The sequence below is a fragment of the Pseudomyrmex gracilis genome, unplaced genomic scaffold (assembly GCF_002006095.1).
Source record: "Pseudomyrmex gracilis isolate BER0280 unplaced genomic scaffold, ASM200609v1 scaffold_203, whole genome shotgun sequence".
Classification (NCBI taxonomy): Eukaryota; Metazoa; Arthropoda; class Insecta; order Hymenoptera; family Formicidae; genus Pseudomyrmex; species Pseudomyrmex gracilis.
In genome coordinates, this window is record NW_018020787.1 from 239,905 (window position 1) to 290,493 (window position 50,589).

At 37.8% G+C, this 50,589-nt stretch overlaps 2 protein-coding genes across 18 annotated transcripts; both read left to right on the forward strand.

The window, feature by feature from the left end:
- Positions 1-6,158: 6,158 nt before the first annotated feature.
- LOC109858420 (liprin-alpha-1) lies at positions 6,159-33,649 on the forward strand. Of its 17 annotated transcripts, XM_020435635.1 has the most exons (24): positions 6,159-6,347; positions 7,050-8,419; positions 9,038-9,517; positions 22,770-22,871; positions 23,088-23,252; positions 23,508-23,582; positions 23,711-23,803; positions 24,755-24,982; positions 26,364-26,651; positions 26,750-26,893; positions 27,957-28,116; positions 28,292-28,650; positions 28,718-28,960; positions 29,045-29,239; positions 29,332-29,424; positions 29,602-29,762; positions 30,142-30,189; positions 31,172-31,421; positions 31,506-31,651; positions 31,928-32,158; positions 32,336-32,599; positions 32,702-32,858; positions 32,954-33,070; positions 33,173-33,649. In XM_020435635.1, exons 3-24 carry the CDS (start codon positions 9,269-9,271, stop codon positions 33,260-33,262), a joined length of 3,858 nt encoding a protein of 1,285 aa, XP_020291224.1. In that variant the 5' UTR covers positions 6,159-6,347; positions 7,050-8,419; positions 9,038-9,268; the 3' UTR covers positions 33,263-33,649. The 17 variants fall into 17 exon arrangements, with proteins under 17 accessions (XP_020291224.1, XP_020291223.1, XP_020291225.1 ...); XM_020435634.1 differs by lacking the exon at positions 7,050-8,419; XM_020435636.1 differs by lacking the exon at positions 7,050-8,419 and having other exon boundaries at positions 6,332-6,351.
- A 7,512-nt stretch (positions 33,650-41,161) lies between these two features.
- LOC109858418 (insulin-degrading enzyme-like) lies at positions 41,162-48,202 on the forward strand. Its single transcript, XM_020435629.1, has 14 exons — positions 41,162-41,462; positions 42,406-42,686; positions 43,030-43,563; positions 43,939-44,150; positions 44,379-44,636; positions 44,813-45,253; positions 45,339-45,448; positions 45,559-45,703; positions 45,868-45,987; positions 46,095-46,227; positions 46,504-46,722; positions 47,102-47,385; positions 47,542-47,748; positions 47,900-48,202. Exons 2-14 carry the CDS (start codon positions 42,416-42,418, stop codon positions 48,047-48,049), a joined length of 3,084 nt encoding a protein of 1,027 aa, XP_020291218.1. The 5' UTR covers positions 41,162-41,462; positions 42,406-42,415; the 3' UTR covers positions 48,050-48,202.
- Positions 48,203-50,589: the final 2,387 nt, after the last annotated feature.

Consider the following 50,589-nt stretch of genomic DNA (forward strand, 5'->3'; position numbering starts at 1 on the left):
AAAAAAAAAAAAAAAATCGTGTGTCACGTGACGTGTGATTTGTCCGCGATGCTGATGTAGCTGCACTCGTCTTCGTTTCATAAAATTTGTTATGAATTTTTTGTTCAGAACGAAAAAAACAGAACGATTGCAATGTGATAAGCACGCAAAATGTGCGCTGGGACTAATAAAAACTGATTCGTCACATCGACGGCGGTGTATTATCCAAAGTTTGATTTTGCTTATTGTATGCTTGTATACTTGATAAGTATGTCGATTTGACGGTAATATTCAGTGCTTCAAATTTGTGCAAGAATATCAGAATATATTAGAAGAACTTTGCGATAGCATGTTAGAATGCAGCAAGTGTTCTCGTTTATAATCTTCTTTATTTTATCATTTTTACGTAATTGCGAAAAAATTATGTAAAAAAAAAAAAAAGATACTAATTCTATAATATCAGCAATGTTAGTTTGAATTATATTCACGTATTACTTTTATATTATGTGAAAAGTTTATTTGTGTATCGCGTTCGATAATTAGACAAAGTTTTCGAACGTTATTATCATGTGTAGTAGTGTTAGTTGAAATGTATTCGCAAAACACGAGTTTGTGTGTCGTCACCTCTATTGTGGAAGATGTTGCTTCCATTGAGGGATTATTCTGAGTTTATCGTGCCTTCAGCCTGTCTAGGCACAATCTTACAGTTTTGACAACTTGCGGCTTCTGTATCAAGTAATCTGCGTCATTTTATCTCCAATCATTTATTTGGATCAGGAAAATCTAACTTCTTACGATCCTCTATAGATCTCATTTATTTTTATCTTCAGAATTCTCTTCTTTTTTTTGTTTTTTTTTTTTGTTTTCGAAACGTTGACTTGTCAAATGTTACTTTAGTTTGTTATGACAGCTGCCGACTGGAACAAGCTTTGTTTTCTACAATGTGTCATAATCTGATTGCCGTGTTCGGAATATTTTATCGATATGCTCTATCGATTGCATATGGATTTCTACTTAAAAAAAAAAACTTTTATTTCAATATAAGTTGGAATTTGAAATAAATTTAGATGTATATTTTCTCGCTTCTAAAGCGTTTAGATCAAGCGCGCAACATTGTTGATCACATGTGTTGCAAATGTAAGATATGTATTTCACTTGTTGACGTGACAACAATGATACGAATTGTTCCCAGATTGTGTTATCAATAATGTTGCGCCAGTCTAAATCAGACCTCACGTCACAATCCAAGAACTATTCGGAAAAGATAGGGCCAGTTTTTTTGCCATCTCCGCTCTTTAAAGCTAATCGCCGATTAAGTGTCAACGCGAATAGTCCATTCACTAAACGACTTAATGCGATTAGTCAATTTCAACGGATTAATCTGCCAGTTAAAGTTGATCATAGGTGACCGACCCCTAATGTCTTCTCCTGGAGAAGCTTCTGCAGTTGTGTCTAAATTGTGGGACCAGAAGCGAGAAATTTACATAAATTTTTATCTTGCAATTTATATTGAAATAAAATGTTTCACATATCACTATCAATATTCGAAGGACCTAAATCAGCCGAAGGCTTCTTTCTTAGTCCGCATTGATATAAATGCGTACATAATTCAATCTACGTTTGACGCATGCGACACAATATATACGCTTTATAACAATTGATCTAAGAATCATAAATTCGGTTACATAGTAAGTCGAAAATATTTACCGCCTACAACTGAAAATCCATTTGTCCGTTGCGGCAAAAAAGATCGAACTTTGCAGTAAGTATGGCGTTATGAAAACTTTCCATACTCGGTAGCTAGAAAAAGTTTCAAAACCAACAACCAATTGTTATGATTATTTATCGTGTTGTGTACGAGACATGTCGCAATTTGTTCCCGCTTGTTACACTGGGATTTTTATATATACGTATTCGTAAATTCGTATTTGCAAATACAATTTAACTACTATTGATGACATGAGCAATTTTCGAAAAGTTAATCAAAGTATATATTATAGCGAAAAAATTTAGCGGTGATTGTAATTGCCTCGACTATTGCTTCGACTATTCGTTACTGATTTCTGCGTAGTAAGTTTTATACGAGAGGATATCATTTAGCGTTGTAACTTCGATGCGGATCTGTGGGACGGGTGGTATGCTTTGGATTTCGTAACCTAAGTGGGAATATGCGATTTATTTGCCTAGGTGTACTGTTATGTAAAGAAATATTAACCAAAAACAAAAAAAAAGACGATATATGAGCCTGACCGGCAAATTTATCTTTAAGAGTAGTCTTAATTTTCTAACGAAGCGTTTTTCGTCGAGTTTCTCGCTGCATATTGTAATTTGTTTCACAAGAGAATAATTTCGAGATAGTTATCTGTCGCGATATTGATCTGACCAGATCTCCTAAACGTTAAATAGCAATGTGTCAGCGTCGATGCATTTATTTCGGGACAAATAGGCTTACCGAGTTAAAGTATGTTTGTTTACTGAATGTTTAGCGAATGTGCTCCAACTTTTATTTTCGACACTGTCGAGAGTAAAATTTGTTTTTTTTTTTTTTTATAATTGAGGATTAAGGAATGTTCTCTTGCGAAATAAAAACTATACGTAATCATTTTGAAAATTCTAACTTGGTGTTTATACTACTTAATTGGTGTGTGGTGTATGTCTCGTTGTCAAAAATTCAAAACAAAAAAAAAACAAAAAAACAAAAATAAAAGTCAAGTTAAATCGAATTACTCGAACCAACCGCAGGAGCGACGTGAAACACGCTTCTTTGATTTGAAAATCTAGTATACATCTATAATAAGTATTTTTACGCGCAATCATTTGATTTAGTTAGTCATTGTGGGTTCTGCTCTTAGTTGTTATACGATCGAGTGCAATATATGGTGGTGGTTCCGGCCACGTTTCATTTAGGGAAAAAAAAACGAAGACCTGTGAACGAACGGGATACGTTCTTGAGTTTGACACTACATTGAGTTTTCTGACTATGCACTATGGACCGTAAGCAAACTGAGATGAGAGAAAAAAGAAAATTGAATGAATTGCGTCTTACCGTTACCGAAATAAAATTTAAGTTTAAGTGAAGTTTTTGTAATTAAACATGAGATACGACCGACGAATATATATGTCTTATTTTGTTACTATCTATTGCTGAAAAAAAAAACAGAGGAACACGCGCACTATGACTGTAGCGTTCATCGTGTAAGGCCATATATTTCGTATTTAACTTTAAGTGATAAAGATAATAGAAAAAAGGGGAGAGAGATAAATAAAAGCGCGACAACTTGACGATTGAATGTTTTTTTTCTTTTTTAATGTACTTTTTTGAAATTGTTTAATTCGAACATTTTGTGGAGAACAGTTCAAAACGAAGAATAAAAAACAAAGACGAAGTCGCGTTTTCTCATCGATTGCCACGTTGTCGGGTTGAACATATATATATATATATATATATATATATGCATATACATGTATATACATATAATGTATAATATTGATATATATATATATATATATCTGATGTAGGTGTGTATGTGTATGTATTTATATGTACATACACGTGTGTATGCGTGTATATATAACAATATATATACATTATATATTTATATATACAATACGTATTATATAGTATACATACATCATGTATGTATGTACATATATGCATACGTGCGCACATACGCTCACCATCAAATAGCCATTACGTGGAGAGAATGACAAATTTATTAGCGCGCGTTTAAGCGTCACGCGTGTTCCCCAGCGTGTGCGATTAAAAAAAAAAAAAGTTGCTCGCAACTTGTAGTAGAAATCTAGATATATATATAATTGATATATATATATAATATATATATATATATACATATACATACATTATATAAGTATATTGAGAAAAAAAAACAGATAGATATCATGTACTATTTAAAGTAAGTGAAAATAGTAAGGAAAACTTGCGTACGCGCAACCGCAGGGTTCGTCTTACACACAAGAAGAAAGAGAAGGGGCACCGTGCGGAATTTACCTATATTATATGCGTAGATTTTTGTTATATTCTCGGAGAAGAAAGAAATAAAAAGAGAGGTGAGGGCGATAGAAATAAGTTATATATTATAGTTAAGAGAAGAGAAACAAAGAGAGAGAGGAGAATAAACCGCGAACCCCATCGCAAACACTTATAATAAAACACATATAAGAGGTGGACAAATATATATGTATAATATATATACCGCTCATATGTGCGCTTATATACATTATGTATATATACTGTGTAACATACATAAACGAAGTAAATCGCCGGGGGAAACGACCAGAGATCCATTTTTTCCTCGGAAGGGATAGAAAAGAGGGAGAGAGGGAAAGAGAGAGAAAGAAAGGCGAGTATACTTCCGTTGAAAGATACACATGTAAAGAGAGACGAGAGAGATTGAAAGAAGGAAACTAGAAACAAAAAAAAGAAGAAACAATTCCTCTTGCAATTGATCTTTACATCCTGCGCGACATATTGCTATAAGAACATGTAACAAGGAATAAAATAGAAATAATGTTTATATGAATTATTATGATTATATTAATAATAATACTATTATATGTTACGAGAATAAAAAGTAAGAGTTGATTCATGCGCTTTTAAGAGGTTTAGTTTCGTGCTTGTTTAAAAATGTGTAAAATTAATAAAATGGCAAACAGGCAAACAAGATCCGGACGTTCCCGTTGTGAGTCGAAGCGAATGTCAACAATACGTCATGTTTGTGTGTGTGTATGTGTGTGTGTGTGTGTGTGATGACGACACATTCTGAACTGATCTTTTCCGGTCAGCTCGGAGAAGACGTCTTCTTCGAGAAAATCGAATTCACACAGTGTCAACTGATGAATACAATTATAGCTTGAACGTAACGGAGCTGACGCTTCGGCTCAGAGCGAAAACCTAAGGACGGAAAAAAAAAGATTTTAAAAATACAATTATTTACTTTAGATAGAACAAAAATATGTATAGAATTTTATTATGCACCATTGTAATATTATGTATCCCAGTTGTGACACAATATACACTGGTGTTATGTTAAATGTGAAAATTCCGTGTGCCGATATCTTCTTTCGTTTTGTACGTTACCCAGTGCTGTCTTCGTTGATTTTTTTTTTTTTTTGTACTAACTATTGTCATATAAAACAGTTTCTATGAACACTTGTGCATAGTTTTAGACAACTAATACCGTCAAAATTCAGATTTGTATATACCCCGTTGCTTGTATTTTTTATAATTTTAAAGTAAATTATTTTGTTTTGAGAAAAACGAAGTCGGTGCATCGGTTTGGTAAGTTTGCGCAAACATGTTACGTGTGTTTGAATTAATTACGACAGATAATCGGTAATGAATGACACTATAGAATTGTTAGTTCTTTCCAGACTTGGAGAACAGATTAAAATAAGTTGCAAGCAAAAATTGGAAAAGGAAAAGCAAATTATAGTATAATTGTTTAAAAGACAGTTGCACAATTAAGACTGTCGCTTGTAATTGGACGTTTGGAACTGTGATCGGTTTTTGAGGATCTTATCGGATGATAATCTCAACTAGTGCAACTGTGTTTTCTAAATGTAATTTTTCTGAACCAATGTACGATGGAATTGCAATTTTTCTCGGAGAACATATTTCGCGCTTAAGAGAAAGAGAGAGAGAGAGAGAGATTCCTCCTGAAGTGTTGCGCTCTTTTTCTATTATTCGACACTTGCTATACTTGAGGAGTAAGCAATCTATGTTTGCAATTCTTTCCTTTCTATAAGGCCAGTGGTGCCAATTCCATTAAAAACGTGACGTAACGTCACTCACGATTGGTCAAGTTCATATGGAAATTACTCGTGCGTCCAATAAAAAAACAACATATAATACACATATGTTTTTTTTCAAAATCGGAGTAATCGAATTGCACGTTGTAATTTCTGAGCAAAATGAGGAAATTCTGCGAAATTCAAACGTTTTCATCAGAGTTTCTCGCGATGTTCAGTATTTGAACAAGCCTTTGTGATGAGAATTGCGCACTCGGTTTAATTCATGTAAACGCGGCTGAACGTGGCCTGCGGTGGTGACGGCAACGGCGGTGGCGGCGTTCGGGCGGAGTCGGGACGCGCCTTCGGCAACGGCGACTGACGTCATGGCGCAAGATGGCCGCCGGTATCGGGGGAATGGTGTAGCGTAGACAAGGCTGGGCGGTAGGAACGAACTCCGGGGTAGTAGGTGTATCGGTGTTTTTTCGGCGTCGCGTGCGAGATAACACGCCATCGGGATGATGCCCAGCCGCGTCGTCGTCGTTGTCGTCGCCGTCGCCGCCGTGGGCTAAAGCTTGGAGTTTTCGGCGCCGCTCAGCGCAGTGCTCGTCGTACGAATCGTATGTACGAATCGGCGCCGCGTCTCGTCCGGCCTTTCTCTCTGTCTCTTTCACTCTTTCTCTCTCCCTCTCTCCCTCTCTCTCTCTCTTTCTCTCTCTCTTTTATTTTTTTCTCTCCCTTACTGCTAGTGAATAAGTAAAGCAAAATCGCGATACAGATACTCTCGATTCGACATACACGCGGACGAAGAAGTCTCTCTCTCTTTCTCTCTCTCTCTCTCTCTCTCGCACGTCCCTTGTGTATTTCTTCTACGAGGAGAACGAGAGGTCTCCGCGGTGATTTCGGAGCAAAGGAAGAGAGAGAATTGACGAGAGCGCGTGTATCGAGAGAAAGAGAGAGGTAGATACGAAGGGAGCGTGAACCGGGAGGTGGTGCCGGCTTTATTCTCCGGCCGCGAGATAACCACGTTTCGTGAGTGTCGGGATCCCGGCGGGCGGGCCACCGGGCCACTCGAAAGCCCGATCGAAAGTCGCGACACTAAGCGAGAAAAGAGAGAGCGAGCATCGAGATACTCGGAGTGGGAGACGACTATCATCTCTTTCTCTTTCTCGGTTGCGCGCTCTTTCTCTCTCTCTCTTTCTCTCTTTTACTCTCTCTCTCTCTCTCTCTCTCTTTCTCTCACATCGTGAGTGCTTGTACAATTGGCCGGGGGTGTGCATTCAGTACCGTGCCACCGCATACTACTGTTATTACCCTCGTAGTAAACGCGAGGAGGATTGATCTGTCAAAACACACAGTGCATTGATGAAAACGAAATCGGACGGAAGAATGGAAACGAGACGACGAATGTGGGATACTGTGCGATGAGAGGAACGACAGGAATCCGGTTTAGAAAAACAAAAAAAAAAACCTTTTTGTGTGCCAAACTCCGCGAGACGGGAGGAGATTAAAAAAAAAAGAAAAAAAGAACAACCATCATCGTTTCGGGGAGAGAGAACGCGCGTGGCAGCTTCGAGACATCGGCGGCGGTTGATGCATAAGCGTTTCTTCGAGAGCGACCTGATCGATCGGGGGCTTTGAGATTGCACTTCGTCAAGTGTCGTCCACGGGGACAGGAGCGAGGATAAAGAAATAAGATCGAAGAAGAGCTGTTGTGTGACGATGATTCCGCTTTTCGTGTTTTTTTCCCGAGGAAAACGAAGACGGAGCGAAGCGAGTTATTTGCTCGTCGCGCAGCCAGGCGCGAATCGTTCAAACTGAATCACCTACCGGCGATCAATCGATTCCGCTCCCGAATCGGAGCGCTCTGACGCGGCCTCCCGGTGTTGTATTCCGATATCGAAGGGTGTTACTGTGTCGCCGAGAGAGAGAAAGAGAGAGAGAGAGAGAGAAATCCGAGAGATACATCGCAAACGTCGTCGTCGTCGTCGCTGACAAAAAAAAAGCGGAGCAGCAGCGAGGAGTCGCACCGAATTCCGGAAGGTGCGGTAGCTCATCTACGCGTCTAACAGGAGGAGGAAGAAGACCGAAGCGCACGATAAGATAAACGGGAAGGTCTTCGGCGATATTCCAGCGCGCGACCGAAAATCGCTCACGGGATCGGGCGGCGGTGTGCGGCGACGGCGGCGTATCTTCCTACATGCACGAGCTGGCGAGAGCTTGTGGAACGCACGCGGTTCCAGGGGAAGGAGAGGCGGCGTGCGCGCGATTGCAGTTTCCAGTCGCTCGCGTGATAGGCGAAGCAAACGCTTCGTGATCGGAGCACGCAAGTCGCCTTGGAATTCGCGGCGCGCCGCGTGAATAACGATCCCGATATACGGCGTTGGCAGGGCGCTATCGAGACGCGCGATAACGCGCGAGGAAGCCCTTATCGGGGAAGAAAATGGTACGATAGATGTGCGCGATCTTGTTTTCTACGGCTTCGTTTCGTCACGGCCGATTTGATTGAGGAGAGGAAAAACGTGTGATGTGCTGACGCGCGAGAGACCACCGAACACATCCGTCATGTACCCTCCCGTGAGAGAACGACGAAAGCGACGGTGAAATTATTGGTAATTTGTTGTCAATCCCTGTGAAGAAGAGAGAGAGAGAGAGAGAGAGAGGATCAAGGTGAAGGAGAGATCTTCCGAAGGTGAGAAAGAGACAGAAACGCAAAGTCACTCTCGACAAGAGAGGATTGTTTTTTTATTATCCGCACGTTGTTACCCCCATTCCATCGAGAATTTCTGCGAGACTTTTGGGTGGAATCTACTGCTCTCGGGAACAATTGTCGCGTGGCGGTCGTTGCCGTGTCTCAAGAGAGAGAGAGAGAGAGAAAGAGAGAAGAGGCGCAGAGCAAAAAGCAAAATGAGTGAGTGAGGGGGACGCGCGACGAGTGTGCGGGCGGATAGTACGCGAGGACTGATTGAGTAAGGGCGGGAAAGAGAGAGAGAGAGAGAGAGAAATATAGAGTAACGGAAACACAGAGAGAAAGATATATCCGAAGGAGCGCGCAGGAGTCTCTCCCTCCTATATATACCGGTTGTGTGCATGTGTGTATGTGCGCGTGTGTGCATGCGTGGTGCGCGCGCGCGTGTGCATGTATGTACATGTATATACACGTGTGTGTGTGTATGTGTGTGAGTGTGGGTCTGTATATACGTGTACAACACGCCTCGCCGTGCACCGCGTCGCGTGTCACGCGGTACGAGCGACGCGCGTGCCGTTCGCAGCGCGTGTGTGCGATTTGCCACCGGTGATTGTCCCGCAGCTCTCTGGTGCGGCGCTCTCCTGCGAGTAACAACAACAACAGAATAGTGGAGGAATATAACAAAATAATTTGTTACGCGAGTGCGGAGTCCGTTGACGACGACCGAAGGTATAAATATATATAAGTAACGACGCAACAGAGTAGCAGCAGAAGAAGTAGCAGCTGCAGCAGCAGCAGCAACAGCAGCAGCAGCAGCAGCAGCAGCAGCAGCAGCAGCAGTAGACGCGCAAAATGTGGAATATGATGTGCGACGTGATGCCGACGATCGCGGAGGACAGCATGAGCCAGCGGAGCTCGCAATTTTCCGGCGAGGACGGAAACTTCGAGCAGCTGATGGTGCAGATGCTGGACGAGCGCGACAAATTGATGGAGACGATACGCGAGCACCAGGAACGGTTGCAGGAAACGGAAACGCGACTGACCGAGGTCGAGAAGGAACGGGACGCCCTGAATCGCCAGCTCAACGCAAACATTCCTCAGGTATGGGATCAAGCGATGTCAATTTTATTTACGTTTCGCGGTTATCGTCTTTTCTCGATAGCGATAGCGGCGGATAATGAGTTTAACGTAAACATAGAACGCGTCACGCCCGCCGCTCGTTATGTCACGTCGCGCAAATGATACTGCAAGTCTGATTAGAAAAAATCCATTCGCATTTTTTGCACACATACGTGGTTTATAATATAAATAATGTGTTTTAAATACGTCTGTGTCATTTAAAATACATTATACAATTATATTAGAAAAAAGAGACCACGTTGTGTCATTGATAGTTATTTGTCACCGATGACGTTTCACGTGTTACAACAAGCGAGCGCCGACAATTCTTGTTCAACGTGTTGTCCGTTCGGGGAGGGAGAAATTTAAGTCACACGCGCGAACGATGCAACGCGCTGACGAGAGATTCTCTTCAGGTGAGACTCTCTCTAATTGCGACGTGCGCTGACCGCCGCGAGATCCAACGATCGCTGAAACGTTTTACGTAACGATTTATACGCGCGCGATTGTGGAGGTGATTCTAACGCGCGCGCGAGTTTTTCGCGTCTCTGTAGTTGTCCCACTTTCCGTGCGTGAGATATGCACGTTACTAACGCCGTAATTAACTTCTCCGTTTAGTGCGTTTTGCGTCAACGCTCCGGTCACCTACTCGGCACCTTTCTGTGTGTTTCTTGCTCGCGCGCGCGACTACGCGAAAACGCACGCCGATCACTCCAATCTCGGAAGCTTTGCTCTCGCAAGTCTCTCCCGTTGGAGTCTCTTTGCCAAAATTGCACTTTGTGCAATAATTTTTATCTGACGCAATTACCGCGTTCGGTTTAATTGCAAATCGGAAGTTTGTCAGAGCGCTCCGTCAGCGCACACGGAAATTTATTATTGATCCGACGCGATTGGCCGACCTTTATGTCGATTTTACACCTTCGACATTTCCGACGCGGCTAATACGCAACGAGCAATACGAGATGCATATCGCCGACTGTTTATTATCCGGTCCTTGACAATCGGATCACGGCGACCGAGATGCTCCCGGGAGAAGAAACTATCCGGAGTTGTTAGTCGCACGCGCTTTTCAGATCTTCGCGCGTACGTACGTCGCAATTATATTTGCCACGATTTTTTTTCTTTTGCATCGGATACCACATCTCGCGCTACGTAAGTTCCTTACGTGACGACGCGGCTTTTTGTGCATTTTGCATTCCTCGCGGTAAGGTAACGATGACGACAGCAGAATATCTCGCATCTCATTGTCAACTCTTGATCATCGGTTGCCTAGAATGCGAAAATTTTCTCACAAACGTTCTTCTCTCATCTACGCGCGCGCGTTGCGACATCTTTTGTTTTTATCGCGGTGGTTTTTTTTCTAAATACACACGTGTATCTCAAAAAGATTGAGGTCGGAGATGCGCGATATTTAAGCGATGATTTTTTTTTTTTCCTGCTATTTTTTATCACCGAGCGAAACAGATTTTTCGCCTCAGAAATTTCAATTGAATTTGTTTGCGAGAAGGGGGAAAGATTAATCAAGCCAACTTCAACTAGACTATGTTTTTTAAAATTCGCGATCGACTTGGAAACTGACGTCTTTGTTAACTCTTGTCACTAAGTTTAAATTGAATCAAAATTTTCATGCATATTTTAAACGAGAGATGCGGCGGGACACTTCGTAGAATGAATTCAACGTTATCTATTGCCGTCATCGGGATTAGATCATCCGGGGAAATTCATTGTGTTTGCATATTGACTTTTGAAGAAAACAACGTTTCTTCAGAGAGCAGTGTCACAGTTTGCGTGTTCAATAAAATATTTCGTTTTTTTTTTTTCTAAGGATTTCGCGCGGAGAGAACGCGACACTTGGCAAACTGAGATAGTTAATCGCGATCGTTGATGATGCTTGCGAATTGTTTTCTTGTTCGTTAAATACTCTTATTACAGTTGTCTGAAACGCGCGACTTTTTTTGTTCATTGAACGACGCGTAATTGCTCATAACAAGTAGCTGTTAAAATAATTGTGAGAAGTGAGCACACTCGTGTAATATTAAACGAGACGGGAAAAAGGGAGAGAGAGAGAGAGAGAGAGAGAGAGAAAAAGGCTTGGTTATTGTTCCGGTAAAAAAAAGTTTAAGTAAAAACCGATACGCGAAAAACGAATGAGGGAAGAAATACACACAGGTCGACATTTGATATTTTATAATATAAATTTCTAACGCTTATTTTTTGCTGTCTGCTGTGTAATGAAAGGCGAGGAAATATTTCCGATGCAATGCCAGGAGAATGGTTGGCCAGTAATTATTATTTAATTAGTGAAATACCGCAAATTCTCACCGTAATTAGGTCACGGCTTTGTAGGTTGATCGATTAATCGATGACAGGTTACAAATATATAGTTTATGTAACTCTGTGTGTTTTGCTTTGTACATATATTTTAATTCGAGAATCGTCGGTTTTTTTTTCGTCGCGAGGTTCTGTTGCGAGCGGGGAGAGAATTTGTTATTAATTAATTTGCGAGACTTTTTTTTGTTTTGTTTCTTTCAATCAAAGATGCTGCGTACACAAAGTTGCTCTCAAATTGAAAAAACGCGCGAGTAACCAGTGACGACTCTATTGATCACTCGAAATATGAAAAAAAAAAAAAAAAAATTGTAAGTAAAACTTTGGATCTTAATTATTTAAATGCGACACACAAATCTTTTTTGTGTGAGTTATTAATTGAACAGATTTTTTTTTCTTTGTGTGTGTGTGTGTGTGTGTGTTGAAAAGTTGGCACTTCGTTCCGAGTCGAGAGGGAGATTTTGAGTACCAATTTAAGTTACTTTAAGCCCTTAAAATATGAATTAGGACGATTGAATTAAATTGAAGTTTTAAAACGGTTAGAACATAGCGCGCGAGAGGCGGACGATCGCGCCGCACGGTATCGTGAGAGAGATAAACGTTTTATTATTTTTACCAGGATATGTATTATTCTTCATAGATGCACTTTGGACGAAACAAACTATCGCGCACAGCGAGACGGGGAAACACATGATGTAATTGCGCTTAATTGAGATGAATTATATATATCTAAAGAAATTTTATGAGTATCAACAAGTGTGTGTGTGTGTGTGCGCGCGCGCGACGCGATCTTAAACAAGAACGTGATCTTAAACAAACACGAGGACAATAATAATAATTCCTCAATTGTTGTAAGAACTTAATACATTATTTACACGTTATTTTATTCTACTTGAAGAGACCAAACAAATTAATCGCGTGCGTTTGAAAATCTGCGAAGTGAACACTTCTCGGAGATGTATTAATTGCGTGCGAGTTCGTTTTTTTTTTTTTTTTAACACACACGAAATACTTCGGGCGGCGTGGAGAAAAGGGAAAAGGGAGGAAGTGTTCAGAACTCTAATTATTATTGCGATACGTGAAAAATATGTGGGGGCCGACCTTACAGAGGAAAGAATTCAAGCGTTTAGCGCGCTTCCACTTCGTTAGCGTGTGGATGCTGAACACTTTAGAGTCTGATAACTAGAAAAATAATGAGAGAAACAAAGCGGACGGAGAAAAGAGAACTGGTATTCTCTTGTCCCCGTTTTTGTTTTCTTCTTTTTGTTTTTTTTTTTTTTTTGTTTTGTTTTTTTTTACGAAACTCATCGTCATTTACGTTCGTTGCACCGATACGTCCGCAAACACCTAGAAACGTGCGCGAACACTTCCAATGTTTTCACTATCACGCGATCGAGGTTATTCGCGAGATATTGCAACGTCTTCTCTGCACAACAAATGATACGGGTTTGGATAAAAATATGAGTTGAGATTTAAATTCAAATTTTCCATGTTGAGTAATTGACACGTTAAAAAGCTACATTTTGCACACGTGTAAAAGTCCTATTTCTTGACTTGAAGTTCATCTTCTCTACACGCTTGAGAAGAAGTTGGCGTTCTGCTTCTCATTAAATTTGCGCGTGTATTAACATTCGGAGGGTGTGCTCGGCGCCGTAATCGCCTCGGTCGCGCGCGTATTGAGAGTGGAACGTTTATACATGCATATCTCGCGTGTGACTCTCTTACGTAAAGCTATTTTTTTCCCGCACGACCTTTTTCACTCTGATGAACAGCGACGACGTCTTTGAAATCTCCGGGAAGGGATTTTGCCGGAACGAAATTGCGTTATTATTTCGCACGCAAAAACGACGACAATTGCGAGCGATCAAATTTTGAATAGCTCGTCAAAAATTTGCCTTAGGTTCGATAATTTATTTGACTAGTTTGATCATCGTATAACGATGTAGTAGTACACACAGAATTATCGCTGTATGTTTTATTATTTGAGTTTCCGATAATGCGACCACGTTCACTCGTGGCGAAGAGCCGCCGCGTATATAACGAGATCGCCTTACTGGCGATGCGTTACCGTTCCACGTATATGGAGATTGGGTGTGGATATATCGTGATGCAACGTGTGTACACACTGGACGATATGCGGTCGTGCGGCGCCGAGATCATGTGCCTTGCCCCCGTCGCGGCAGCAATTGGAGTGCGAAGAACAGTAGCGACAACGAAAGGCGCGCGCGTTTTTCATCTTTTTCTCGTGTGTGCACGTATGTGTGTGTGTGTGTGTGCATATTCCAATTTTTCGTCTTTCGATACCTCTGGCGACACCGCGTCAGTGCGTTTATCGCGCTTTATCGCGGGTGCAGCCCTTCGCACGCGAGCAACACTTCTCGGACTCGATCAATAATCACGTGCATTTTTTTCTTCCCCTCCCCCTCGGGATATTCTTCTTCACTGTCGCTTCGAAGTGTTGCGGAAGAGAGAATATCTTCTCTTTCTCTCGCTCGTTTTTTTTCTTTTCATGAGCTACGCTTTGCGAAGATCTCAGATATTTGAAGAATGTAACATCGGTTTTGGATTGTCTGTTCGTTGCGAGATTCTGAAGCCGCGAGATAACATTTTGCGTCTAAATCGGATCGCATTGTTGTTTTTCACATATCGATTTATGCGAAAATTGTTAAGTTTTTACTTTTCGAGAGATAAATTTCGAGACAGACACGTTCGACTTTGAATTGAGTGAACACTCGATTACGTATCCGCGGATTCGACGGGGAGAGAAATCTGGACGAACATTTTTCAACATCGAAGAGGCCGTCCGAAATCTTCGCGAGCGAGCACGTACCGTGCGCGCGTGTGTGTTCCTGGAAAAAATTTTATTATATCGAACAGAATCATAGATACGAGTTTGCATGCGGAGGAATGACTAAGTGCCTCGAAACTTTTTTCTAGCTTTTTCCGGTCAACACCCGAGAAAGAGAGAGAGAGAGAGAGAGAACGGTTGTAAAACTGACCCTCTCGAAGTTGCGGGAACTCAACATCGTTAACCTGGCGAGGGTCGCAAAAAAAAAGCTGAGCACGTGAGGCACGTAAAGCACCTCGACGAGGACGGCGGCGAGGCGACGAAGGACGCACGAGCTTGCTTTGTTCAGATCGCGAGTAACGTCCGACTTTTCCTCGTATCATGGCTTCGACGTGTTTCCGCCATGAATCTTACTATTCGCGAGCGCTTCCGTTCGCGAAACAGCGAGGTCGTTGACCTCAAACCGAATGGATTTTATTTTAAAGGAAACACCGGTGCCATCCTCCTCGCCACGAGGAATTGCGTTAAAACATAGCAAATTATGTAATTGTCTCACGATCAGATCAAATTAAATTTTTCTTTGTTACACTCAGCGATTGAATTATATTTTTAAGTGCAAAAAACTGAGGAGGGGAAAAACTGTGCCTTCCGCTGATACAAAAAGTCTCATTGTGGCAAAATACAACCGCGTGATACAGCATGAATATCTACGCGTAACATTATCATATTACGAGCGAAGCGTGAAGAATGAACTTGGCGAAATCCACGAAACCTTTTTGTCTGTCGCAAAGAATGGGAAAACGTGTCGCGGTGTGGAAAAAAAATTTCTTTTCTTAATTCCTGATTTATATTATATCTCTGGAACAAAATCACGTCGTCTAATAAAACTTAATAAAATTAACTTACTGTTGAAAAACGATTATTCAGCAAACGATTGTTTTTTTATATAGTGCTAGAGAAGTGTTTATTTTATGATGTTGACTAACGTTGGAAATATTACAGGAAAAAAAACCGTGTGTAAGGACATTTTGTGACGCCCGAGAGACGTAAAACTACTGTGTGTGTCTCGACACACACACACACAGGGATGAGGATGAATCCCCCCCGGTTACCCTCGTCGTTCGTGGGTGGAGGGATAAAAATTTGTGGGACGACGGACGAGCGTGAGCGAGCGAGTGAGTGCAATGCACCGGCGTACGCGCTTGGCTGATCAATATCCACCCCACCCACTCGCTCGCCGGCGCATGAATGAACCTCGCCTTTTACACACTCGATTCGCGATCGGGGAGACGGGAAATAGTAGTTCTCTACTTACTCGCGCCGCACCGCAGCCCGGGCAGCGCCGGCGTAGACAACAAGCCCGGTAGCTGTTTCGGGATGTTTAAGGCCTCTCAAAGCGAAGTTAGCATCCCCCGATATGTAGTGAAATTCGATATATAGTTCTGATTAAAGTTTTCGAACTTCCCTCTTGAAAAAGAGTTTCCCAACGTTTCCTCACGAAAAGAGTTTCCAGGAAGAGTTAACGGTTCTCTGAACTTGATGTCGAGGAGTTTAAGGTCCATTACCTCTCTTAGATAAATATCTTTTAATTGCCGGAAACTCCCAAAAGGGAGTAGGCAGAATAACGATGAAAGTCGCGTCTATCTCTGGAACTACCGTATTTTAAAATCGATTGAGAAAAAACTGTTTCGATTTCATGTCTTTTTTGTATATCGGAAACTGCAAAAGCGGAGTCGCTCGGATCTGTTTAATTCTAATTTTCGACGTGCGAAATTAACGCTCCATTTGATGAAACATAGAAATTACATTACTCGAATTTAGAATCGTTTAATTGATGAAACTTTGTTTTTTTTTTTTTCGTTTTTTTGTTTTAGATCAATTGCAGGTGACTCTCTTAAACTGTTCGAAGGGAAGCGCGAGAAATTCCAATTGATTCGATGGAAATTTACTGTGTGCGGGAGTGCTTCGCACATCCGCCAGATTGTTCTCGTCCATAATAATTATCCGCAGAAACTCTCTCTCTCTCTCTCTCGATGTATGTAACTTGCATAAAATGCTCCCGCGTATACATTCATACGGCTAATTGGAGTTTGCACCGACGCGCGGATGCCTCCGAGACGATCGTGGAAGTATCGCTGAGAGTGTATTTGCCCTCGGCCACAATGCAAAGTTCTGTTGGCTTTGTGCATCTGGTGCATATTACGAACCCTCCTTCCGAGCGAACAGAAGTCTTGTTTGCAGCTCGCGCGAGTTCGCGCGCGAGTCAACAGTGGCGCGCCTCATTTCGGCAGAGCAATGAGTCGCGCGTTCCCCAAACCCGATGAGACCACTTCTTGGCACAAGGAAAGAATTCAAAGAACTCGCTCTCTCGTTTATCACGACACGCAAATCCCCATCAAAATGTGCATACATTTATTACACACTGCCAGATCTTGTCGATTCGCGTCGTATTTTGTTTAGGCATTTGCAATTCGACGTTTCGTTTCGCAAACAAGAAAAGGATTTCCTTGAAGGAAGCAGATAATTCTACGACGTAGTAATTTTAATAGTGCGATTCCAACGAGGATCCGTAGAGCAAACTACATATGTTGGATGTTAATAACAGTCGATTTAAATATAATTGAATTGAATTTTAACAATTTGTTCCAATTTGAATAACTTGATTTATATTCCAACGTATATGTGATGTAATTCTATACAAATGACTTTTGATAATGTATTACTAATATTTGAATTGAGCACATTGTCATTAATAACTAATTGCGTGCTTCGCAGAGCACTCTGATATTATTATTTTAAATACAGTGTCACTTGAAGAGCGCGTTTCTTTTTATATCTTTCGTAATTCTAATTCTGTCAAAATATATCCAAGCGATTATTTTACAAAAAAATACAAGAAAAATAAGAAGATCTCTCTCGCGTTCAATTCCGGCGAGGAGGTTGCGAAAATTATTCAATTACGTCGATACTTCGTTGCGCGTCTCATTAGTCGAAACGTCCGAACGAATTCTCGAAACGCGTAACCTGTCATCGCGAAAATGGCTGTCTCGACGACGAGACGCGTGGGCAGACACTTTCTCTCGGCTGAATGCCGTTCGTTCGGAAACCGGGGAACGAACAACCTGTCCTGTATGTCGTCGAGACGCGGCGGCAATAAAACGACGGTCGGTTATAGGAACACACACCGACGGTAGTAAGCGGCCACGCACGCATTTAAAAAAAAACAAAAAAAAAACGCACATATATAGATACAATGCACGCCTCTTTCGTCGTCGCGTCCGCCACACCCCGCCTCGCGCATACCTAGCTAATAAGTAACCAGATACACCTACCGCGCGCGAAGGAAACACGAGATATATCCTGGAATATCGCAGCACGTGGGTGCCGGTTTCGCCCCGGCACGAATCGTTGAATTTAATACACCTGTTTGTCTTGAGTTTCATCGGGAGTAGAATTGGATCGCGACCGAATATTCCTCCCCTCGTCGTTCTCCCGATTGACGCGAAGTCAATGTTTACCACGCGAACTTCGACAATTGCAATTTTGGACAACGCTACACCCACGCGTCTTGTTGTTGTTATTATTGTTTGTCCGTTCTAATAGACAGATATTGTTGTTCGCGTTTATTGCCGTTCGACTTTGCGTCATGCGAACGGCATTTAAAATCGCGACGCGTGAACAAAACTCGTCCGCAACGACGGTCAGTATTGTGTAAATTGCATTACATTTCATCTTTTGCTTTTTTTTATTTTTTGTATTGTAACAATTTTTTTTTTTGCATCCGTCTTTTTATCCACGTGATATGTTACACTTGTCGCGCAGGTGCGATGCAAGATTTGCTTCACCGCATTCCGACGTGCTTAAACTATTTTTATGTCGACAATTTCTTTGATCGTCGTCGGAAATCTCGTCGAGATTCGCGCGTTGCGAAACTCCGATATCGATGCTCTTTAACAATCAGAATTGAATGTAGGAGTTTTTACATGCACACTCGTCAGTTCGACGGGAACAAAAAACGTTTTATATTCGTTATTATTTTCACTTTATTATTATTGTACTAATTAAAAAGGAACAAGTTAACAAAGCTGTTTTGTAATATTTTACTCTTATTTCTTTTTTCTTAAAATAAAAAACCTACCTACGGAACCTATATTTCTTGCAAACAGATTGCGTTTCTGAAGTCCGTCATTTCGACGGACGTTTGATTGACATTTCGGTGTTAAAATCAAATACAATATCGCAATCGCGGATGTTATCGAAGTGCATAAACGCAGAATCTCGCATATATTCCGATAACATACAGATGGCGGAATACACACACACACACACACATATATATAACAATCGTCGTTGTAGAGCTGCTTCGAACCCGCAATAGACGCATGCGGTCTTGCAGGAAACATGTGTTCGGTGTCCAGCTATAATTCCTATGGTCAGAGAATTGCCAATATAGGACGAGCGCGTGTTGGAGCATTAGCATCGAAATAGAATAGTATTGGTTTACCGGTCGGAAAACGCGCTCATCCTAACGCGTATTTCGCGACTCTCTCTCGAGAGTCATTTCCCCGAAATTAAACTAAATTACACGACGTGAGAAATTTCGTCGAGAATTTTCGTGTCTCGCGTGTCAAAAAGAAAAACTCGCTTCGCGAGTCACGCCAATAATTTCTGACTCTCGACTCCACTTTTGATCGCCTGAGTTTTTCTACAAATTTTTTATCACTTCAGGAATAGAATAGCACCTCTTCAGCGATTGATGCTTGGTGTGAGAGTTTTTTTCTTTTTTAACAAAAGTTTTTATTTTCACGCCGAACTCTAACACTCTAGCTCTAAGAGAGAGAGAGAGCAACTTCACACCCTTGACTGTAGCATTGGAAACCTGTTGCTTAATAACGCATGCATACTTACCGCCTCACGCGGATTATATATTTAGATCGATTTTCTCATTATATTTTTATCCGAGATGAATTGTCCGGGACGCGCTGGCATTTCGCTTTCAAGATGCTCATTGTGATATACGCAATCTCTCGGATACATTATACATGATGCATCGTGCGTAATAAAGACCGTCTTTGAGAACGTGTCGGACGACGAGCCTACGTATAAGAAACACACGCTCTGAAAGCGCGGAAATAAACACACGGGGCTTTGTGCGTTCGTTTCACTTCGGTTTTATGATTTTTTTTTTTTTTTGTAATGTGTGCTTGCAAAAGTTCATTAATATTTATACGAATTTTTTGCGGAACGGGTTTTGTACGTAGAAAAAAAAAAACTACATAGATGCGAACACCTTTCGTGATCCAAGTCGTACAACAGGCCGCGAGATTGTCAAATCGAGCGATATTTTCTTTTTTCTTTTTTTTTTTTGTAGAAATACATCACGTTTCTATTTAAAATGGAATAAATTAATTTTTTAGCTTGTAGAGATCTTCGATTTGTATTATAAAATTCTTTTGTAGGTCAGATTGATGTTCGGACGCGATATTTTTAGTAGATCGTGTCGAAAGTTCGCGGGTCGCACCGCGAGGTCGCGGATGCTATTTTATTTCGCACATTTCTCTCCGTAGAATTTCTTCTCTCTCTCTCTCCCTCGAGAATCTCGTCGTATACTCGCGAGGGTTTCGTTTTTGTGAGTGAGTTCATTTACTGCGACCTCCTCTTCTCCTTCCTCGTCAGCAATCGAGTTTGGGGGAACTCATTCAATGACAAGTTTTGTCTTTCAGTAGATATTTGCACCTCAATATCATCAAAGATTCTCGTCCAGTTCTACGTAATAAAAAAAATACCGATCAAACGTGCAAAGTGTATCGGAGTGACCCGTTTTTATTCAATTTTCGACACACTTCTTTTTTTTTCACAATGTGATATTTGAATAATAATTTCCTATCTGTAATATTTTAATCTAATCGTAGGCACAAATCTGTTTATTTACGGACGCGACAGATTTGTGCCTTGTAAAGTAACGTATCTGCTATTGTTACACAGGTGTTATACGCGAAACGTTTTTTTGCGAACGACACATCCCCGGCATGTGTCGCTCGTGTAAAAGATGAAATCACCGAAATGTGAAAAAACCGTTATCGGATGTCGGGCGACGGAATTAAAACCATTGTTCCACATATAATGTACGTAGCGTGAAAATCTACATGGATTTTTTTTTTTTTTTTCAGCGCCGTTAGTAAAATTAACCGAACAGGTTAATCTAAGATCGTTGCGCGCGCGAATCAGCGGGGACAAAACCTCCCCTTTGCTCTTTTAACCTACATTTCTTGTTTAACACACTGTCGAGCGCACCGTCGTCTGTCCGTATAGCGCGCAGCCAACGCAGTACGATTTCGCGTGTTGGTTCGGTATATCGCGCGCGCCTTCCTTTCCGTCGTCGTATGTGGCGCATCGCAGAAGTTGGAGTTTCGCAATTTTCTTCTCATACGAAAGAAAACACGTGATCGCGCGCGGCGATTTAATCACCTTGTGCGACGCGGCGCAAACGTTCCTCGCACGAGAGAAAAAGTGATTCGCGATTTTGCGAACAAACATCCAGATAATTTCTCTCCTCGGGAGAGGAAGTGTTTTTGGTGTTTGTTGGTGACGCTCTCTTTTTACGAGAGAAAAAATTAACGCATTTTCACGACGAATCCTTCGAAGTCTCGTCTGTTGCGCGAAAGGAAAGGAAATTCACACAAAAAATCAGGAAGAAGAACGCGCCTCTCTCTCTTTCCGTGGTATTGTCATCGCGCGAAGGAAGCGTGAAAGAATCGATCTCACAATCGAGGCCAGATTTTGATCTGATTGATCGCTCGACACGGTTTTCGCTTAGGAAACAACAAATTAAATGTAACATCGTCGTCCCACGCATCGAGAAACAAATGAAATATTTCCCTTCCTCCCTCCGCGACATTCGATATTTTGCATGCAACTTTACACGTGGTGGCGACCTTCGCCGCGCCACGACTGACATTTCGACGCGGTGTCAGAACCGCTCGAGAATTAAAACCACCCGTGGTTTTAATATTCAGTGTAAAAATTGCTGAACACACACACACACACACAAAGTTGCAGAAATAAATTGTGCCCGTCTGCGCTAATATCGATCCATCGACGACGCGGTCAGAGCGTGTGTGCGGTGTCGTCAAAACACTATCGCGTCGACGATAATTTTCACGCAATATTGATTCGCTCGGTTGACGCGCGCGAGCGAACACACATGATGACGGCGATTTAAATTCGCGATTACATTGCGTTTGCGCGAAAAGGTTATTACTCGAGTAAATGTTAAATTATAAATAGAGATATACGCGGCGCGTAAAAAAAAAGACAAAGGTTATACGCAATAATATTGAACGTTTATATTGTGCTGATACACACACACACACATTTGTCACACGATATTCCACACATAGACACATTATCTCTTCGTCTTATCTTTGGCGCCTCGATATTATCGAAAGCAATTGTGCGTGTGTGTGTGTGTCGTTGACATTTTTTTACCGATGACAGATAAGAATGAGAAGCAGCGCGGATTTGTTGCCGAATGAATGTCGTTGAATAATAAATTGGGTGAATAATAAACTGTGTGAAAATAATAATTAAAAAAAAAGAAACATGAAAACGAACAGCAGAAAATTAAGAAGTATTGAGGAATAACCGGAAGAGAGTCAATATTTGACGTCGTGTCCCGCAGACTTAATCGAAGAAGCTGCCGAGAATATTTGCAACTCGACAACAAATTTCAATGCGAACCGTTCAAGTTGTTCGGATGTCGAACGAGAGTAACGCGCGCGAAATTATTCAGTCCGCAGTTCTGTCGCCGTTACTTAGTAGGAATATCAGTCAGGATTCTTCTCTCGGAACGCAGCTCCGTAAGAGATCGTGGAGCGATGCGGATTCCGCGTGTCGATCAGTACTGTTCGACAATACGAAGGACGCTCGTATGATCCATCGCGTGTTGTCGCAGGTGATTTTTCTCGGAAAAACGTTTTGCTTCGTTTTCATCGTGACATACATTTAATATACAGTGGTTTCATCTTCTAAACGCGACAACAAATTTTATTTCTTACTCACATACGATTCATAGGTACATGTCATTAAGCACGTGTCGCTTCGCATTTTTTTGCGCAGGAATTTTCGCAACTGACGAAGGAATTGGCGGCGGCACGGGAGAACATCTTAGAAAGAGAAGAAGAGATTTCCGAGTTGAAAGCGGAACGAAACAACACACGCGTGAGTAGCCACACCTTTCGTACCTTTTAGTTTTTTTTTTTTTTTGTAACTTGCTTTGTCTTAGTGTTTTAATTAGTGTCTCTCGCTAGAGAGATAAAATGTTCATCAAGGAACGATAAAAAAAAAAAAAAAAAGAACTACGAGCTTAAATGCTCTTGAAAGATTCAAAAATTCGCTATCGCAATTAATAAAAACGTGTTCGACTTTTTCTTCTAGCTCCTGCTGGAACACCTGGAATGTTTAGTGTCGCGACACGAACGATCGCTCAGAATGACGGTTGTGAAACGTCAAGCCGCCGCACAATCCGGCGTGTCGTCTGAGGTGGAAGTACTAAAAGCTTTGAAAAGTTTGTTCGAGCATCACAAAGCTTTGGACGAAAAGGTATTCACGCTATTTCATCCAGCGCGTTCTCTCGCTCGTATATCTCAGTTTCTCCACAGACCGGGCTTCGCGAAAGAATTTCTCGCAAAGGAAGAAACACGCGCGGCGGCACAGAAGGATAAAACAAAACAAAAAAATTATATATATATATATATAGTATATTTTTTATAATTAATGAATTAGTAATTAACGCTTTCTGTTGCACGCGAAAGAGAAGATCTTTCTGAGGGATTAATACTGATTAACTCTTTGCAGGTACGTGAGCGTTTGCGTGTGGCTCTTGAGAGAAATACGAGTCTCGAGGAGGAACTAGCCCATACCAAAGAAGAAGTGAGTTTCGTTTTTATTATTAAATCGAGATGTAAAACTGTGAAAACTGAGGCAATTTTTTAGAAGGTGTTAAATCTGACAATACTTTGTATGTGACTTGTTCGCTATCGCCGATTGTGTGATTGCAGCTCCAGCAGTATAAAGTAAGCGGGCACACGCCAAAAGCTATAGAGGATAGACCGAAAGAAAACGGACAGGCGGACGAAGGTCAGCAGAACAAGGTATCGACAACGACGTATCAATAACTATTTTTTTCTTTGTTTGTTTTTTTTAACCGACATGCGGTGCACAAGCGTTCTCACAGATATTCACATTACACACACCGTATTATCGCTTTTCATAACCTCGCACCTCGATCATGGATAAGTGGAAGTGTTTTTTAAAAATTTGTCTGAAAGTCATGAAACTGCATCTGTGGATCTTTTTCTCACTTTGCATGCTCATGTTTAGCACATATCCTGTCTCCTATTCGCTCTTTACTTGACGTCTCATAGTCATCTTAGTTTTTATGTGTCATTAAAGTTTATATCATAAAATTTAGTTTTGAAGTAGAGAAAGAGAGAGAAAGAGAGTGTGTGTGTGTGCGTGAATGAAAAAGAGAAAGAGAGAGACGTGAGTCGAATAAAAAATGTAACAATAATATAATTTTTTTATAATTTTCCTTAAGATAATCAACATATTTTTCATCGATGTTAAGTTATCAGTAATTTAGATCGTAAATTTAGAATTCATTTTTCATTTGTATAAAACATTTTTCATGTTTCATGTCATAAAAAGAAAATATACGGAGAAACATTTAAAGAAAATAGATATTTATTTAAATATATGTTTAAAATATTGATAAAGTTTATAACACACACAGTCTCTGTGTTGTTATTTGAGTTTTTTTTATTATTTGTTTGTTTGTTTGTTTTTTTTTTTTTAACAGCATTATCACTTGAAAGTGCTCTCGTGTCTCAAATGACAAACAATATGTGATATAAGCAATGTTTACTTCGTCCATTCATCGATTCGCTGCATCTCCAAAAAAATGTATCTATCGTAGTATCTCATGCATGTGATATAGTTGTACAGTCGCGTAGTTGTGTATATGTAGTTTTTGGGAATTGCGCGGCGATGCAGGACAGGCAATGCGAGTGAGGCATTCTGAATGTAGTGTTGTGATCGGGCAGAATGAGACTGAGCAGACAGAAAACCAGCAGCAACAGCAGCACCAGCACCAGCAGCATCAGCAACACCAATCGCAACAGCAGCAACAGCAACAACAACAATTGGTACAAAAGCCAGGTACAGAGAAGTCCGCTGAAGTCGGCAATAGGCTCAGCAATGGGAGTCTCGATCCGTCCGAGCAGGACTCCGCGGTGCGAGTAATAGATTTGCAAGCCACTATCGACAAGCAGGTACGAATCAGTATTTATACGACGAAATGGCTAGAGAGAAAATCCAACCGTAAACAGAACAGTCAGGTAGTTTCTTCATCTCTATTAAATATGTTGTCGAAAAATTCCGATTAGTTCTTACGTGACTTATCCCTGCAACGTATATCCAGTTTTATTATATATGTATACATAATATGTATGCATATATGTATGTATATTATACATATATATGTACATATATATATATATTTGCAAAACGATACCATTTTCGATTTTGCATGATTTACCCACTTTAAGCACATCAAGCATAGTGTGAGCAGTAAAGAACATATTGAGCGACACTTTCTGTGTCTCTATCTCGATAAACGTGTTTTTATTATTTAAAAAAACTTTTTTAGTTAGTTTTGTTCAGATATATCTATATGTATGTGGGATAAGAAATTATTTGTTCTATTAAAAACAAGTTTATATATGCACATTATCACATGTTTATCTCATTTCATAGAGTGCATGAGTCATGAAGAATGAACGTGATGTAGATTCTATCTTCTTTTCGCGTCTCACATGACAAACAAAATTGTAGCAGGAAGTAAATTTCTTTCAGATGCATATAAACACGATTTTCGCATACAAGCTTACTTATATATAGGTGTCCCAAAATCGATTAAAACGTCAAATGCAATCTGATTTGTTTTAGCTTTAAGTGCGTTTTATATCATGAAAAATCATGAATGTTGACGTTTTGATATTAGATTTCTTTCTGTCGTGTAACTTTGAGATATCTCCTGTACGTATAAAATCTATACCCATATAAGAGAAACATGTACATTATAATATAGTATAATATAGTATGTGTCAAATGTGTGAGTTAGTTTAATATTTATAAAACATAATTTGTGTTACATATATATAGCGCGCGTAACGCGCGGACTATAGTTTTCTATCGAAATAACACTTTTAGTGATGCCTACGGCATGTTATATGTAATGGCAATACATATTCATGTTTATGTCCCTTTTTTATCGCATGAGATAGTGATTAAAGAATAGATTCTCTATATAAGTCAGTATTTCTCGTTTAAAGAGCTTTGCCGTTTCCTTAATGTGACAGACATGAAAAATGTAAACACTCCCGCGCACACACACGTACACACACAACACACACGTAAGCACACTTATGAATAATAGTGTAAAACAATTTTTACCCAAATTAGTTGTAACGTTTATATAGAACAATAATTGTCGAATGATATGTGTCTCTGACAAAGAGAGAAAATGAGAGTTTTACAATGAGAAGTATGTAAAACTTGTTAATTTTCATGGTAAATACAAGCAAAGTAGCAAGCATTTATCGAAAATGATCGACACGTTCGATATGAAATACTGGAAATATGTTATTTTAGAGTTCAGAATTAATAACGTGGCAACGACGAGTAGCGGAACTGAGCGGACGTGTTGCCGAGTTAGAAGAAACGCTGTCGAAAACGCAAAAAGAGCTTCTGAAGGCGCAGGAAACGGGCCTCAAATTGCAAAGAGATCTGCGGGAAAATGCGGCACAAAAAGAGGACCAAGAAGAACGAATAGCGACTTTAGAGAAACGTTACCTCAATGCTCAACGGGAGTCCACTAGTCTTAATGACCTCAATGAGAAGTTGGAGCAGGAGGTACAGCATAAGAAAGCTCAACTAAAGGTAAATGATCGGTTTTGCATTATATCTGACTATAACTGTGTGTAACGTTTATATGGATAATTTTCGTGATTAATTGTCGAAATGCGTGTTGTTTCAAGCTCCAAGAAGAGAAAATCGCGGCTATACAGGAAAAATTAGAACTCGCGGAACAAAAATTAACTCAATATTCTAAGTTACCAGAAATGGAAGAACAATTAAAACAAAGGATGGAGGCTCTGACGCAGGTGAGGAGGCCCAACCAGGTACGCAGGGGAATCATATCACGTCACATAGTCAATTCTCCTTGGTTTTATTCCTCTGCACTCTCTATATAACGTTTCCCGAGATACGGATTTATGTCTTATATAAGTCTTAGAGAGCTTTGTCTTTCTCAATATGCATTCATCACTGCAAACTGTTCTTCTTTACATTCTGATTGAGTTTAGATGATTTCAGACGATTAGAGAACAATGATTTGCTGCTCCATGTTTGATTACTGTTACAATAGCATTCGATATATGTATATATATACATACAATCGAGTATTTTTCAAATGCACCACAATGCGTTTTTACGTTTCTCAAATCACACGATTCCTCGCTAATTTCTGAATACAAGCTGAATACGTGCAGAATTCATTTGTTTGAGTTAAAAAAATTTTTTTAGTTTTACGAAACTCAATGTTACACACGTTAATTAATTTCGTTCGATCTCAATATGATTTGCGAATTGATATAACGCAGCATGAATGGTAGACGTCAATCTGGTTTGTACAAATTTCACTCTACAAGTGACGGATATGTTTCATACAACATGTATAAACTTACACACACACACATATATATATACAGTTTACATATTACTCTAGCGTGCGAATTTTTTTTTTTTTTTTTGAATGTGTTTGTCAATATAATATATTCTCTCTATTCTCTTTCTTCTCGCTCATCTGGATATAACACGCTGTTATATATATATATATTTTTTTTTGTAACTACATATTTCTATATCATAGAATAATTTTATCTTAGATCTTATCTATAAAAATATTAGAATAAGAAAAACAAACTTATAAAAATTATGCAAGATATATATATTAATTCAGTAACTGTCCTGATTTGATCAATCTTTGCGATAGTGACATCAATGTCAAATCTAAATAATTATAAAGTTTAAAGAGAGAAAAATAGTTCGTAGTATGTAGAAATGAAATGGCTTCATAAAATTAAACACATCATTATCTGATCATGAAATCAATCATTATATTATTATGTAGAATTGAAATAACAACAAACTGACTCAAATAATTTTAATTGTGAAACATTTAAGCAGGCTCAGGAGAGGCATGGTAGCGCGGAGGATAGAATCCAAAGATTGGAAGCGCAATTAGAAGAAAAAAATGCTGAAATAATGCGCGTTAATCAACGACTTAAAATGAATGAGGAACATAATACGCGTCTTAGTACAACCGTCGATAAACTTTTATCTGGTAATTCTTGCGTAATATTTTTTGCGTGTAACTTATCAATTTAGTCTCACATTTAAAAGTGAAGCGATTAAAAACAAACAAGTTTATATATATACACACACAAATGTCTATATGAGTACGTATACTTTTCGAGTAAATTTTGAGTGCAGTTATAAAAATTGAAATGTTTGTTTAGAATCTAATGAAAGATTGCAAGTGCATTTGAAAGAAAGGATGCACGCTTTAGAAGAGAAAAACGCGCTAACTCAGGAACTCGAGAAAACGAGAAAAATAGCGGAGGATCTGCAAAACGAGAAAGCCGATATCGTTAAGGAATTGGGAAAAGCGCGTCTGGAAATCGATAACGTTAAGAGACAGATGCTTCAGCAGGAAATTGCATTTAACATTCAACAAACGGACGCGCTGACGAGGAGTTTATCACCAAACGCGGTAGATCCGGGTTCCTTCTCGAGGAGCGCGAGTCACAGTAGTTTCGATACGCATTCGTTGCCCAGAAGAGGTGGTAAACGATCTATCGAAGACGATTCGTCGAAGGTATCGCATTGAGATATAAAAATTATTTGATGATGATTACATCAGCGAATAATTGATTACTTCACAGAATTATGTGGCGCGAACATTAGCGGAGCAGGAATGGGAAAAGTTGCAACAAGCGCACGTACTCGCTAACGTGCAACAAGCGTTTGACGTTTCGAGTGACGCCGAGGGAGACGGAGATAACGAAAGTATATTTAGTTGCGCGGCTGACGTAATTAGTCCTACCGGGCACACGGACGCCCAAACGTTAGCGTTGATGCTGCAGGAACAATTAGATGCTATTAACAAAGAGATTAGATTAATTCAGGTAATTGATATTGCGCAAGTTTTCGCATGCAAATTTATTTTAATCTATATTATGTCATTTCCACATTTGAATTGGATTTTGTAGGAAGAAAAGCAGAGCACGGAAGCACGCGCGGAAGAACTTGAGTCTCGCGTCGGCAGTCTCGAGCATATGAATCTGTTGGCGAGAGGTCGAAGTTTGGAACGAGCATCGCCGCCATTGAGCGGACGTTCCACTCCAAAATCACATCACAGTCCAAACAGGGATTATTTGCATAAGTACCACACCGTTAGTAATCACGTAATTACTAATTGCAATAACAATTACAAGCTGATCTCATTATTTGCTTGCAACATTCGTAATAACGACGAAATATTTTTGTTACCTCCTAGGCACCTGCGTCTATGTCTCCGGCGCATCTGCATCAATATGCCGCTTCCTTAGCTAGTCCGGGTCAACTGTCGGAATCTCTTCCTGCTAGCCAGGTTTGTGCGGACACTATATTCAGCTTGATTTTATTATTAGACTGACGCCAATGAAACTTGGTTGTATTTGTTGAATAACGAAATACATTACAGCAACTTATTACAGTTTCGTAATAAGTTTTGTTACAATTGGATTTTAATTCGATATACGTAGACAATATCTTTTGTCTATGGCAGTTACAGTTGTCGGGAGAAGAGTTGCACTCAGTTAGTGAGAGAGACAGTACTGGCGGTGCGGGAAGCGGCGGTAGCGACGCGGCTTCGCCTCTAACGGCCAGATCTCTGAGATTGGAACGAGTCGTTCAGGCCTTGGCTCACAGTCAGGAGGAACTTAGAAGGTATATCTTTTTTTTTTTTGTTGCTGGATTTGCTGGACTTTGCTGCTGGATTCTCGACTCTCAATGATTGATTTTTTTTTCTTTTTTAACATTGTGTTTTACGTTGACTTATATTCTTCAGCAATAATTTAAATTATTTCTTACACTTTGGCAATCAAATCTCTGAAGATGAAAGTCAAGATAAGTTTAATAATCGGTGCAAAAAAATGGTGTATAAAAAACAAATATCGCATTATATTGAAATCTCTTAATGTGGGGAAACCTGAAAAAGTGATATCTGTAATCTTAATTGTATTGTATATGTGCATGGAGATGAGATCAGCCAGAGTTAGCCATTATCTCTTAAGTTGTTCGTACTTTTCATTGTTTATGCTATCAGACGTACCGGACAGTGCGGATTTCCGAGCAGTGGTTTCCCCACGTACAGGTTAATTAAAGACACTACTACTACTGCATGTGAAGCGCGTTGTTACATGCCGCTGTGCACGACACATTTGAATGGCACTTGTGGGCGTGAGAATAACATCCAAGTCAGCTCTAATCACATCGACGGTAACACTTGTTCATCGTTTAAGTGAATTTGCTACTGTACATATAAAAAGATCAGATTCTTCTTATTCGGAAATTTATGAGAGAATGCCATAGTACCGATTTACATGCCCGCAGTACCGATTCTCGAGCACAGTGGCAGGAATGAAGCGCCTGATAAACCCGATAGGCCCGATAGACATGAAATCTCGGAAGAGACTGACACTACTAGCTTCTTTCGTCCGTCATACATTCAAGCCTGCCCAGTTCACGATAAGCATCGCGATCTTAGACAGATAAAGGAACTTACGAAACCGAGAGAATTGGATTCGATGCACGAAATGCGCCGGTCGCGCAAAAGGTTGTGCAAAGATTGCAAAGATATAGAACAGATGAGATATTACAAACACATGCGTTAAAATGCAAAATACATGATGATGCAAGCACTTCTTAATGTACTTCGATTTTTTAAAATTTGTCTTTTAAAATAATCGAGAATAAGTATCTACGCTTGTTTATATAGAATAAAAAAAAAAGCGACAAAGAGCCGGCTCAGAACGCAATCCTTATTTAAACTGTAATATTTTTGTGACATTTTGTTACACTGCCAATGTCGTTTCGTATCTTCTCTCGTAGAGGGAATTACACTTGTAGTATTTATAATACTAATTTTATTTTTTTCACAAAAAGAGTAGCAACGTATTTTCAGAGTTTTTTTTTATTATGTATAACATGTTTGCGTATATACATATTACACGTATGTACGTATTATAGAATGAGTTGAAAGAGTCGTTGAAAAAAATAGTGTACTTGTGTGGGCTAGAATGTAGTATTTTATGTTAGAGTAGAAATAGAAACTAGATTAGCGCTCCATGCAGCAGGCATGGACATAACAACGGCGCACTCAATTCTGGAACTCCTCCTTCCCCATTGTCCTCACGCCACAGCAGCCAGGACAGTTTGCACAAAAACAACTTCTCCAGCGTTGGATTGCCTATCGCACAATTGTCAACGTCGCATTTGCACATGCAATCAACCATGAGTCCCGCCACGGCTGCCGCGGTCGCGGCCGCGCAAAAAAAGAAGGGCATTAAAAGCAGTCTCGGTAGATTTTTCAGCAAAAAGGAAAAGGTGAGAGACCTTTGTTTTTGTCTACAAATTAAAGAAAACAAAAGTATTATCTGCGAAACAGTCGTCATGTTTTAATACGCGTAGATTAAAGGGAAGGATACACCGATGCCGGGAGACGTACCGGGTATGGGAGGTGCGAGTACACCAGCTGATCCTGATTACGGGGACAGTGTGTCTGTGGCCGGAACACTTGTGAGCAAGAGCGACTTCGATCGCAGGAAAAAGAAGAGGTACGTATATATATCAAAATTACAATAATTCGCGTGCTCGAGTACAAATCAAAGTAAAAGAATCGATATATTTTGTATTTCTTATTAAAAATGTTTTTTATATTTATATACACAGCAATATAATTGTCATTTGTGTATTCGTTCAGATGCCCAAATATAACGCATTATATGTGATGTGAAACATGTCTAATATTGTATTGCGTTATACAGTAAACTCGTAAAGAAAATATTTTTTGTAAATATTGCAATCTTGTGTATACGTATTTAATGTTTTAGTCCAAGCATGTTTGGTAGTATGTTAGATTCGTCGCGACATGAGCTTTTGGCGGAAGCGATGAAAGCCGGAACACCTTTTGCACTATGGAATGGACCAACGGTAGTCGCGTGGCTGGAGCTCTGGGTGGGCATGCCGACGTGGTACGTCGCCGCTTGTCGAGCAAACGTCAAAAGTGGTGCTATCATGAGTGCTCTCAGTGATACCGAGATTCAACGGGAAATTGGTATAAGGTATGATACTACGCGTACGCAAATTTATGTTTACACACAAAATCACAGTCATTATGGATTCGTCTCATAGCGTGAAACATACAGCTTATGATTGAATCGGAATTTGTTGCACACACATACGCGCGCGCGTGCGCGCATTCACGCGCATGTATGTACATATCTGTATCTTGATGATAGCAATCCGTTGCATCGGTTAAAACTGAGACTAGCTATTCAAGAGATGGTGTCGCTCACGAGTCCATCAGCGCCAAAAACTTCTCGCACAACATTAGCATTTGGTGATATGAATCACGAGTGGATAGGTAATGTCTGGTTACCGAGCCTCGGATTGCCGCAGTACCGATCCACTTTCATGGAGTGCCTTGTTGATGCTAGAATGCTCGATCATCTTACAAAAAAAGATCTTCGTGGTCAACTGAGAATGGTTGACAGCTTCCACAGGTACGTAATAAAGGAACAACTTGATATTTTTATTATATACCATTTAGAGAATAGTTTATTTATTTTGTTGACAAGGTGACCAATAAATTGCTCTTCTTTCAGAACAAGTTTGCAGTACGGTATTTCCTGTTTAAAGCGATTAAATTACGATAGACAACAATTAGAGGAAAGAAGACGAGTGGCAGAAAGTGCCAATATAGATGTACTTGTATGGAGTAACGATCGTGTCATAAGATGGGTTCAGTCGATCGGTTTGAAGGTTGGTTAATCGTCTCGTCATTTTTTCTTGTGTTTTCACCGGACAGTCGGTCATTTACGAGAAGAATATATTTATTTGCGATTTAATTTTCGCAGGAGTACGGAAATAATCTCTTGGAATCGGGTGTGCACGGCGCGCTTATAGCTATAGACGAAGGTTTCGATGCTAATAGTTTTGCATTAGCTTTACAAATTCCCACACAGAATACGCAGGTAAAAACGCGGCGTGTATCTCCAAGAATTTTATCCTACCGCGTTCATATCGTTACTTGTGTAAAACGTCGAACGTGCTGTACGTCGTTTGTTTTTTCACAGGCGAGACAACTGCTAGAGATGGAATTTTCGAATCTGCTGGCGGTAGCGACCGAGAGACGGCTGGACGAGAACAGTAGCATGAAATCCTGATCCACCTCGTCAAGTCGGCTGCCGCATATTCAACCGCATCATGTCTAGTCCAAAACCCCAGCTATCGCTACTATCTATGCGCAAATGTGTTGTAAAAGTTGTAAAAGCTTTAAGTATCACGCTAGGAATATCTTCATATTGTTATGACAAATGTGACATTTGGTAAATACCGAGGTGTGTTTTGACATAAAAAGCTATTATAAGATAAGCTTATTATGCATTCAATACGCTAGGGATCCATTTGATCGATTTTTACGCCGCGTGTGTGCACACGCGTGTAAATTGCATCATGCCGCGTTCGTTGGCTATGTAGCCAACGAACGGAGAAAGAAAAAGAAGAGGCGTACGAATGATTTTTCTTCCTTTTTTTTTTTTTTTTTTTTCACATAGATATCGAAATGTAGCAAGCAGTCATTGGATTTATAGACACCTAATAGAAAAAAAAAAAAAAAAGCATTACGACGATGTGTACAATAGCATTCTCTCTCTCTCTGTCAGAGAGACAGAGAGAGGAAAGCTCGAGATATCAGTTGCAGACAATTTATGACAATAATTTTTTCTGAGTTTAGCTTGATTCATTTGCGAAAGGTGTTGATAATCCGTAGTCTCAGTATTATTGTATATGACGTCGCGCGGTAGATTAACATTTGTTACTACTCTTACAACCATCACGTTCGCGTCCAACGTGTACTTATATAAATGTTCAATATACACTTAAGGCAGCGTAAGTTACTAACTCTATATTGCACAAAGACGCAGGATCGAAAGGACAGGTTTTATTGACTTTTTTTTGAAGAAGAAGAAGAAGAAGAAGAAGAAGAAACTGCTAATACCTCATTGATGCGAGACATTCTATTGCGTAAGATGTTATCGTCTACCGCGGATGATACGCACCAGTGTTTTAAATAATTGCATTCTGGAACATGACGATGCATAAAAATGTTTTTTTTTCTTATTAGATAACAAAAACCTTCAAACTTGCGTTCTTTTGGAAAAGACAAAAAACTCACTTGACATAATTCTATGATTGTCACGTGAAAGTGAAGTCAGCATTATATAGTCCGGTCGATAAGATATTAGCACGTAGAAGATAATTCTGTGACTGGTCGATCGAGGAAAGAGTGAAATTACATGAGAAGATAGTTTTTTCTCTTTTATTTTCTGGTGTAGAATCATTACTTTCCCTCACATGTGTATCAGCTCTATGGGATCTTACATGTCGTACACACGAGAAGACTGCGTTCTATGTTTCCGTATCTATAGAATCGAGAAAACTACACAAATTACGCATCAAACATTAAATGTCATTCGTTTTTTTTTCTTTTTTCACAAATGGAGCTCCGAAGTATTCTCTTTTTTATTTTTTTCGATGAAGATGTTCAAACATTTCTACAGATTGTATACAAAATATATACACGCATTAGCGCGTAATACATTGCGTAAATCACACATGTGCGACGAGTGATGCATCGATCGATTACTTTCCAAGTTTTTCACGCTTTTTTTTGTTCATCATCATCAAAAGGATTAAAAAGAGAAATGGATATTTTATACTACGAGATATTTGCAAGTATACAAATGTGTGTTAGTAAGTGTGTTGTAAGATTTAACCGAGAGAGAGACTCGCGATTGAATTTTTATAAGTAGGGACTAATTTCATACGTAAGTGAGAACAATTCATATTGGATTTAATATTTTGTGCGAAGATATGACAGGTCTCAATTAACGTGAATGTTGATTATTATCGTGGTGTTTCGTTTGAGAACAAAAAATTAACAAATAGTTTCACTTATGAGCGCGCAGATCGTTTTATATATATATATATATATATAATTACGCCTTTCAGATGCAAATATAGCTCATTGTTAATGACACATGGTCGATAGCGGAACAATACAAAGTGTACTATATAACTGGTGGTGAGGGAGAACTTGTGTGCGACCGTGTGTGCGTGTGCGTGTGAACATGTGGAGTATGCGGAAGGGAAGTTGATCATAGAGACAATTAAGAGTATGCCCGTAGCTGCTGTAATCATAGCGAAAGTAGAGATAATGTTGCTGAAGACAATGACCGCGTGATAGGGAGTAATTACCAATTATATACAAACATCATTATATATATATAAAAAAAAGCTGAAGGTGCGGTGAAAGACTGAAACAAACATTGATGGTAATTATATTAACGAACAAGAGATAAGAGATAAAAAAAGACGATCACAATAATGAACGATAAGTTATAGATGCTGATGTTGTTAATGTTGTTGATACTTGAGCAATCATTGTTGTTGACGTTTGTTTCCCATGACCTGTACTCTCTTTGCAAATTGTTTCATAAGTAGGCTTCACGACGGCTCTGCACGACCTTCCGAACGGGCGTAAACGTACCAAATAGTTTCTACCAAAGATTTTTATCAAATATATCTGCATTACGAGAGAAGAGAGGAAGAGAGAGAGAGAAAGATTCGTCGCGATCATGTGCGACAAAAGATGCAATGTCGGCTGTCTTCGGAGAGACACAAGTGTTGATTGAAATAGCATTCGCTCAAATTAACATTCTACGTGCATTTCGTTCCCGACACGTCGCGTTTTCTTTCTCATACTACCAATCGGTTTAGATACTACTTGTATAGAGAGATATAATCATCGGAGACGTACGCGAGTACGCGGTTAAACCCAAAGCAACAACGTTATGCTACCTCAATACTATCGAAGTTGGTGGTACTTGTGTGTTTACTTTTGCAGACGTGCGAAAATCAATCATTCGTTGCCATGCATACTTGTATACAGTAAAAAAAAAATATATATATATATATATATATTTATATAACTTTATGTGTTCTCTACATAAATTCAGAGATGTATGTTTTACACTATCTCTAAAACAAATTGCTTATTTTTCGCGAAGCGATATCGAGGTAACACAAACGTTCTGAAATACGCGAATATCGTAATTGTTTCTTAACTCGCAGAGAAAGATTTTCTGTTATTTTTTTCTTACCGTCGCAACAAAGATCTAATAGGAAATTGCGTGTGTGTACATATGTAAAACTATATGTAGTACGTTATTAATTTCTATATATGAGAATGATTGTGTACGAAAGTGTTCGTCTGCGTTTTTTTTTTTTTTTTTATGGAACCTGGCCGTCTCTCCCCTTCGGAAGAGTCTGCAGCAAATTTGTAAAGTGACTGAACATTATTTTTAACGCGTGCTATAGTTAATAACAATAACAATAATAATAATAATAATAATAATAATATCTCTATATGGACACATTCCAAAAAAAAAAAAACAAAAAAAACAAAAACACCTTCCGAAAAAGAAATAACCACATTCGCAACCCGCGTATATTGCACATCATGAACTAGTAATGTAGCAGCTTCGACGCCTTCTATGTATCTAAATATATATATATAGATGTATACATCACACATTACGTATATAATACAACAAAAAAAAATTAAAAAAATAAAACCGAGTATCGCAAGGTTTCCGACTGATCGGTATCGAATAGAGCTGGACTATATACATATATATATAAAAGAGAAATAAGAATATTTATGGATGTGATCCGCTTTCCGATATGTGCTACACACAATTTTTTCAAAAACAAAACAAAAAAAAAACTATCGTTTCAAAATTTTGATTTTCTTCTCTTGTATTCAGACAAGAGTCTCTTTACGACTCGGATTTACTTGTTTGAAGAAGTCGAAACGTAATTCGATTTGATATAATTTTTTTGAAAAATCAACGTTTATTATTATTTACACACGTGTCGATTCTCTTGTTACAGTATTATATTGACTATATAATATATAATTGTCTTCAGCAATACTAAGAAGAAGGAAAGTTCTCTCGATTATAAGTTGAAGTGATTTCGCGACATCGTGTAAGCGTATAATCGTATCCCATCTCTCTCTTGCGCGCTTTTAGAAAGACATAATCATCGTATATACACAATATTATGTAGAAATTTCCAATCATCTTCATACACATATCACAACATGCAATCCTCTTAATGAGCCTCCCGGTAGTTTTCCGATTGAACGATCGCACGCTTTTTATCCAGGCGAGGGCACGACAACGCGCGTATAATGACGTTACATTCACTTTATTCGTGAAGAGATCGCAATGTTTTCGTTGAGAAAGAAACTTACGCTCTTTCCTTACGCTCAATTCGGCCGAGCTGGCGGAAGAAAAGAAAAAGAGAAAAAAAAAACAGATTTATTCCAAACTTTTGTACGACATATGTTAAATGTTACTATATATATATATATATATATATATATACTGCTAATTAGAGTGTACATAAATATGCGTGTAAATTTGTATGCGTGTTCGTGCGGGTGTGTTGTGTGTGTACATATGAATATATATATATATATCTTTCTCTATGTGTGTATGTATGTGTGTGTATATATATATATATGTGTGCATTATGTGTTTACATGTATGTATATATATATTTAAAAAAATATATGTATATACATGTACACACGCATGTATATGAATTATTTATTGATAATCTGTAATTTTCAAACAATTTAAACCTATTGTGGTAAAAATTATTATACTGTATACTCAAGTTAAAAGAAAAAAAATAGTTAATTGAGATAATCGTTATTAAAAAGTTGCAAAAAAAAATACTTCCAAAATAAAAATTAATTTAACAATGAAACAAGTCTCGGCTCTGTTGCATCGAGCTAGCTTAGTGTCACGAAGATTCTCCGTGTGAAAAAAAAAAAAAAAAAACAAAAAAAAAGAGAGAAAACAGATTCTTTTTTTCTATATGAAATATTACATAGGATGTGTGTGATTAATTATAAACAGAAAACGCGCTGAAAACGCAAGCAATTGTATATGTATATATATGTACGATGTTTTTTGTTATAATTTGTACAATATATATAGTCCGTATATATGTATATTAAAGATAGATTTATCAACACACTTTTTTGCACAAACTACATGTGCGATCGATACATTTCTGATGTAAATCAAATCGTGTAATATAATTTTCCAATTGAAAATCGTCGGGCATTAAATGTATTAAAAACAAATTGTATGCTAATTTGAGAGAAGGAAGTGAAGTGTCTTGCTTCGCGAACTGTGGTAAAAAAAAGAAAAAAAAAGACGCGACTCTTCGTTAGTCTCTGAGGAAAAAGGACCTACGTGCACAATCGAAATTTCAATTTCAAATTTCGAGAAAAACAATGTGCGTTTGCAGATTAGATTTTCATTGGGCTAACTTCGCGATGAAGGAAAAAGAAACACGTTTAAGTACGTGAGACGCGTTCGATTACGAAAAGTAATATATAATTTTTATAACGTTACTTTACACCACAATGTGTGTGTATGGTTTTTTAGTATTTATGTTGTAGAAAATACATACCACATATATGATCGTCGTATATTGCATAGAGGTTTATGTTACCTACGCATCTCGCAGATAATCGTGCCAGCAGACAAAAAAGACTGCAATGACGCTGCAAACACGGGGAGATAACATTTCCTAAATATGAAGTAGTATATACATATATATATAACAAAAAATAAATTAGATATATATATATATATAATATATGAAAAAAATACACTATATACATATATACATACATACATACATACACGTATGGAGAGAAAGTGAGAGAGAGAGAGAGAGAGAAAGAAAGTACACACAGTGCACGAAGAGACTCATTGTTACTGAATATTAAATTAAATAACGGAAAGCAGCACATTTTTTCGCGTGTGCATAGTTATATAATAGATTTATTATCCTTCTTACAAGGATTATTGATATACAAAAAAAAAAAAAAAAAACAAAGTTACAACGCTATATAGATTTTTTTATAAGAACTTTACAAATAGATATACAAGAAGAAAAAAGACGAAGATTTTACTATCGATATAATTGCAGGTGTTCTGCATTTTATATAACTGATATAATTTGGCGTATTTTTTTTGTAGTTGATTTTATTACCGCTTGAGAGAACAAATAATTTTTATACGAATTAAAACAAAACAGAAAAAAAAGAAAAACGCGGTTTTACTTCGATAAACAATTAACTAAAGGAAAGAAGAATTTTTTAACGATAAAACTTACTAAGCGTAAAATATATACACGTACATAAATATATATATATATATATGTATATATATATATATATGACCAATTCCTATGTGTGTAATCAATATTGAGAGACGTGTTGAATGATTTTTTAAAATATACGATATTTGTGATAAAGAAAAAAAACTGGATACTAACTGCTTCGGACTAGTATCCGAAAGAATGTACAAGTGCACTGTGCAGCAATTGCTACGAGAAAAACAATAATTTGTAACGTTCTTTCATTTGAAAAAAAGAAACAAGAAAAGACACACAAATGACTTTATATACTACTTCATGTTTTTTTCGCAGTGGGTGTATAGATAATGTGTAGCAAGAGTGAGTTACACGGGGCACTTTCCAGCTGTGATGTTAACAATAGAGAATTCACGTAAGAGAGAGAGAGAGAGAGAGAGAGAGTTATGGATATCAAATCTGTGCGTAATTATGTGCGTGTTATCGCGCGAAGGACAAAACAAAACAAAAAAAACAAAAAAGAGAAGGACGCCGCGCGTCGGTGTGCAGCGCATATCGACTTTATATATTTACGAATTCTACTAGCGGTTAACGTCATTGCTAACGAAGAGAAAGCGCATATTAATTAAAGAAAAAAAAAGTAATAACACAAAGAGGGGGAAGAAAACAGCAGAGATGAAAACAAATGGCAAAAAAATTGCGCATCTCATTATAAACAAAAATCTCACGATAATTTCCTTCGAGAAAAAGGAAAGAAGAGTAGCAAGGGTGGGGGAGTGAAAATAGAAGAAAAAGAGAGAAATATATCTCTGTAACATCGGGCTTTATATGCAAGTATACGTATAGAACGGTGGTTAAACAGGATAAAAATTCCTAGTTATATGAATTGTAAGAATTATATTACCAAGTAACATTGTTATCACTACCGCTATATAGTTGCTAAAATAACTAACTTCTCTCTCTACGATTATTATACGAGACTATACTATCACTAATAGAGAACTACCGTTATCTATTATTATTATTATTATTATTAACACTACACACACACACAGAAAAAAAATTAACGAAGCTACCGCGCTGCTACCATTGTCATTATAAAATTGTCCTTGTAATTTTTGTATGCCAAATGTATACTTCGATTAATTAATTAATTAATTAATCGGAGTGAACGCACGCGCGCGCGTGCGCGCTCGCTCGCTCGCTCGCGAGGAAAAAAACGTCGTCGACGTTTGAGAGATAAGAAACGCAAAGTGAATGTAACATAAATATAAAAAAAAAAAAAGGTTCCCTTCGAGTTCAAGGGGACAGAACTACGTTAATTGACCTATGAATTATAAATATTGTATAAGAGACTTAATAATAATTATTATCATTATTATTAATTGGTTTTAGCAAATTGTATATTTGTCCATCGATGGTTTTTGAGCAGTTGCGTTGCCAAACGTGTTTGTTCCCACACAAGTTTCTCTTTTAAATTTCTTTTCATTTGTCATAATTTTCTGACGTCTTGATGATGAAATGTTTTTTCCCGCTAAACGTAGTTTTCAATCCATCTGTCGCTTTACATAGATGTCGCCGAAAAACCGATTTTTCACTCGATTCGTAAAATCGATCATTTTACTGCGTTCTTGATCTTGCGTCGATTTGCGTTTATATTTTTATTTTTGCGGTTTTCCTCCCACGCGTGGATAACACGCTAAATTTAAAGAAGAATTGTAAATAATGATTTTTCACGAAAGTGCGAGAGGGCGAATCGAAGTAACATGCACGTAAATTTTACTCGTCGGGAAATATCGATGATATATCGATTATATTATTGGCTTCCTATCCCCACGTGCTTCTTCTGAGAGGGAAATGACACGTGGTCGGGACCTCACAGTTGCGCGCTCAGGATGCGCTACAGAAAGAAACAGAAAGGATATAACAGAGATGGAATTATTGGGTTTTCTTTTTCTTCTCAGAAACGACACGTGTATCTGCAACAGAGACAATTGTTTGGGAAACCATTTTTAGTTCGTTTCGGTGTTCCTCTGGAGTTCAAGGTGTTTCTTCCTCAGCTTCGCTTTGCTTTTCCAGGCCAACATCGCGTTCGTCGCAACTCGAAGATACAATTTTCTGGTAAATTCTCACAATTTTTCGATCGTGTGCGTACAAGTAATGAACGCGCGACCAGAAGCTGTACACACGAGTCAAATTTTTATAACTTTAAGACATAAATGTTACCGCCAAGAGACAGATGTTTTTTCTGGTTTTTGTATACGAAACCAACGTGACTCCCGAGATGCGGTCGACCCTTGACACGCTTTGTACGCGTAATTGAGTTCTGTTATATTTGATTACGATAAAAAGATAAAAAATCAAAGAGAGAGAGAATGTGCGAGAAAGTGAAAGGGAGAGAGTATTTTGTGTTTCTCTTTGTCTCTCTCTCTTTCTCTCTGTCCGTGTAAATACTCGTCTCTCGTGATCGCATTATTGTGTGATACAAGTCACACAAAACGATCATATTCAAATCCGAAGAGGTGACATTCAAATCTGAAAAGATGTAGCTTTGTTATTCTACTAAACTCACAGCGTGTTGAGTCTTGGACGATGGCGAGACAACATATACGTTTAAAATTATTGCAATTCACGTTGAAACGAAAGAATTTTGTCGAAGCTTTGTGGCAAATTTGTAGCAGATTTCGTGTTCGCTTCCGAACGTCGTCTAGAAAAACCTTATCGGTATCTAATAACGCCTCGAATATGAAACGTGGTAAATCCGTTCAAAATCTGTTGCGATTCTGCGCGATTGTTTTAATTATTTACGAGTAAGATATTGCTCATTTCAATTATTTGTCGTTAAGCACTTGTTTTATCTTTGCAGAAAAGAATCGGGATCGAATCTGTTTGCGATTTTTATAAATTTACAATTCGCACATTTTAGCGCCTCTAGATCGTTCGTGATAAATCGCCAATCTCCGACACTTGCAAATTGTAAAATTATATAATCGAGAAATAAACATGTTTCAGGAGCAACAAAATTCTGATTTCAGTATATCTTCATCTTGTTTTTTTTGTTTAGTATCTTAATCATGTCGTGCAAAACGATTCTTGAGTTGTTGGATACTTTAAAACCCTGGAACAAATGTTCGGGTTTCGTGGATGACGAATATTTGTCGCATGACGAAGGCGCTTCAGCAATTAATATTCTAGAATGTTTGAAGACGAAGTGCGACAACATTATAAAACCGGAGAACGACACCCGGTCATACAGAAGAATAAAGCTGATCAACGACATCCAAGTGCTTTTAATAAGCGATCCAAAGGCCTCAGTAAGCGCCGCTGCGCTGGACGTTGGTGTGGGTAAGTTTATATCGTTCTCCCGTACGTACACACACGTAATCCCACGCAAAAATAATTCTATAGAAACTGGAACGTCGTTACTTTTCAAAAATAGAAAAAAAAATGATGGATGTTTTGTTCGTAGACACATGTAAAACTATATACGAAATAGAAATTTCATAATTTTATCTTGACATAAAATGTGGATTTTATATTAAATACGTACGTTACATATAATTTGACTTTTTGACAGTTTATACACGCACGCACACACGTGTATCTGTTATTTAGTTAATATCACATTTAACTGACTCAAATAAATGATTATTTGCGCACAGTTTGACATAAACGTATTATTGCGCAGGTTACATGAACGATCCGATACATCTGCAAGGAACCGCGCACATTGTTCAACACATGCTTTACTCGCAATGTGACAAGAAATCCATGTCGTATAAGTTTTTCAACGAAATAGACCATCGCAATGGATTCGTCAACGCCCAAACTACGGAAAACAATACCACTTATTACTTCGCAATAAATTCGGAATTTTTTGTAAAAGCTTTGAGACACTTTAGCGGACTGTTCCAATTTCCCGCTTTTTGTGAATTGCCTGCGAAACATCCGATGATGTACTATTTGTTTGAAGAAGATATCGAACAGATTGCGTATGAATATGACGAGAGGAATACCGTACCCGTAGACAAGTATTGGAATCAGGAGATAACGACAACAATTAAATGCACAATAGATGAGAATCACGAGTTTACGAAGAACGTCTGCGGCGGATTTAAATATTTGTGGAATCTTGATTATGATGACTTCTTAGTAACTGTGAGAAATTTTTTTACAGAATATTACAGCTCTCATATAATGACACTGTGCGTTTATGGAAGAGGTACGATGAAGTAAAATTACAACTTAACGTTCTTGACAAATCGTGATAAGTTTTAACGTACTTTGTTAATAAATTTACACAAATAACGACTTTTGGTCATCATCTTGCGAGAAATTGAATATTTATCGTCACACTTAGACGCGTAAAAAAATTAATGTTTTATACTGTAACAAATTTTTTGACATATTCTCATATATATGTATTCTCATACATATATATATGTATTCTTGTGAATTTGAGTATATTAATAATTAATTGTACAATATTATATTATCTAATATATTAATCACGTGATATTTTATATATGTATCGAGTCTCTGTGATGTTTCGAATAGTAAAAGTGAAAAATCTAACACATAAATTTCACACTTAAAGAAAACTTGGACCAACTTGAAGAACACGTGAAAGTGCTCTTCTCACAAATAAGAAACATACAAGATCCTCGTCTAACTTGGATCATGCCCAAATTTACATCTGTGTACAAAATATGGTGTTCCGTACCCGAGAACGCACCTTCTAAGCTTAATTATGTCATCCGTATAGTGTTCCCTTTGTGCGGTGAATTGACAAGTATCAGAAATAATCCGGTAAGACGTTTGCGTTAATTTCAGTTAATCAAAAAAAAAAATTACACAAACACACGTTATACTTTTTAACAAATATAATAATTATTTTTTTAACTCTCGTTGTTGCACGCAGTATTATTTTCAAATATTGATTTTTATTATGTACGTGATTTATACAAATGCTGTTGCATTTTTGTCCAATATTAATACGCATTTTGTTTTGTTTGTTTGTTTTTTTTTTTAATACAGTTGACACGATTTCTCTCCTATTTGTTCGAATATGAGGCCAGGGGATCGTTTGTGACAAATTTGCGCCACAAGTCTTGGGCCAAGTCCGTGGAAGCCGGAGAACTGGTTTGTCCAAGAGGCTTCAGTTTCTTCATTGTTGCTCTCGAGTTAACGGAGAGCGGTTACAAGAACTATTTTGATAACGTTATGATGCTGTTCATACAGTATGTCCAAGTGTTGAACAAACTTAGCGATTCCGAACTAAGACGGATATATAATGTAATTGATAAACTATAATCTCACGTATAATTGTTTGATAACAAGTAACCCTCGTATAACGCGATTTTAATGTAACGCGGCAGTTTTGTGGAACGGAATACATATCCGCGTTAAACGAGGGTTAACAACAAAGAGAGATGGGAAGTGAGAGAAATATTTTACGTACTTTCTTGCAGGAGTACAAAGAAATAATGGAACTCAAATTCCGTTATCAAAAAATAGAACCTTCTCTTGAGACTGTGTGTAATCACGTCCGTCACATACACCACGTGGACATGGACCAAGTTCTGCGCTGCGGTATCATTTCGCAACACTGGTTGCAACACGGCATCAAGCACACACTTCAAAATATTCTTCAGCCGAGCTTAAAGTTGAGAATTTATCTGAGTCATCCGTCAACTTTACACAAAAACGCGGTATTAAGTAATAAGTACGGTCGTATTCCGTGCAGAATTAAATTAGTACTTCCGGAAGAATATTCCACGTGGCTAAACGGACATCCACAAGTGCAGGAACTGAATGCACCACTCCCTAATGAATTTATACCATTGAAAGTTAATCTAAAACCATACAACCGTGATGTTTTCTTCCTAACAGAATCACACTTAATGCACAAAGTAAGTTTGTATATATATATATAAGATAATCTATAAATTATTCTTCCTGTTGGAATTGTTACTATCAGAACTATATTTTTACAAGAAAACCGACGTTCCCGAGATCATAGGGGTCACGCCATTCGTAAAAACCTGGTACAAAAGAGATACTATCTGTCGCGTACCAAGAGTCACTGCATATTTCCATTTTGTCTGGTAAGAAACAAATTTTTTCAAGCACACGCGATTCTTTTAACACACAGACGAGCGTTGTTGCGAAATCACGTGCTAAACGCAAGACTTTTTTTTCTCTTTATATCTCGTAGTCCGATAACGAACGAGAACTATGACAACGCTAAATTGACTTCGTGGTACGTCAATATTTTAAACACCTGTCTCCAAAGATACAAATATCCTGCCGGTTTAGTTGATTTGAGATGGAAACTTTCTACAACCGTTCGAGGCATCATGGTGAGCAAAAGAGAAGATAATAATTTTTCTGACATAATCACGTGGAAGTCTATTTGTAGAAAAAAAACGCAATATTATATAACGTTATATCGTATAAAAAAAAAAAAAAAAAACTATTTAAATTAGATAAAATTCCTGAAATTGGCCAATTGCGCTTGTTTTAGCTCCAAATAAACGGTTTCGATGACACGATACATATATTGCTGAAGAAGATTGTCACATATATCATGATGACGCCGGGAGAAGTAAATTTCACATTATTTCTCGAATCGTTAGCGCAACACGTACGTACAAACTTTGAGATACGAGACTTGATTGAATATTAATATTTGAGATTTACAATACAAAGGATTACTTATTACTTATTGAGAGAATCCGTTGTTTTCTGCAGAAATCAGGACAATGCAAAGTGAACATACGCGATTTCGACAATCTTCAGCCGTATGAACAAGTATTCCACTACCTTCCGTATTTATTAACCGAACGCGTGTGGACGCCGCATCAAATATGGAAAAGCGAAATAAGTAAGTTTATTTATAAGTCTATTATATTTTTTGTCGTTAAATTTTCCCGCAAATTTCTTAAGTATATGTTGTGTCGTTTTGTAATCGTTTGATTTAAGATGATCAAAAGATTAGATGTAATATAAAATAATTATCAAAATATATTTGAAGATTTCATTACAATCTATTCCAAACAAATGTTTTACTTCTCTGTGTGCGCGCGCGCGCGCGCGCGTATGTGTGTATGTGTATGAGAGAGAAAGAGAATAATACTTATCCACAATAATCTTCTCGCAGAACCGCTGTGGAAAGAATTTCGCGAAAATTTCTTACTGGGATTTACCGAGTCTCTTCACGTGGAATGTCTATTTCACGGTAATATAACCGCAAGCGAAGCCTTGAAAATGTCTTCCATGGTCGAAAACATCATCAAGAACAGGTCAAAGTTTACGAAAATCAATCCGATACCGGATGAGAAGCTTGGATTATTATATCGCGAAGTTAAGCTAAAAAAATGTAAGTAACTTGAAAATATACACACGAGTTTTTAATTGACAAAATCGCGCCCACGAGCTTAGAGAACTTCTAGTGTGATCAGAAAAAACAGTACAAATACAAAAAAAAAATAATTAAGTAAAGCAGAAATGCACTGTATTATATATTTCTACTTTACTTTTTTTTTTTTTTTTTTATATATGTTTGATATGTTTTTATACAGGAATTAATTGTTGTAACAAATTTAAAGAGAGACGCGAATACGTTTGTTAAATAGTTTTACATATGCGCTACAAATTTTCTTAAAAAAAGAAACTAGAATATTACTGCAGTTATGCCTGTGTTATATATTGTTCGCTTGATATAATTTATTATGTTATTGCGATACGTTTTGTTACAGGGTACCAGTGCATGTTGTATAGAAAGTGTCCCAATCCCATGTACTCGTGCATGCTAGTATTTTATCAGATTGATCACCGATCGACAGAGTCGGATGTACTTTTGGACCTTGTGCTAGAAGCACTTCTGAAAACAGCTAAACAGGCTACAGATATTGGTATAGTTTGTGGCCGACACAGAGGAAACGTAATGCAAGGCTTGACAATTGCATTTCAAGGCCCGACTAACGAATTTCGCCCAATTTGTATGAACAAAGATATTAATAAATTCATGATGTATACAATAGTAAGTAACGACATGTGCAGTATCAACACAATAAATGTCTTTCACGTTTTACGTATATAGTATATGCACAGATGCACAATTTGTGCTGCGTGTAAGAAAAATCATTTTTTTTTTACAATTTTTTATGATTTACAATGTCGTATTTATACATTTCAGAATAAGATGAAAAAGATAACTATTTCGGAATTTAAAGAACTAAAAACACAAGTGATTAAAAAACATAAAAGACCAGAAACGTTGTACAAGATGTCCGAAATGTACTGGAACGAGATTTTGAGTCAACAATACAAATTTGACAGAATAGATACCGAGCTAAACTATTTGAAGACGGTAACGATAACGAAGTTCTTGCAATTCTTTCAGGTAACTATCTTTTTTATAATTGAAAACACTAATTACATGCAATCAGATAATTTATTTTAAAAAATAAATATTCTGCATGTTTTTATATATACTGATCTGATGGTTTTATTTTACGTGCAAAAGTATATTTATCTTTTTTTTAATTTTTTAGAGTTATATAACGGAAAAAACTCCCAAATTGTCAATTTGTGTAATACCGAAAGATTTAGAGTTGACTTGTTCATGTTGTTCTTCGTTGTCTTATACAATCACGAATTTCGACGATGTTGCGTCGTATATGAACTATCAAACTTTCTTCTAGTTCTTTTGAACAACTGTAAGAATGATAATATGCAAAAACCATTTTAACAGTTGACTGATGAAAATTTCAAATTACATCACAATTTTGAATAGTATCATTCTATATTATAATTTGAATTAACTGAAAAACAAAATTAAAAATTCATGGTATTACATTACGGAGCACCATATCGTGCGCCGTGAGGGGGGAGAAGTAGTTCTCCTCCGGTCGCCTCTTACTACCACGTGCCAGTGGCCCGAGATTTAATTCATATATCGGCACGGTTACCAATGATACCGACAGTCATATATTATTTTATAATATTATCACATTGAAAAGATTAACTCTGTATTGAAAGTGATTTCTATTCAGTAATTTATATCAAATATTTATTTATTTAATTATTAGCTTTTACGTGATATGAGAAACTTACTTACGGTAAGTGTAAAAAAGTAAAATATATTTAAGTAAGAGAGTAAAAAACCATGACAATAGATAAAATGTCATAGTGAATCAATTATTAAAATAGTAAGAATAAAAAATAAAACACTATAATAAACGTGTAGAAGTAGCGTTAAATTTTTTTTTTAATATAAAAAAACTAGTAAGGCAATATTATAATAGTTATGTTTATATATAAATATATATACGCTAATTGTACAATTTTTTATAGTGTTTATATATAAATATATATATAGTTTAAAATATATATATTTTAAAATATATACAGTTTAAAAAATATATATAATTATATATATAACTATAGTATAATATTTATTATAATATTGCCTAACTAGTTTTTATTCGTGATATTTAAAAAAAATTTAATGCTAATTATACACATTTATTATAGTGTTTTATTTTTTATTCTTACTATTTTAATAATTGGTTCACTATGACATTTATCTATTGTCATGATATTTTACTCTCTTACTTAAATATATTTTACTTTTTTACACTTATCGTAAGTAAGTGACAGTAGCGTGTGTTAGAATATACCCTTGAAAGCAGTGAAATGCAAGTGTTGCGACGAATTTGACTAGGCAAGTCCATGCGTTTTTTTTTAATTTTTGAAGTTTTCTCATAGTTTGTTTAAGCGATGTGAAATGGCCTGTTGCGTCACATTCAATCTTTGAGCCAATTCTTTTTGCGTCATATATGGATTTTTTCTACAAGATTTTGTGCAAGTCTTCATTTTTAAATTTCTTATTTAGCATATGAGAGAAGTCAAAACATCCATGTCGGAATTTGCGAAATCATAAGTAACATGTTGGGTGGATGGAAGAATCTTGCGTTTTTGTTGTTTGTTTCTGAACAAAATTTTTTTTGAGATATACGACGATAAGGTTTCGAAATGAAAAATTGTCCTTGGTATCAGCATTGTCAATGACATGTATCATCAGTAACCATGCCGATATATGGATTAAATCTCGCTGGTGCGTAGTAGTAGAAGGCGGCCGAAGGAGAACTACTTGTCCCTTCACAGCGCACGATATGGTGCTTCGTACTGTACATGTCCGTGTATTTAAGTGAACGTTTTATCTACTTTACGTTGTTGGAATTGTAAATCTTCGTAAAAAATTTTAAAGCAACATTACCAATAAGAAGGAATTTGTACGAGCGCCGCGATATTTAGAGTATAGTGAAAAATATTTTTTTTTACTTGTAAAATAATAAAATCTATGAAATATTTAATCATTAAAAATGACACTCTAAAATGACATATTTTTAAAAAAGTATCACAAATTAATTGTAGTGACAAAATGAATTATAAAAATTAAGTGTATTATCAAAAAATATCATTTTTCAAAATAAATGCACGCATGTGCATGATTGAACATGTGAGACCGCATTTGTTTGCCAATCCGAAGCTTGATTGAGTTACACCAGAGAGAAGCCTGAGAGCGGCCAGGTCCATAAGAGAATGTGTAATCACTTTTCCGCCCCGTAAACTAGCCCATGTCCACGGGTGGTACACATTGGAACTACGCAGCCAGTCCACGAGCGACATGTCGCTCGTCCACAGCGTTTCTATTCTGTGCTATGAGCACGAGTTTAAATGGTCACTTTCTTAATGTACGACTTCAATTGGCTAAACATTTACCAATTTATTTTAGCACAAAATGTTTACGGAGACTGAGTGACTAATAGAGTTAAAAAAAGAGACTGATTGTGAGAATGGTTACTAACGTTGCAATGTATATGTTATATACGTAAGATTTTATCGAATTGAAATAATTAAAGGCTGAATCGTTACGTGCACATATTTTTTAAATGCATGTTTAAAGTGTATCGACAGCCAAGAAAACATTCCCGGTAGTAACACAAATACGTAATTTTCTTTGTGTTATATATTTTGCAGGTGATAAAATGTATAGCTTTTCTATCTATAATTTGCTTTAAGTTTATAATTAAAATAATTTGTAAAAGGTATTTGTTTTGGTTTTTATATATTAAGTTGTGTGTCATTTGTGTTATATTTGAAGTTATACTTGCAAAAGTTTAATCATTAATGGTAACATTTTATAGACACAAGGATATTTAATAAAAATAAAATAAAT

Bases quoted from the DNA above. Each gene is read 5' to 3' on its own strand.
- LOC109858420 (XM_020435635.1), top strand. From the start codon at position 9,269: ATGTGGAATATGATGTGCGACGTGATGCCGACGATCGCGGAGGACAGC. The intron at 26,652-26,749 runs GTAAATGATCGG...TGTTGTTTCAAG, and splicing joins ATAAGAAAGCTCAACTAAAG to CTCCAAGAAGAGAAAATCGC. The intron at 26,894-27,956 runs GTACGCAGGGGA...GAAACATTTAAG, and splicing joins AGGTGAGGAGGCCCAACCAG to CAGGCTCAGGAGAGGCATGG.
- LOC109858418 (XM_020435629.1), top strand. From the start codon at position 42,416: ATGTCGTGCAAAACGATTCTTGAGTTGTTGGATACTTTAAAACCCTGG. The intron at 45,704-45,867 runs GTGAGCAAAAGA...CGCTTGTTTTAG, and splicing joins CAACCGTTCGAGGCATCATG to CTCCAAATAAACGGTTTCGA. The intron at 47,386-47,541 runs GTAAGTAACGAC...TATACATTTCAG, and splicing joins AATTCATGATGTATACAATA to AATAAGATGAAAAAGATAAC.